General features: G+C 34.7%; 1 protein-coding gene and 2 long non-coding RNA genes across 3 annotated transcripts; all 3 read right to left on the bottom strand.

The window, feature by feature from the left end:
- Window positions 1-22,425: 22,425 nt before the first annotated feature.
- Window positions 22,426-23,642, bottom strand: LOC145325399 (uncharacterized). The gene is made up of 2 exons (XR_013881471.1): window positions 23,387-23,642; window positions 22,426-23,008 (listed from the first exon to the last, which is right to left on the bottom strand). It is a non-coding gene; the product is annotated as an uncharacterized LOC145325399 (long non-coding RNA).
- Window positions 23,643-33,456: 9,814 nt separating this feature from the next.
- LOC145325398 (uncharacterized) lies at window positions 33,457-35,086 on the bottom strand. Its single transcript, XM_080168386.1, has 3 exons — window positions 34,862-35,086; window positions 34,283-34,495; window positions 33,457-33,861 (listed from the first exon to the last, which is right to left on the bottom strand). The coding sequence occupies exons 1-3, from the start codon at window positions 35,040-35,042 to the stop codon at window positions 33,653-33,655; spliced, it is 603 nt and encodes a 200-aa protein (XP_080024512.1). The 5' UTR covers window positions 35,043-35,086; the 3' UTR covers window positions 33,457-33,652.
- A 311-nt stretch (window positions 35,087-35,397) lies between these two features.
- LOC145325677 (uncharacterized) lies at window positions 35,398-37,492 on the bottom strand. Its single transcript, XR_013881545.1, has 4 exons — window positions 37,344-37,492; window positions 36,643-36,734; window positions 35,828-35,873; window positions 35,398-35,519 (listed from the first exon to the last, which is right to left on the bottom strand). It is a non-coding gene; the product is annotated as an uncharacterized LOC145325677 (long non-coding RNA).
- Between the last annotated feature and the right edge of the window lie 34,597 nt (window positions 37,493-72,089).

Here is a 72,089-nt window from a genome sequence, read left to right as displayed (position 1 = left end):
ATATAATATAAAGGTATTCCAGTATGTATGGTTTCAAACCCGATTAATATCCGGTGAATTATAACAAGATCTTAGCCATGCTGAAAAATCATGTATGGCATTCTATAATACGATGCGATGAATAACTACTATTTTTCTAGCATCTACCTTATTTTTTATTGATTAAAATATTTTGATTTATTACCAATTACAAGAGGTAGGACTAATAACAACTAATAGTTTATCATTTTATAACTTGGCCGCTATATAAGCTAGTTTACCTCCAAGATATATTGGTATTTTTACAAAACTACACATAATATGACAATTTTTATTTTTTGAAAAACATTTAAAACTCGTGTTGTAATCTTTTTTAGATTATTCATTTAGCTTGTTAGTGTATAATATAAAGCTTTAAATACAATAAAAACTTTATAAAGTTAAAAGTAGCAACTTCTGCGCTGTTAGGCTATGACTTGAAATTAACATTTTGTGATGATCAACGTATTTTTTGTGTGAAATACAAAAAATAAGTTAAAAAAATAAGTTCAAAAATTATTTTTTTTATTTTTTGGGGGGGTTGTTGGGGTGTCCCACCCCCGAAGAAAATAGTTATAAACCTTCCCGGGACCTATGAGAAGCTACCCTGTAAAGGAGAACCCGATCGGTTCAGCGGTTAGCGAGATTCTTCGCTACAAACAAACAGACAGACAGACAAACAAACAGACAAACAAACAGACAGACAAACATACAGACAATCAGACAGACAAACAGACCGACATCGTTCTACTTTGTATTATAGATTGAGAATTAAAGTTGTATGCACACCCTCTCTAAGCTCCTATAATGGTCAGATATAATTGCTTATGAGTTATAAAATAGAATTGTTTCATGTTAACCAACAATAAATAGTAAAGCTACATGTAATGTTTCATATAAAAAAAAACAAGGATTGTTATTTTCATAGAAGCAATGGGGAATAGTCCGAAAGAAGGTGTATCAACTTTTTCACTTTTTATTTAAGATAGCTAGCCGGTTCTTTTAGTAAGTAGTAGATGTAAAATTTTTCATAGAATTCAGATATGCAATCGGTTTTTTTTGTAGACCTCTTATTTTTTAAGTAATTTAAGTTTTAAAAAAAAAAAATTAAGTCGATTTTAAGGTACTAAAATGCAACAAAAAAAGAAAGAAAATGGCTATTATGAACAAAAATAGTAAGATCTTTAATTTGACACCTTACTTTTTCAATTCTGTCAAGTAATTATTGAAAAAAAAACAATTTTTTTAAACCCACGAGAATAAAAACTTTGAACTAAATTTTATCATTACCAAGGCATAAGAAATATGCATTATATATACTGTTAGAATGAGAAAAATATTACAAATCCATTCTAAGCAAAATTGAAATAAAAAGTTTACAATATAGTTTATAAACTACAATAAAAGGAATTATATGAAAATATTATATTATATTATACAGGCAACCACCTTATTTTTTGAATTGAGAATAGAAATGGGAAGGGGGTAAAGAGGGGGTAACTAGGGGATGACGAAAGTGTTGCCTGTACAACAAAATACAATAGGCCATTTTTTCATTTTTTCATTTTGTATTTTTTTACTTTTTTTCAATTTTGCTTACAATGGATTCGTAATATTTTTCTGATTCTAAAGGTATATATGAACCCATATTTTTTTTACCTGTGAAATGATAAAATTAAGTTCAAAGTTTTTATTCTCGTGGGTTTAAAAAAATCAATTTTTTCAATAATTACCTGACAAAATTCAAAAAGTAAGGTTTCAAATTAAAGATCTTACTATTTTTGTTCATAATGGCCATTTTTTCCCTTTTTTTGTTGCGTATTAGTACCTTAAAATCGACTTAATTTTTAAAAAAAAAAACTTAAATTTCTTTAAAAATAAGAGTTCTACAAAAAAACCGATTGCATATCTGAATTCTATGAAAAATTTTACATCTACTACTTACTAAAAGAACCGGCTAGCTATCTTAAATAAAAAGTGAAAAAGTTGATACACCTTCTTTTTCAAAAATCTTTCATTCGTAAGAATGCCGAATGAAGGGCTATTATCAAATCTTGATTGTGTTATTCATTTTAGCAGTGAATAAAAATTTCCACCAAGAATTGATTTTTCAAAAGGGGTAAGTAGGTCAATCATGATTTATCTATCGTCCATTGTCCAATCCCTTAAGATCCTTTGCTGAATTGTAGATAAGACGGCTGTTTAAGCTGAACTGGGGTTCGGTTGCAGTTGTGGATTGCATAATTTGGCGGCGAAAAGACACATAACGCTACAAAGTCAACAAAAGACAGAACGAGTTTATGCCCCAAGAGGTAATAAAAAAAAATGTAGTACATGTGGCGGATCTTCATCTTCATCATCTGCATCATCAAAAAAAATTAAGGATCTTCAACTTCGTCATCTCCATACCCAAAAAAAAATCAGAGATTTTTTATATTTTTTTTTTTTTTGGGGGGGGGGTTGTCCCATATACCACCACAGGACCAGTAGGTATATTCCCTGAAGAGTAAAATCCGATCGGTTCAGTGGTAACCGAGATCTTAAGGGACAGACGGACGGACGTACAGACATCAAGCTACTTTGTATTATATGTAGATAGTCTGTAAAATTTACAGTCCAATGTCACCAATGCTGATAAACAAAATAACCCCATTGGTTAAAAAGTTTTGACACTGTTAGTATAGAAGAAATCCAACAACATTTGCTAAAAGTACCCAGAGCTTTTGTTCTAAAGAATCAGATTAGTTATTTCTCGCATCGTATTATAAACAGCTTTCCGCGGATATAGAATGTACAATTATAAGATTAAAACCAGTTTTTTAGCCCCGAGGTGCCAAAGGCACGGGCTAAAAAAACTGGTTTTAATCTTATGATTGTACATTTTTAAATTCGTAGAAAACTGGATATAATACGATGCTAGACATAGTTTTTTCGTATGGATGAGAACCGGTTCCTATCCACCGGATTCGAACGAATACGAGAAAACGTATTATAAACTTTAGGTACTATAATCCATTGTCCCCTACCTCCCTGAATAAAAATCCTACTTACAAATTCAACCAAATATTTAGAAGCTACGCTTCATCAGAGAATAGATATAAATAGATGTGCGTACGTCTATTAGAGATAATTTAAATTACTTTCGCCTGGAAGCCATCTTTTAAATGTTATGGTGTAATTGTCCAACCAAACGCCTTTTATTAGGTAGGGATAGATAAATTAAGAAAATTTAATACCAACCCCCCTCCAATATTTTGGTATAATGTATCATTTTTCACGATATCATTGCTAATTAGTTTATAATAAGTTGTTAGAGTTCAATATCATCTTTAAAATTGTAATTTTAATTAAAACAAAAATTGTATTGCAATAACTAAAAGAGTGTTATTGCTTCATCTCTTAAAATATTTATATTTAGGAGGGGAGGAGGGTGTAGGGTAAGACCCACCCTTATGTTTTATGTATTACATTTAATATAACATCAAACTTATTTTCAATTGTTCTACATGACGACAATATATTGCAATAAAAGTAACAATGGCTGACAAATAATTTATAAGCCAGATAAGTGCTTTTTATTTACCTCAACACTATGACTAACAAAATTAAACATTGCTAGTTGTAAAATATTTATTATATCTAAAATAAAATCCCATTCCTCTGTGAATTTTTTAAAGTATACCTTCCCTCTAATCCATCTACCTTCTTCCAATCTCCCAAATTGTTTGCAAATTATTGGTCAATAACTTCTGAACTATTTTTAAAAGCGTAGCTTTTCTATAATTAGGGTAAGTCCGTCCGTACGTCCTTGACGGATAGATTATTCGTTAATTTAGGCATGTTAGAATTGTCCTGTTGATTCAAACTTTGTATGGTGATTCCTATAGTAGTTAGGTACGATTTAGAAAGCGTAGCAACTTTTTAATCGTTGCCAGAATGTCCATTTTAAACATTTGGTTTTTAACTCTTTAATAATATTTTTTTATGTTGTATAATCATCCGATTGATCTGATTTTTGATTCCTATTACAATAGGGTACAATATTATAAGCGAAGTATCTCTATAATCAAGTCCTAAAATGTCAGTATGTCCTTAAACAGCATTCTGTATTTAAGAAGTTTTGCAAGATGTTCGTCTGTCATACCGTTTCTGAGCTTCGCTATTATGGATGTTGTCATACTTGTTTATACAGTTTTTATCTCTATTTTTATGTGCTACGGGTGGCAACTTTTGGCCCAAATGAATTTAGTTATCAATTCCCCCATCATTAACCGTAAGCATTATTGATTTTAGTTTTGTCCCATTTAAAAGCTTTTATTCATTAGACGTTTTCTACTGTACAAAAGCCAGGGAGGGAGGGGACATTGGACTGTAAATCATATTAGTGTGGTAGGCGGCATACGGACAAGCCTTTTTCAGAGTATGCGATGCTCCGTGTTTACCAAATAACACCCGGCGCTAATCCCAGCTTATCACAATTCTGTCCAGCCTCTTTCTGGGCATTGTCTACACATCAGAGAAGGCAGTCAACTTGGACACTGCTGATAATGGGAGGGGCGCTGCCCCTCTCCCCTTCATGCCCCCAGCAACCTACCCTTTTCCGGGAGATGTCTACCTTACCCCCTACGGGAGCCTACCACTCTACTGCTCACCTGAATGGGGCTTCTCCCCATCTCCCCCACACCCTTCTCTACCTAATCCATTTATAATCTATTTTGTATATAAACTAGTAACTTTGTTGTAAACGCATTCAGTTCAAATATATCTTTTATACAGTAACTACTTGTAGTACTTTATTGATAGAATCCTTAAGGCTAGGGGCTCTTTTGAATCAAACTCGCTCAGTAGGGTTGAACTGCTTCACCCCTACCACAATTTGGTGTCAGCGTGTTTCAATCGAGCCCCGTTAAAATAGCTGATTCTATCTCTGGCCGAGAGATTGGACCCTTTTGCAAGTAAGGGGACAGTCAACTGACAACCTTAGAAGCACTCCTGGCCGAGAGATTGGACCCTTTGGCAAGTAAGGGGACAGTCAACTGACATCCAACAAGACTTCAAGAAGCCAACTGACAAGAGAGACAGCCTTTTTAGGCAACTTTTCCATCACTTTTGCACGCACCACGCAGGTATTTTTACCTGCTGCGGGTAAATTTGTGCCTGCTGAACGCACCACAGACAACCTGATTCTAGGGCTCAAAGGACCAAAGGTCTAGACACAACTGTAGCTGAAAGCCTCGTTCCCGAGCAGTTACACTAGCTGACACTCCTAAAAGCTTGGAGAATGCTAGCATAGTTGTAGTCGCCTCCTGCGAGTATCAAAGGACTAAAGGTCCAGACGCAGCTGTAGCTGAAAGCCTCGTTCCCGAGCAGTTACACTAGCCGACACTCCTAAAAGCAGGGAGAATGCTAGCATAGTTGCAGTCGCCTCCTGCGAGAAACAACCTAGAGGGGAGTCTTGAATAGAAACGACCACATTTGCCGCAATGTGTTGCGATTACGCTTAGGAAGGAGCATATGAACGCATTTTCGGAAGTGTGGGGCACCCTCTGCTGGGTGTAACAACTGTGCTTAGGAAGGAGCATAAGTATTGCACCACAGAGGTGTCCATCATTTGCCACACTGTTGGGTAGTCACGTTTGGGGTGATACCGCAGTGTTGGAAGTGTTGTCCACGTACTTTTCCGCAATTGCTGGGGAATTGTACACCACTTAGTACAGCATTTGCCACACCGCTGGGTAGCTGCAATAGGGGCACTGCCGCGGTGATTGGAAGTGTTAGCCCATATGGTTAGAGCGAGTTCTAACTTGGCACGTGCAGCTGGGAACAAGCCCCAGGGCACGAGTAGGCCAGACCCATGAGACAGAGTGCTGCGTAGCTGGTTTACCCCCGAGAATCTACGAGACCAGGCGGGCTCCAGAACCGTGGAGAGCGGCAAAATCTAACGGAGAATCGCGCGTTAGACGGCTGAAACATGCCCACTGACTGGCTGAAACATGCCCACTGACTGGCCGAAGCAGGCCAAATAACTGTAGACGGCTGAAACATGCCCACTGACTGGCTGAAACATGCCCACTGACTGGCCAAAGCAGGCCAAATAGCTGCGAACTGGCAACGTGTCGGCTGGACAGCGCCCTGACACGAGTAAGCCCAGACCCCGAGACGGACAGCTGAGTAGCTGGTCCCCCTGAGAAGGCAATGTGTGGCTGGGAAGCTCCAGTACACAAGTAAGGCCTAACCCCCCGAGACAGACAGCTGAGTAGCTGGTCCCCCTGAGAGTGTGTTGCTGGGCACAAGCCCCCAGGACACCAACGAGAATTGCACCATCATGCCCCCTGCGACGGACAGCTGTGTAGCTGGTCCCCCTGAGAAAGGCAATGTGTGGCTGGGAAGCTCCAGCACACAAGTAAGGCCTACCACCTGCGACGGACAGCAGGATTTGAACCCACGGCGCCTGCAGGACGAGTATTCCCTGCCGCCACTGCTCCTAGATCCACCTGTGTTGCTGGGACAAGCCCCAGGACACGAACCCACGGCGCTTGCAGGACGGGTGTTCCCTACCGCCACTGCTTCCAGATCCACCTGTGTCGCTGGGACAAGCCCAGGACACGAACCCACGGCGCTTGCAGGACGGGTATTCCCTGCCGCCACCGCTTGACACGAACCCACGGCGCTTGCAGGACGAGTATTCCCTGCCGCCACCGCTTCCAGATCCACCTGTGTAGCTGGGACAAGCCCCAGGACACGAACCTGCAGCGCTTGCAGGACGAGTATTCCCTGCCGCCACCGCTTCCAAACCAGCCTCTGGAGCCCTGTGCCCCTCACCATGGTACGAGAGGGCACTATAGCTGCGGCCCGGCCGCCGCCGAAATTCCGCCCAACCCCAGCGGAATGCAAGAACCCCCTGTCTAGTGGTCAGAATTTATCCTTCCACATCAGGGTGCGGTTCCCCACTCACGACCCTGACCAGCACGTGCAGGTCAACGCAATGATAGACCCCGGCAACCGTATGCCCAGGTCTGCTGTAATTTCCCAGTCCCTCATGCACGCAATGGGCGTGCAGAAACTGCTGATTCCAACACGTACGCGTATCATAACTGCCAATGAAAAGGGGCAGCCCCTCCAGGTAATTGGCAAACTAAGCAAGCTCTATATGGCGGTGAGCCATTCGCTCATCCTCCATTTGTACCGCATGACTGTGGTCAGGAATCTCTCACACCCACTGAGCTTAGGGGGGGTCTTTCTAAGTTCGGAACTAGGCTTTGTTTTGACATGCAGACCCCCTGCCTGTGGGTGTGTGGGGAGTTTATCCCCCTCCACAGTGTCCCAGTGGCCCATGAGACCGCCACGAGAGAGTTAAGCAACGAGGGGCCCCCAGAGGCCAAACCCGTTGAGTCGCGGTCAGCTAAGTCCGGGACCAGGCCCGTCAAGTCGCGGCCTGATGCCCCCGGTGCCGCGCTCGGCCAGCGGAGTACAGCCACCCCCGGAACCAAACCCGTCGAGTCGCAGTCAGCTAAGTTCGGGACCAGGCCCGTCAAGTCGCGGCCTGAGGCCCCCGGTACCGCACTCGGCCAGCGGAGTCCGGCTAACCCCAAGACTGAGCCCGTCAAGCCGCGGCCTGTCCCCGCCAAGTCCGAGCCCGTCAAGTCGCGGCCAGACGCCCCTGGTGCGGAGCCCGTCAAGTTGCGGCCGGCCACCACCGAGCCCGAGCCTGTCGAGTCACGGCCAGACGTTCCTGGTGCCGAGCCCGTCCAATTACGGTCGGCCACCCGTGACGACACTGAACATGAACCGAGCCACAAGGAGCCGCTGCCGGGCCTGAACCCAGAATCATCCCATGTTGGTGAGAGTGGAACCCACTGGGTGGACATGACCCTCACCGCCAGCAAGGGAACCAACCTGCCGGCCGTGACCCTTCCACCTGTACCAGACACGGCTGCGGTAGAATCGCCAACAGCCTTCCCGGAGACCGATTGCCTCCCTGAAGCCTTCCTGACTGAGGATACTTTCATCAACGGCCAACCGTGTCCTCCCGGATCCATCCCTGAGTGCTCCTACCAAGCCGAGCCCGTCAAGTCACGGCCGGCTACGCACACCTTGAACGCCGTGTTCCCCTTGAACGGGCACGCGGCCCCGCTGATCACGGCCAAGCAAGTCACCCTACCGGCCTGCAGCCTCACGATGGTCTCCGTCCAGCTACTTGGCCGACCCCTTCAGGCCGCAATCCGCTTGGCTGTCCCAGCGCAGCAGTTTGGGGAGCACTACCTCCTACTGGATGCTGGCCTCCCTGTGGCTAGGGAGCTAGTCAAGCCTGATGTTCTGGAGGTTTCCACAAATCCACCCCAACGTCTACATGTCAGGGGAGAACCTGTAGGACTCCAGGCGGACCTGGAGCTGGGCAAAACTGAATTCTGGGAGACAGACCCCACGTTCAAGATGGAGGTACCAAGCGCTCCAGGACAATGCCAGGACGTCAATTACCCTTTTAACCCAGGAGGATGGAAGCTTCAGCCCGATACAGCCCAGGGCCATAGGAAGAGGCCATCACCTGGCACCAGGAGTAAGGGGGAGCCAGCCCCCCTGAGGAGAGTCCAGGCCCCCACAGGATCAAGGCCTGGGGAGGACCCCAACCACAAGCCTCAGGACTGCCCGCCAGGGAAGCTACCTGTGACATCAACCCCGTACGGTAGGGTTGCCCCTGGAGGCCCCGTTGCAACCGTGTCCTTTCACTCGGACCCTTAACTACCTGGTCACCTGGCCCAGCTTATCGCCTGCCTTGGACAAACGAGACGTCCCACCGTGCAGCAAGAAGTCAGGGATGGCCACCCTCAACCACCTGGCATCAATGACCACCGCCTGGCTGCCGGTCATCGTATTGTTAATGTTGAGTGGTTGTACCTGGCTCTTACCCCTACATCTCTCGATATTCTTACAATTGTTCACCGGATTGGAAAGTCAGCGACTGAGTACAGCAGCGGGGGTATATGGCAGCGTAGGAGAGTCCAGGCATCCAGCCCGTTGCCATATCCATGCCATCACAGAAACCCAGAAGATCCCCTGACCAAGGCTCAGGGGGTTCGAACCCATGCCAGAGAATTGGTTGCCTACGAGAGAGGTACCAGACCCCCAGGACGGGCCAGAGGCCACCAGAGGTTGATCACCAGGCCAGCCCCCAGCAGCTGCCAGCCATTGCAGCATCTCAACCTGCCCTGACCCAGTGCCACCAAGGGACAAGCCCCCTAATGGGAGATGTGATGAGAGGAGAGGTGTTCCTGTCACCACCAAGGAGAGGAGAGGGGCAACGACCGTTGCCGCCACGGAGAGACCAGACCTATCGTACAAGCCAAGAGGAGGAGTGACCACCATTGCCCCCAGGAAACCAGCCAACGGGGATCTGCCAGGAGTTGGAGACCCTGCTTGGACGCTGGGGCCCCAGCCAGATGAACCGAAGGAGACTTTAGCTGAGGCCACCACCCCCAGCTGTGGACTGGGTCAGAGGTGCAAGGGGATAGCAGAACACCACTCCCCAAGAGGCCTAGAGGCCCCTGTGAGACGATTGGCCGCCTGCCTCTGCACAGACCCAGTAGCGACCAACCTGCCTGTTCCTGGGAAGGATTCACCAGCTCTACCCTCAACTGCCAACGAGTGGTCTTCTCTAGCCAGACACCCCTGTCCAAGGCCAGCCAAGAAGAACTTGCCAGCCAGGGGAGACCTTCCAAAACCTACGCCTCCAGCTAAAGATGTGTGGGAACCAGGAATACCGACATCAGCCACCTCCGGCAAACTTGAAGAAGCCGCCTGGGGAGAGAGAGGAGATGCACCCAGTAACGAGCCCAAATAATAATAATAATAATAATGTTTATTTGGTGCTGCCAGGTACCCCCTAGCTTAGGAGATAGCACATAAAATACTCTAAATTGCTGCTATCTATTGACAATTTAGAGTTTACATTATGATGTTTAGTCTCATACAAAAATATTATAATATAGGGTGTTTTTTTTATTGAGTCAAAAGCATTGCTCAACTTAACCCACCCGCCATTGACAGAAATTAACAATCCATAACTCAATTTCCTCATTGATGTGGGACACCTTGTATGAGAAAAAAATATTTGGCGATTTTCAACAAATTCTGCCTTAAAAACCGGCTCCTCCAAAGTACCCATTTTTGGAAGATTTTTGGATCATGACTAATCCAAAGAGTGTGCAAAAATGGATACATTTTTAAAAATCAAACTGCGCGGCCCGTGCCAATAGTAGAAAAATGCTATGCATACCGCTAGAATTGTCATAAACTCTAGTTTTTGGAAATATATGTATCATATTCATGCTATTTGCAGTATAGAAGCTACATTGGAAAATGTGAGAAATGTTAAAAATTTGAAGTAAGTTGGAACATTTTACCACGTAGCGATCCTAAACTATTTGTAGCACAGGAATAGTTCTTAAAAACCTAAAAACTAGAGTTTATGACGATTCCAACGATATGCATAACATTTCTCTACCATCAACACAAGCCGCGCAATTTGACTTTTAAAAATGTACCCACCCTTGCACACTCCTCAAATTAGTCATGATCCAAAAATCCTCCAAAATTAGGTACCTTAGAAAAACCGGTTTTTAAGGCAGAATTTGTTGAAAATCGCCAAATATCCCTTTCTCATACAAAATGTCCCACATCAATGAAGAAATCAAGATATAGATTATTAACCTCTGTCAATGGCAAGTGGGTCAAATCAAGCAACACTTCCAACTCAATAAAAAAAAACACCCTGTATATACTAAGTTTAATTATTAACTAAATATAAATTGGTGGAATAAAAGGAAAAATTTTTTAGGATATGCACCAGGTGCTACAGGAGTACTATCTTGACCAAAATGGGGATAGTGTATTTGATTCCTGGAGCCCCTTTTTAAGGAGGACGAAAAGAAAAAAAAGAATATAAAACAAATTAATTGTAAAAAGGGAAAATTGAAACTTTAATTTAGTTAAATTGAGTTGTGAGGATGGTAAAAAAAAGAAAAAAACACAAATAAACATTCATATTATGTAAGAGAAATCAGTAAAAAATAAGAAAGATGGAGAAAAAAAAATAGATGAAGGAATTTAGAGAAAAGTAAAACAAAATAAATCAAATATAAAAAATAATAAGATGGATCATTGTTGTATATAAGTTTAATACCATATTTTAAGTTTTAAAATATCATTGAAGATTAATAAGTAGAGATTTAATTTAAAAAGAAAGGAGGAAGAAAAAAAATTCATAAAAAGGAAAAAAAGCAATACTTCAAGCCTATGTCATTGTATTATTTTTCAAAAAAGCAGAAAATTTCTCAATTCAAAATAATATCTTTTTATAGAATGCCACTTTGACTTTTGCCCTATATTCAACCCTCCCCTCCCCGCCAAAAAAAGACAACCCCCCCCCCCCCTCCTTAAAAAAATCACCAGGTTTTTTTATGAAATCAATTTTTAAGATCTATTTATGCACTCAGAACAGTTTTCTCTATTACAAATAAAATTAAGTTTTTCCAATAAAAAATCTTTAAGTTTCATACAAAATTGTTTTCTTGACATAACTGTGCTAAAAGTATACATAACCTCGTCATTATTATTATCATTTTCAGGATTAGGATTAGTATTAGGAATAATGATTTCATTCCATAACTTTGGTAGATCAGAGTAAGGGAATTTTTTAAAAGATTCAAGTCTAACAAATGGAACATTGTACTGTTGATTATTTCTAAGAACTCTTGTTGTTCTTGTGCTATTTCTAATCCATAAGTTATCAAAAGAACATGGAAGCCTATGATTAACGTAATCAAACATAAATTGTAATTTAGAATAGACAATTTGTTGAGTTACAGGAAGAATTTCTAAATTTTTAAATAAGATTGTAGTATGTGCATTATATTTTGAGTTGGTAATTATTCTCAGTGCTTTTTTTTGCTGTTTTACAATTTTATCAAGAGTTGATGCTGCTGCACTTCCCCAAATTGGGGCACAATATGTAAGATGACTATGGACAAGTGAGTTGTATAGAGTTTGCAATGCTTTTCCGCCAATAATATGTTTTGCAGCATTTATAGCAAATAATGAGCGTGAAATCTTTTTATTTATCATATCAATATGATATTTAAAGTTTAATTTAGGATCTAGATAAACACCTAGAAATTTAATTGCAGGAGTTTCACTCCATGAGTTGACATATGAAAGTTTGTGTACCAAATTTGGATCATTTTGGTTATCATTATTGTGATCAAGATTAATACTAATGCTATCAAAGTCAATTGTTGATTCATCTTTTGTAAATATCATAAATTTAGTTTTTGATGGATGTAGGCTTAACTCATTAGTTCTAAACCAATAAGTTATTTTTCTTAATTCAATATTAAGAATACTAATAATATCATGAAGGTTTTTACCCGAAATTAAAAAACTGGTATCATCAGCAAAAAGTAATGTAAATAGAGTAGTACATTTAGCTAAGTCATTGATATAAATTAAAAATAGTAAGGGTCCTAAAATAGATCCTTGAGGTACACCTTTGTTAATATATTTCATATCAGACTTTTCATTGTTAATGTAAACAAATTGTTGTCTATTTGCTAAGTAATTTTTAAACCAAGTCAATTCTGTACCATTGATTCCAAGCTTAGAAAGTTTGTCCAGCAAGATCCTATGAGAACAGCAATCAAAAGCCTTTTGTAAATCACAAAAGACTCCAACTGTATACTTTTTATCCTTACTATTCTTTACAATTTCATTTATTAGATGAAAAATGGGCTGTATGGTTGACTTTTTTTTCTGAAAGCCATATTGATGTTTGTAAATAAGGTTATTTTCATCAAGATATGCAGTAAGTTTATTTGCAACTATTTTTTCAAGGATTTTTGAGAAGATTGGCAGAAGACTTATTGGTCTATAATTAGACATGTTACTTAATAGATCAGATTCTTTTGTTTTAAGTTTGAAAATTGGCAAAACTTTGGCTATTTTGAGCTAGCCCAGAGGGAGACAGAGTGCCAGGTCACCTCCCGGCTAGGGGAGAGATCTCAGGATGTGGTACATTTAGTCCCCTCACAGCAGGGACTGGGGAGCTATCTGCCCAGAGGCCAGCCAGACCCCCGCCGGACCTCCAGACCGGCACTGACCCCCGACACAGAGAACTGACCTACCACTACACTGAAGATCTAACTGCCAGTCTCCTACCTGCCCCCGTCCACGACAACCCTAGGGGAGACAAGGTGGCCGCCAAATTGCCACCACCACCTGCCAGCGTTGTCCAAGACCCTAGAAGCTGGATACTCCTGGACCAGTCCAATGGTGGAACGGTTGCAGCAACTGTACCAGCTAGCAGTCAACCTGGAACCATTGGCCAACTGCCCCTGTACCAACCAGCGGAAGTCACTGTCCTGCCACCGCCAGCTGTGGACAGGAGTCTGACCAGCAAGCCTACAGAAGGAGGAGAGCAGTCTGGACCTGCGCCTGCGCCGCCAGCTGGCGCCATATGTAATCCAACTGACGAACTAGAGTTTGAGATACCTGAGAACCGGACCAACCACCCTGGAGGAGAAGAAGAGAACCTGACCAGCCAACCTGCAGAACTGGGAACAGCCCCTCCAGCGCCACCCACTGATATGATATGGAACCCAGATGCCAACATGGAGCCCCTACCTGCCAGCAGCGAACCCCCAGGACGAGAAGCTGCCACCGAGATGGAAGTGGTGGCCCCCGAGGACGAAGCCGAAGCGATGTGCCCCCTCCAGATGACAGCTATCCCCATCAGGGTTGGGGCCAAGGCCCCCAGTAACCTGGACAAGGCAGGCGCCCCCATGGAACTCTACGCGCCTACTACCATCGTCGTCCCCCCTCTAGGGGCCTCTAGAGTGAGCCTGGGCCTCCATGTCAAGCTGCCAGCTGAGACAGAAATAGCTCTCCAGATGAGGCCTAACTTCCAGCGCCGAGGCTTGACTGTCACCAACCCTCAGCTACGAGCCAACCGGGAATAGACCATGCTGATTACCAACCACAGCCAGACCGAGCAACGAGTTTCCCGAGTGGCCTGTGTGGCCCGAGCTGTCCTACACCGTGCTGTGCCCCAGGGAGAGTCTGCCGCCCACCATGGTTCAAGGCCTGATGTCCCGATGGTCCCACAGCCCTTGAAGGGGAGGTTGTGGTAGGCGGCATATGGACAAGCCTTTTTCAGAGTATGCGATGCTCCGTGTTTACCAAATAACACCCCGGCGCTAATCCCAGCATATCACAATTCTGTCCAGCCCCTTTCTGGGCATTGTCTACACATCAGAGACGGCGGTCAACTTGGACACTGCTGATAATGGGAGGGGCGCTGCCCCTCTCCCCTTCATGCCCCCAGCAACCTACCCTTTTCCGGGAGATGTCTACCTTACCCCCTACGGGAGCCTACCACTATACTGCTCACCTGAATGGGGCTTCTCTCCATCTCCCCCACACCCTTCTCTACCTAACCCATTTATAATCTATTTTGTATATAAACTAGTAACTTTGTTGTAAACGCATTCAGTTCAAATATATCTTTTAAACAGTAACTACTTGTAGTACTTTATTGATAGAATCCTTAAGGCTAGGGGCTCTTTTGAATCGAACTCGCTCAGTAGGGTTGAACTGCTTCACCCCTACCACATTAGTTTCCAAAGTATTTTTAACATATTTTTTTCATTTGTTAGCTCACAAACTTTGGGTCCTGATATATTGATTGGATTGTTCAAACTAACAGTGTGCAAATTTTTCCAACTCTTATTTTAATCCACTGAAGGGTATTTTTCTTTATTATAATTTTGAGTGAACACAAATTACCATCAAATTTTTAAATTGAAAATACAATATATAATTAAAATTTCTGAATATAAAAATCAGATATGCTGAAGACATGTTTGCCCCCCCCCCCCTCCTCAATAAAATATACGTTTGGGGGTAGTGCTTCCTTAATTAAAACTAAAATATACAATCTACATATATTGAATTGCATAGCTATGAATTGGTATCAATCTATCAGATGATTAGTTAACAATGTAACTGAGCCACAAGTATTTAAACAAAAAATATTATAGGGTTACAAAAAAAATATTCTGTAACGAACAGCTGCTATGTCTGGCACGTGAAAATAATATTGAGAGTGTGTCCGTCTGTCTGTTAGACCAAAAATCTTTGAAAAATCTATAACATCTTATTACAGATAATTTTCTATGAATATTAAATAAAGATAATACTAGTTTTGTTAACCCTTCAGCCCCGAGGGTCTAACAAAAGTGCTATTAATTTTAAGATTTCTTTAACACCGACGAAAAGCTGTCTTTAATAGTACGCGATAAATAACTATTATAATAACTTTCGACTAACTAAAATAGTTGAAACTCTGAGATTCTGCCACTCCCTCCCCCTTGTCTAACGTTAATTTTCAATAATTTGAAGCACTTTTTCCATGCTAAATGCATTACCTCAAATTCCATTCACTGCACTTTTTAAAAAGCAAAGCTCTCATACAATTATTGATAGCTTAATCTGCAAGTCCTTTTTTTGCCTCCTGATTAGAAATTGTGTACATTTTTAATGTATAATAATACTTTTAAAGATTTATTATTTCTTCCTTAGAAAATTGTCTATAATACGATGTTATACCTCATTTTTTAGTGGTGCTGATAACCGGTTCTAATCCAGCGGATATTAATAAGTTTGGAAGCTATAATGAAAATAGTATTTTTAAGTTCGTAAATATAAATTTTATATTAGATTAAAGCATATAAGCGCACAGATAGAAAACATATGACTAAGAGACGACTTTTTAAAAAGTGTGTTCTGAATATTTTGCTTCTAATGTATGAAAATATTCTTGTTTAGTTTGAGGGCCACCCATTCGTCAAATCTAATCAGTTAGAACAATCCTAAATGTCTTTAAATTAATGATTGGAAATGCAATTTATAGGCTTCGTGCCACACACCTTCTTCAAACAATAAATGCGAATCTTAATTATTTACAAAAGTATACATAGTTTTAAAATGAATTTTTTTGTCTTGTAATTTACATTTAAAGTGTATATAAGTTTATTTTAAATTGTGTAATTCAAGGAAATACCTACATTTTTAGAACTTGATTATAGAGATGCTTCACTTAAAATATTACCTTGGTGTCTTAGGAATCATTGTTCCAAAAACATTTACATTTTTATTTCTTCCATAGAATAAACCTAAATAGAATTTAAGACAAGTGTGATTATGGTCTTTAGTTTTATTTTAATTGTGGCATTATACAAATGAATGATCCCCTAGCATGCAAATAATTGACAGGAATATAGTTCTAGGGACATTTTTTAAAAGCGAAGCTTTCTAAGATTAGGGTCAGTCGGTCCGTCCGTACGTCCGTTACAGTTAGCTCATTTCGTTAATTTAAACAGGCTAGAATTGTCCTATCGATTTCAAACTTTGCATGTTGATTTCTATAACAGTTAGGAACGACTTAGGAAACGCAGCAACTCTATAATCGTTACCAGAAAGTCCGTACAAGCTGATTTTTTACTTTTTGACAACAAATTTATGAATATTAAAATTATCCTATTCTTCTGATTTTTTAATACTGATTCCTATTACAATAAGGTATAGTGTTATAAGCGAAGCATCCCTATAATCAAATCCTGAAAACGTCAGTATGTCCTTAAACAGTAACATGCTTTTAATAAGTTTTGCAACCAATTTATTTACAATTTTGTATCTAGACATATGCATTAATATTCAGTTTATTCAGTTCGGACGCTCTACAAGTGTTATTGTTCGTTTGTCCTTCCATTTCAGACCTTCGCTTTTATGGATGGTAGCCCAATGAATTAATATTAACTTCCAACATAAAATAATTTATTAATGAAACAAAATTTTTACATATTAAACCAAATTCTATTAAATTTCCTATGATATCCTAAGAGTTGGGGTTTCTTAAGCTTTACATATAGATATAAAGAAAAATGTTAGGAATATTGTTAAGGATTTGTCCAATATAATTATGAATATGCCGACTTTCAATTGGGTCTTGGAATATCAAACAATAAATATTAACACAGCCAAGTGTCTAAAAAAAGATTTAAGATTTAAGATTTAAGATTTTATTTCCTCTAAGGTGCATATAATTAGGGCGAGTTACTAATAAAAGTTTACAATTTTTTAACTATAGGTTTCTTCCTGAAAAAGATTGCATGTTAATTAAGATACTAGGTTTCTTCCTGAAAGAGATTGCAGGTAAGATAATAAATAAATTATTACATTTTACAGTGAATAAATAATCAATTAAATTGTAATTTATTAGCAATTTTAAGATCCTGTAGTACATTTACTATTTATGTACCTAGCTCAGGGTTGTAGTGAACTTCTCCTTCCCCGTTCACCTACATTTTACATTTTACTATACAATTATTATTTTATAACTGAACACTGAGCAAGCTGTGAAGCGAGTGGATGGCTTAACCCCGGCCGGGGTTGTTGAACCGCAGTTCTTCGCGGCGCTTACCAAATCGTTTCATAGCTTTTTAGAAAATAGTTGTAACAATTTGTTTTAGTTACATATTGACATATATAAAACATATATAAGACTACTATACTACGGTATGCTGAATATACCATCTAACAATCATTCCACTAGAATCCATACGGGGTTTCCAAAAATAAGACCAATACAATTATGTTATCGGTGCCATGGAAGTTAGCCATGTTTTTTTTCCCGTTATAAACCGCGACTCCCACCGCCCTATCGTTCCCGGATTAAAAGATTATAAGAACTGAGTAATTTAAAATCCTGTGGGATTTCAATCCCACACTTCTTTGATACCTGTAATTTATTTCCTAACCCGTCACTATATTCCTACATCCCTGATGGCGTTTATTAAATAAGAATAAATTTACATATTTGAGTTTTTTGTTGAGTAAAAACTAGAGGGCTTGATGGATTTTAGCCACATTTAAACATTTAACATTGAACATTGCAATAACAAGGAATACATATGCGTGGTAGGCGCGCATATGTACCTAGTACGTTAAGTAAAACTTAAATAAAACCAAAATAAAACTAAACAAGATATAAAAATTTGAAGATTTTATGAGTATTTTAGAGAAAAACTGATCTTATTTGAATTTTTGTCAGGCGTTTCAGGTGGCGATGTACTTGGGTATCCTAAGTTGATCGTGTATTCAATATCGGCTAAGCTAGTTGTAGAGTGGCTTTGCAGCTTTGAAATTAAAATCTTGTTAAGTTTGATATTAAGAAATTGTTTTTGCTAGATTCAATTTAAGAAGGCTAAAAATCATTTTTAGAAACACATCAGTTTACTAGCATTGTTCTTCAAGTGAAGGTTCTTTTTGTAAAGATTTATAAGACGTTAAGATGTTAAGACGCTAAGACGTTAAGAATTAAGGAGAAAAAAGTTTTGTCTGAGGTGAGGATTTGACGAACAAGGACTGGACTAGAGATAAAGAAGAATTAAAGAAAGAGATGGCAGGTTTGGTGACCGAGTGGCTGCGCACCAGAGTACTGACCGCGGCGACCGGTCCCTGGAATAAATTATCTGAGCGTTTAACAAACGCTTCCTTGTTGGCAGAGTTCTACCTCTGGGAGGTTTCAATTGAGGACGCTGTTTACCTCGAAATGTTAGGGATTTATGACGAGATTAATGAGCTGCGCTCATTTATCTTTGTCAGACAACCCCGTAGCTTGACAGGCTGCCTGTCCGGGTTGCGCTCTTTTCGGCGCACGCAAGCCGCCGTTCCTATCATCGAGGAACGGCTCATGGCGTGCGCGGAAAGATGCGCTCAGACTCTTAGTGGGCGGCGTCGGTCACCTTACCTGCCAGAGATTGTTGACGCTAATGAGGATTGAATGACTGAGTGATCTGATTTGGGGAGGAACTGACCGACGGTATGGCTGATTGTGAATAGAGAGATAGAGAGGAGTGTGAGAAGAGTGGGCTACAGACTAAAGACTATAAGAATGAGTGATGGATTTAATTTTGGTTGAACCCTATAATATTGACGCCTAATTTTGTAGTGATGAATGTATACGTGAAAAAGTATGTATCAACCTATCGTTTATATATTTAGATGAGTCTGCTAGAGCCACCCAGCTCCAACGCTTATTAACCTGTAACTGCAGCAACATATAAAATAAAAATAAATAAAAATAAAAATTGCTTGAGTTAGATTTGTTTGTAATAATTGTTGAAATAAATAATTTCTCCAATTTAATGGATTAATTTTCATGTCAACAACCTTACTGTTGTTGCAGTTGTCAGTAACCTGTATCGCTGTGTCCCAACTACACGCCTAAGTTTAATGCTCAACGACTTAATAACTTAATAACGCCTAACGCCTAATAACGCCAACGCTGCTCTATAATTGGATGTTTCCGTGCGTTCAAATATAAGACTTTCCGGCCTCAACAAAAAACTATAAATTGTAGAATGGATGACAATGGAATTGGTGAAATTATGGTTAATGGAAAAAAAAGATTTTTGGTGAATTTAATGATGTTTGGTGAATGTAATGAGTATGAAAACATAATTAAATTTGAAGTTAGAATGTCAGAATGCAAGAATTTGGTGAAGTTTTGTAGGAAGCACTATATACCCCCCTCCCCCCCCTCCTTAGCTACCCGGGTGAGAGTTCGGATCTTACAGATCCTATTTTTGGATTTTTGAGTATAAGACATGGATGAATAAAATATTGCTAGAACACTTACCATTTTTAAGTTTGTTAGTTATAGGTACCTATGTAAAATCAATTTGGTTAAGAAAGTGAGTAAAACATTTTCTATTGAATTCTTTTTCATTTACTATTTGCTTTATATTATTGGGGAGACTGTTAAAAATTGTGGGGAAAGAATGAAGGGGTGAATTTAGTAAAAAAGTTCTATTTACTCCATTTGCATATGCAAAGTTATTTACATTTCTTGTATTATACCTGTGGCGATCACGGGAGATTTCCCAGGTATTATTAAAAATTTCTGGCTGTAAGCCATGTAGGTACCTATACATAAATTTACAGACGTTGAATTTAATTAATAAATTAATGGGCAATATCCCATTACTTTTAAAATATTCTGCTGTGTGTGCTCTGCTAGGTAAGTTTTCTATAATTCTTACTGCCGCCTTCTGTATCTTCAAAATGGGATCTAAAAGATAGGCTGGACAGGCTGTGAACAGAAGGCAGCAGTATTCCACACTAGATTTAATATAGCTTGTATATAAAATCTTTAAGTGTTTCTTATCAAGCAAGTGGCGCATGACGCGCATAGAGTAAATAATCTTTGAAATTTTTGCATGTACTTTTTTAAGGTGATAAGAAAACTTTAATTTTGTATCCAAGCTGATTCCTAAGTGCTTTACAAAACCCTCATTATTATCGTCTACAAGGTTTAACTTTGTGATCTTTTCAGGGATGCTTTCACCTACGTTGTTCATGTCTATGAAGACATTAAATTCCGTTTTTAATTGAATTTCTTCAGGGGTAAGATTTTCTCTGGGGGAAGTAAAGACCATAACTTTGGTCTTGAGGGGATGGATTAAGAGTTCATTTGCGTTATACCAGGCGGTCAGTTTGGGGATGGTTAGTTTTGCGAGTTCAATCAATTCCGCTAATGAGTTTCTTTCCATGAAGGTTAGGGCATCATCAGCAAAAAGATTAATAAAAACTTCTGGGCTGCAATTTGCAAGGTCATTTATGAAAATCAAAAACAATATTGGGCCAAGGACTGACCCCTGTAATACGCCTATGATAATCTCTTCCAACGTAGATGAAAACAGCCCCTTAAAATACACCTTTTGACGTCTATTGCTATAATAAGAACGGAACCATTGTAATGGTAATCCCCTTATCCCTGCATTCCTTAACTTTTCAAACAACAAATTCCTAGGGATCATGTCGAAACACTTCCGTATGTCCAAAAATATGGACATACAGGAATTGTTTCGACCTAGGCACTGAGTGATCATATTTGAGAGGTCAAGGACATTATGGTAAGTTGAGATATTTTTCCTAAATCCAAACTGTCTGCAGTTAAAAAAGTTTTTTTCATCCAAAAAATTTACCAAGCTATCGCATACGTACTTTTCCAGGGGCTTGCTTAGGTTATCAATCAATGAAATACCACGGTGGTTATCCATTTGATTGAGTGAACCTGATTTGTGGAGGACAAGAATTTTGCTTACTTTCATACCGTCAGGAAAGACGCCAGATTGGAGGGAAAGGTTATAGACGTGGCAAAGGGGGTGTGCGATAACATCCGCACAACGGGAAATCAAAAACATGCTGACATCATTGATGTCTGTGGACCTTTTGGGCCTGATGTTCCTAATCAAATTTATTACTTTGAAAGGGTAAAGGGGTTCAAAAAAGATTGAGTCTTGAATGGGGGGGGGGTAAAAATTCTGCAAAGTTTTTTTCTGTTGTTGGGATCTCAGGTTTAAGGGAGGTTCCAATCTGACTAAAATAGGAATTGAATTCGTTAGCGATAGCTTGGTCACCCTCAACTTTCCTATCCCCGACCTCTAAATATGAACACTCAGCACTCTTTTGATCAAATCCTAGCATATCTTTTAAACAACGCCATAATTTTTTACTATCTTTGCCGCAATTTCTTATACTTGACCTATAGTATTCTAGTTTTGCACGACGTACATTCCTATTATAAGAGTTTCTATAAGAGTTATACAACAGCTCACTTTCCCTTGTTCTTTCCCTAAGAAAATTGTCGTGGAGGGTATGTTTGTGTTCCCTCATTCTCAAGAGGTACTCGTTCATAAAGGGCTGCTGGGGTTGGACCCTAGAATTTTTTTTGACTTTTACAATGGGGCATGAGATGTTATATAACTCAAGAAACTTAGCTATGAAATTACTATAGGCAACGTTGACGTCATTTTGGTTAAGTACATTTGACCAATCGGTACCGAAAAGTGCGTCATTTAGTGAATTAATGTTATCATCGCCTAGCAATCTTTTTTCATATGTATCAGGTTTTTTTGTTTTTTTGTTAGCATTAATTCTATACGCATTTATCAGCAACAAGTGGTCACTTATTTGTGATGTTAGGACACAAGACAACATAAGATTTGGAATAAAATTACCAACGCCGAAAATGTCAATCAGTGTTGAAGTGTTTTTTGTGATCCTGGTGGCCTTGGTAATTGTATTCAAAATGCCGTTGAAATTTAGCGACTCTAGCAGACGCATACTAGGGCTGTTGTTTTCATTAATCCTGAACAAGTCAAGATTAATGTCTCCAACAATAAAAAACGGTAGGTTGAGTGACATAATCCTATCCAATAATTCAAGGTAAATTTCAAAAAATTCATCAAGTTCAGCACTACTCTGATTAGGGGGTCTATAGGTATTCAACACTAAGAATTTAAATCCATTAAACGAACATTTGAGACAGATAGATTCACATATACGTTCTTTGAAGGAGATATTGTCAAACATTCTTACTACTTTATAATGTTTTTGCACGAGTAATCCCACCCCTCCCCCCCTTTGTGTTTTCCTAAGGTTGACATGCCAGTTATAGCCTTCAATATTATACACGTCAAAATTTGCGTTGGAATTTGCCCAGAGTTCTTGACACGCAAGAACGCTGGGCCGTATTCCTTTGCAATTAAATTTATCTATACACGCCACCAATTCATCAAATTTAGAATTTATCGATTGACAGTTTAAAGAAAATAAGATTATCAGTTGTTCTCTAAAAGATTTTAATTTTGTTATTGCTTCATTTTCTGACATGTATTGACAATTAATACCAAATTCTTCGTTAAGTCCATCAAAATGTTGGCCATATATAGGGTTTAGGAGGTCTAGTGTAGGGTTAAGATTTAAATTAGCAGGTACCTGTTCATTTAATCCATTAGGGAGGCTTGTAGGGTACTGGTGTGGAGTCTAAGTTTATCGCAGGAGGATTAGCACGTATATCAACCAGTGGGAACGACTGAAAAACAATATATATCAGCATACATAAAACATGAATATATTTACAATAGTAATAATAGTGAGATAGATAAAACATTTAGTTAGGAGGTGATGTGCCTCCGCTCTTTACTCTTTCCCCCCCCCCCCCGTAGTATTAGCTAGATACAAAAAATCTTTTAATCAATATTTTTTTATCTAAAAGTTGGCATAGGGGGTAGGTAGGTAAAATAGAGTTAAATTCTTTACGTTTTTTTAATCTTTGACAGACGATGACATAACATTATATGACAAGAAAAAATAAACGGATTAATTTAGTAATTAATCAATAATCATTAATAATAAGGACAGTAAGTATTTGTTAACTGCTAGAAAGTACTATCTAATCATTTTATCTTACTGTCGTTGGTTTTCTTTGCAGTTCTTGCAGGCATAGATTTCAGCTGTGGTAGCGGCTGCAGTTTAGGTGGTTCCGCTTCTGGCTCTCTGGCTGCTGGGCGGGCTGCTGTTGTGGCAGGGGCTGGAGCTGCTGCTACGCTGGGTGCAGTTGTTGGAGCTGGCATCGGCTCGGCTGCGTTCTCATCCTCGGCCTCAGGGACATCGGCGGCTGCCGTGTCAGAGGTGGTTGCGGACTCCAAGGGAGGGAACTCGTCCATGTTGGCAGCGTTGGGAGGAGGTTCAAAGTTATCCTCAAAATCATCCTCTGTGATGAGGGGATTGCAGAACTTTGAGTTGGGGAAGAATGATCCTCTGTCTGCATAGGGCACGCTGTTGTATTTGATCAGGGGGGGGCTCCATTGATGTGCTGAACAGCTTCTCGGTGCCAGGTATTGGTCTTGTCATACCAATTAATGTGTCGGCAAATGGATTCAGAACTTTTTGCCATCTGGATCCTGACTTGATCTGAAAACCCACAGTTTCCCCCATTATTTTGGTACGGGAGATCAGCTTCGTTGAATGTAAAAATGTCTGGACGTTTTTATTCAAACGCGTTGTATCGTATTGCATTTTTATCATTCTACCTGGAAAATAGGGTGCAGGGGACACACTCTGGCTGGCTGCCTTGTACTGGTTCAACTTAGCTGTGTATTCCTCGAGGACAGGGCGCTTGGATATCATTACCGCTTGGAGGTGGACGCGGGAATGAAACCTGAAGATGGCCTGTGGGACTTCCTTCTTCTTGGGGTTGAACGGCAAGTGATGCGCGTACTCGATGACGTCCCCCCAGTACTGGGGGACGAAATCGAGTAGGCCGTTACGGTGGGCTATTTTCAGTGAGGGCAGAATGAGTGTGTTGTATATCATCAGCATGGTGATCTTCTCACGGCTGTGGGGCGACTGGAAATTCGTCACCCTCAGGGACCACGCCCTACTACGCTGCTCGCGGCAGGAGTTCTGAAAAAACAAATAGCGTTTAAAATTGTCATCGTTTTTTGCTTGACATTCGAACTTACTCTGGAGGACCGCAATACTATCCTTTATCGCTTTTAAAGTTTCTGCCGATATTTGGGCATCCTTAAAATTGTCAATTTGTTCAAGAACAGAGATTTTATCACTAAGTTCGGAGAATTGTTTTTTTACCGCATCTATTTCTTTTTTATGGCTAGAGATAGTATTAAAAACTTCCTCATGTCTTACCTTGGCTTTTTTGTTATCGTATTCCTCAAATTTTTTGTCGAAAATCACTTCCATTCTTTCCCAAAATGCGGGAGATGATTTTCAAGCGAGTGAAGCCGTGTGGCTAAGATGGCGGTGATTTCGAGTTCAACTAGCCAATAGGAAGCGAGGAAAAATTGACAACAGCCAATAGCGTGGTTTGTTGTGGACGCTACTTACTTACTAGCCAATGAGAGAGCGACACTGGTTTGGCCCTCGTGTGATGTGGCCAAGTTTTTAAAAATAGAAATAGATAAAAATATTGCGGATTTTTATTTCACTTGATTAGGCGATTGTTCACAAGGATAGTATTAACGGTTTTACACCGGCGATTTTGCCTAGACGGCGGTGTAAAATATGGTGCCAAAACTATATACGAGTTTGCCCATGGCTACCATATCTTCCCAGTACCAACACGCGGAGGGACCACGGACGTGGGGTAAAGGGGAATCAGTAAAGAGCGGGGGGTGTGCTGTACAGACTAGTACATACACATGGGCTAGAGAGAGAGAGATGTTGTTCGCTCCACGCTCTGAACTAAACTAAACTAAACTAAACTAAAAGAGCAAAGAAAGCAATCTGTTAGGAGACGAAAAGGGTCTCCACCACTGAAACCATGTGGTTTTCTGGGTTATACATATTCTTATACATTTAATATGAGTTTTGGTTTTAAGTATTTTATCAATGTTTGACAAAATATTTATGTAAAAGACAATTTGATTCTTATAACAGAATATAATTAACATATTAGTTATGTCTACTAATATCAAAAGTCATTACAATTAAATGTTATCAAGGTGTTATACAATGCTCAGGATTGGTTGCTTTGAAAATTTTGCTTCCCTTTCATGTCTTTATGTCTTTATTTATTAATTCAAAAGGAAAAGGGATAATACAATGGCCGATGAATTGGTATACATTCCCAATGATGATACACAAATTTAATAACCTTCTATAGATTACAATTAGTGGTTAACACGTTTGAACACTCAACTTAATGAACCAACCAATCATAATTCAATAAAAGTCCCCAAAGTTGTTAATCCCACGAACAAGATACCGGTATCATAAAACTTTGGGGACTAAATAATAATAAACTAACCATTGGGTGGCCTTTATAATGAAAGTTAGCAAAAGTATTTAAGTTTAAGATTAAATTGAGACAAATGAGTTCAATCTAATCACCTGTATGAAGCACGTTCTTACATTTCCGCCAGTAAAATATTGATTTACGCTAGGTTGTAGTTATTTATTTTTTCTCCTGGAACAATGGCCTAGGGGTGGAGATTGGGGGTGGGCTTTGACGTCACTGAATCTGTGGTAGCATCTCGACATGCAATTTTAATTTGATAAAATTTCTTATTATAATGCTAAACAACGATTTATGCATATATGCGACTTTTTCAAAAGAATGGTAAGATGGATAGATTAAAATGAAAGAATTTTATACAAAATTAAGCCTAAGAGTAATATTAGCAGTTTTAAAAGACAAAACTTATGATCTTATACCCAGTAAGGAAGGGAACAAAGGTCTGTTTATTACACTAGTCCCCAAAGTCTTATAATAACGTTTTCGTATTCGTTGGCTTAACAACCTTAAAGACTTTTATTGAATTTTGATTGGTTGGTTCGTTAAGTTGAGTGTTTAAACGTTTCAACCACTAATTGTAATCTTTAAAGGGGTTATTTTATGTATCATCATTTGGTATGTACGTCAATTTATCCGCTATTGTCTTATCCCTTTAGATCCCTGCATATGTTAAATGTACTTTATTACAACATGCTGTGTTAATATCATAATATTAACTTTAGAAAGGTTAATCTCTAAAATCACATTAATTGCTGCTAGTAGCCTAACCCCCCTCACAAATAAAACAAAGTGATATTTTAGGTTATTAAAATAACAGCTAAAAATTATAACAATGAATATAGGAAGTCTAGGTAGACCATCACCAATTAGACCAATAACAACACAGTGAAATAACAATCCGACCAATTAAAAGAAAATGTATACTTATATTGGTACTAAAAGGAATTTTGTTTACATTTCATCCATGTGATATGTTAGCTGAATAATCAGTTCTCAAGATAAAGCCTTTCTTTGGGAAATTTTATTACCTTAAAAATTCGTCGCTCAAAATATTGAATTTAATGCTTATTTTTCATTTTCCTTTTTGCCCTGTATGTATTATTGTGTCTAATAAAAAGATAAATATTTAATAAATAGATAATAGATCAGTGTTTCTAAAAAAAAATAAGTAAAAATGGAGGAGAGTGTGGGGTTATTGTAATTAAATGGCAATTTATAAGACTTTTGCTAGTTAATGATAATTAATGATATTGTTATCATTTATTTTACAGATTAGCAAAATATTAGAATTATAATATATACTTATATACACACAGTACAAGTAAAAGGTACAAGTTCAATCTAGGAAGACCTGGTAGAATCGTATTGACAAATGTAGTATAATATTCTATAAAATTATAACGATGATGGTATTTTGACATCTTGATGTATCATATATCATTGAGAAGCTATGCAGTTTTATTGTATTTAAAAAAAAAAAATTAATATCGAATAGTTTTTGTCATATAAATTGTATAACATTACAAAAATCAGATGAATATTACATAATAAAAAATTTGTTGTCAAAAATAAAAAAATATTATGTTTTAAATGGAAGTACGGACTTTTTGGTAACGAGTATAGAGTTGATACATTTCTTAAATCGTACCTAATTGTTCATCATGCAAAAATTCATGAAGACTTTTTTTATTATATTTTTAAAATTATCAATAATATAATTTACATACTGTAATCGTTATCTTTATACTAAAGTAACAGGATGTCTGTGTGTGTGTGTTTGTGTGTCTGTACCGAAGGATCTCGCTAACCGCTGAACCGATCGGGTTCCTCTTAACAGGGTAGCTTCTCATAGGTCCCGGGAAGGTTTATAAGTATTTTCTTGGAAGGTGGGACACCCCCAACCCCCCAAAAAAAAAATTCTCCTCCTCAAGTGCCCCTAGAGGCCTCTAGGGGCGTAGCCGCTAGTCAACACATAAAACATTATCCAGAATAAGATGACTGAACTAAGGCATCATCTTACACCATGGAGGAAGGAAATATTAGATTGTAAATTACAATGGTACCCAAAACTTTGTAACAACATTGTCTTATTCGAAGGCTTAAACACTTGGGGTACTTTCATTAAATTTATCTTTTTTGGTCCCTTAAACAAGTAGATTCCAAACATTTTAGCCTTTAATTTCAATGTACAGAAGTGCTATCTTTGGTTATTGTATTTGGGGATGTTTATCAATTTATCCATTGTCCTATCCCTTTAGATCCCTGTCTTACACATAAGATTTTTAAAAAATTGTTAAATCTCTGAATATTATACTTGATTTTGAATAATGAAATTAAAGTAGGGAACGGGGGGGGGGGAGAGTTATTACCCCATTTTGATGGAAGATAATTTATATTGAGGTGGTATCTCCCTGTCCATGGATAGATCTACTTTAATTCTTGACTTATTGCTTAATCCCCTAGACTGGTTTGCCTAATTTCAACCAGGGTGTCACAACTTTTCATTACGGTTCTGACTTCATAACACTTATTTTGTAACACTAGAAGTTAAAAATAATTATCTTTACAACCAGATGTTAGAAAAGTGCTAGGTTTGAGTCTTTTCCAAAAAAATTGTAAATAATGTGCAGTTCACGGTAAAATGTTTCCTGGACAAACTATCTCAAAAAATGTATAAACTCTAAAGGCTACAAACAGTCAAACGGCTGAACGTGTATATAATTTTTCCGACAATAGAAGGATAACAAATTACCTGGAATAGCCAATACTAAATTAATGAGCGAAAAAGACTTATTTTACGATAGTTTTCTTCATTCAAGCTGCCCCTGTGATTCATTTGATCTTGGCTATTCCAGATTTTTTTTATAAGCCTTCTTGTGCCGTTTATAACAATGTGCAAGCAAAGCATGTAAGTTCAGCTGTTTGGTAGCTAGCTAATAGATTTTTGGAGATAATCGATCCCAGGAACTGCACAAGATTCGATTATTTTACGGAAAATGCAAATAAAAATGTGACGCCCTGTTTATCTAATAACAAGAGAGATAATCCGTGATAAGTATCCCAGGATTAAAATATATAACAGTAGAAATGTATAATAGTATGGACTTCGCCCCTAGCTTCTGCTTTTCAAGGAGTAATACCTAAAACTATCACAGGGCTGTAATCCAATACTTTAAAAGACTAAAACCAACCCAAATAAGGAGAACTCAATTATTTCAGTAGTAATTGAAATCTTAATATTCAGTCAAGAAAAAACCTTACTACTTTATATAAATTGATATATAAATAGATAGATAATTTAGATGGGTAAATATATAGAAAAATAGATAGATAAATATATAGGGATAGATAGTTAGGTCAATAGATAGATAGATAAACAAATATATAGCAGAGAGAGAGAGAGAGGGGACAATGGGCTGTTTATTACACCAGTACCCAAAGCTTTGTAATAATGCATTCTTATTCGGTGGCCTAATAACTTTGGGGACTTTAGTAAATTTTTATTGGTTTGTTCATTTAGTTGAGTGTCGAAGCGTTTCAATCACTAATTTTAATCTACAGAAGGGTTGATTTTGTGTATCATCATTGGGGATGAAAATATGTAAAAAAAAAAACGATAGACGTCAAAGTTGAATCTATGTACAGAAATTGATTCTAGAAAGGCTTTACTTTAGAACTATTAAGGTTTGTTTTGACATATAACTAAAAAACATTTTAATTAATTTGTATTAATTGATATTAATTTTATTTTGTTAATAAAGTATTATAAATTATTATGTTTTTACTTTAAAAGAATAAATAACTTAAAATTCTGTTAATTTATTTTACTTATCTTTTGCTTTTAAAAATCTGAAAATAAATTAAATAAACAAATAAACTTACTACTAGAGGCCTCTAGGGGCATTTAATTTATGGAGGAAAGTCGACCCCACCCCTCCTACCTTTCAATTTTGGTTTTAAAATGAAAAAATAAAAAAAAAATTGGGTGGGGGGCATTTATTTCTAGGACTCATTCTTTTCATTCGGAAGGGTGATGGTACCCTCTCCCAAAAAAGTTAAAAAACTTTACAGGATCTATGAGGAACTTTGGGGACTTTTAATGAATTTTGATTGGTTGATACATAAAGTCGAGTGTCCAAACGTTTTAGTTAAAAATCATAATCTACAGAAGAGGGAATTTTGTGTATCATCATGGGGAAGTACATCAATTTATCGGCCATTGTCTTATCCCTTTAGATGCCTGAAATTTGGCTCACGACCTTCTTGGAGTGTTTAGACAAAGCAACAGTGAAAACCATTTTATCACTTTCAGGTTTGGGTTCAGCGGTTAACGTAGGTCTGTCATAAATGAAATTTTAAATCTTTATTTTTCCTTTTAAATGCTTTCATACAATAACACACACACACTTTAAAAAACCAATCATAAAATTAAACAAAATGATTATTTTAAAATTGTTACATTATTTTTGTTAAAATACCTATCTACTTATGTTTTTATTATTTCTTTTTCTTTCGTATTCAACATGACCAAAATAGGGCCTAATAAAAAAGCATGGAAATGACGAAATGGTTCTGCAAATTATAACGACACAACTGCTGTTTGTGAGGTTTTATTGGACACAGTGACAAACACTTTGTGAGAACTTTTTTTCCTTAAACAAAAATTGGTTTAAAGATTTTTTTATTTTTTTTTAGATTATAATTACTTTGAGTTTTCTTATTTGTTGATCAAACCTTTGTTGGTTTGTTTGAGCACCAATTATCCAATTAACGCGACACAACTTGATTTAATTAAAAATTCCAATTAAGACTGCAATCTTGAATAGGCAGGGAAAAGACAATTGATGATGAATTATTCTTCCCTCAATTAAAGTAACAAAATTTTCTCATTGATAGATGTTAAATAATTAAGCTAGAAAATTATAAATATGGTTTTAGATTAATTTTACTTTCATTACCTGTAATTACAAAATGGCTAAAAATAAATATGTGTTTCTAACTATACATGAATTTAATACATTCATGAGGGGTGTGTTAAAACAATAAGGGAAGAAAAACGGAATGCAGGCCTTTCCAATTTTAATAAGGGTGTTTTTTACACCTCCCTACAGATAATATGAATTAAATTTTGCTTTATGTTGATAGCAAACAACTAAAAAAACTAATTATAATAGCAAAGATTCTCAGTATTTAAGAATCAAGTGTCCGCTAGTTGTCAGGTAGGTAATATATTTGAATTTCTGATGATGATATGGGACAATTCCCAAAAAAGTGCATTGTCGAGCACAAAACTCCCTCCCCTCTTTAAAAATGAATTAGAAATAATTGGACTTAGTTAGGTTATTTGCTTTTTCTTTAGGTTAGGTTATATTGGGTAATGGGTAGATCTGCCAGATTTGGGTTTTTAGTAATATTATGGAAACGTCATCTTAATAACGTTGACTTAAATCTAAAGTATGCCAAATAAAACGGGTAAATTAGGACAATCTAGTGAAGGATGTTTAGTTCAGTTCTGCCCTAGGAATTTAATTTCCAGTATGGCTTCGAAACTAATTATTATACGCTGAGCTGGATCTTTAAATCGTTTAGAGGTGCGCTGAATCGGGGCGATCCAGTTCGGCGCACCACTGGATTATTAGATATCAATCTTTAAATCTAAATGGCATGGGCGAATCAGCGCGCCGGGGTGAGTACCATTGCCGCACGAAACCAGGATGAACTGTATTTAATAAATAAATAGTTTTTTTTAATTAGTTTAATATTTTATTGCAAAACTATTGTGAAAACAAATTTTATAGTTATTTTTAAAATAAATTATATATTGTTTTATATAAAAGTAGCGGCTTCGTCCTTAGCCTCTAGGGGCTTTGCCCAAAGAGGTGATTAAAAAAATAAGGCGAAATTCGTTAAAGGACCAAGGAAATCTTCTACAAAACCTAAAGAACCTAGGAAATCTTCTACAAAACCTAAAGAACCTAGGAAATCTTCAGCAAAAAAAAAAAAAAAAAAAAAAAAAAAGGGGGGGATTTTTTTTGTTTTTGGGGGGGTTGGAGGTGTCCCACCCCCCAAGAAAATAGCCTAAAACCACCACAGGACCAATAGGTAAAAGTGATTAAAAGCAGTCAAAGGTGATCAAAAGTAATGAAAACAATATAATTATAGCCAAATTATAATAAAGGGCAGCCTGCGGCAGCCTGTATCAGAGCAAAATAAAAAATAAGGGAGGGATTTTTTTGTTTTTGGGGGGGTTAGGGGTGTCCCACCCCCCAAGAAAATAGCTTAAAACCACCACAGGACCAATAGGTATATACCCTCAAGAGTAGAATCCGATCGGTTCAGTGGTTACCGAGATCTTAAGCTTCAGACGGACGGACAGACAGACAGACATCGTACTACTTTGTATTATTGATACTGTACTGACCCGGCTTAAGTAATAAAGTTGTCCCGGCTCGTACGGATATTTTATTGAGTGTCGCCAGCGATCTAGCAACACCGCGCCAAAAACTCCTTTAAAGTTCCATGTTTTATAGCAGTGGCTGTGGCGCACCATCAGCACACCTCCGGTTCACCTCTGAATCGCCCCGATTCAGCGCACCCCTAAAACGATTTAAAGATCCAGCTCTGGATTATTACCAGTTCTCAGTCATACTGATAAATCATGATGGCATATTTTCAGACAATTGTCCATAATATAAAAATAAAAATGATTAAATCAATTGTTTTTAATCTTATAATATTCATTTTAATATCGTGGAAAGCTGTCTATAATAAGATGCGATACATGCCTAATATTCATTCTAATGAAAATATAAAAATCGGAAATTCGCCACCCCTTTTTCCATGTTAGAACTTATTGTGTTGCCGCTTCTGCGTAAAAATGTATCCTAAACTAGCAGCACTGACCTCACTGACCCCCTCCTCATTCTTATTAGCAAATCAAATAACGTTAAATTTGTCAATTTAATCAAAACCATCAAAATTTTGGTAGAGAAGATACTTTACAGGTTGTGCTATTGTTATCACCAATCTTTTTAAAAAAATATGATTATTTAAGTATAAACGGAAAAAATACTATTTCAACAAAGGACGAAAAATACACATAAATGTTTATGAAAATATAAAAGGCACTTAACTAATATATTAAAATTCTATACACGTCCTAATGAAAAGTTTTGCTTCAATTTAGCATGATTCTATTTATTGGGTGTACATCTGATTATTTTTATCAAGGGTCAATGACAAATAAATCAAAATTAGATGTACTCTAAGATCTTAAGAACAGCCATCCAGATTAATTGCATATAACTATTGGTTGCAATTTATTGGTTCTGAGATCTATACAATTTTCTAAGCTATCAAAGAAGTCTCCAATATTCTTTTTATATATGTGAGCCGTGAGGGTATGGAAATCAAAACTGATAGATTACTCAGAAAGTTGTATTGGATTTGGCATATTGACTAGTAAAGTCGTTTATGAGAATTTACTACAAGTTGCGCGAAGCACTTGTAATATTTTTAAACCAGTTTTTAGTACAACCCCTTAAGAAAACAATTATGTGAGAAAACAACGCTTCCTTGAAAAGCACAATGTTTATAGTATGTATTAACTAAATATACTAACACACAGATAAACCACCCATTACTTTAAATTCTGCATAACAAGAAAACATTTCAATATTTTTGTATATTCTATTTAACAACTCATTGACTTATTGATGATATAGAAATTATTTATTGGTCACAAGCAAAATGCATAAGTTTATTAATTCTTAATTACATTCCAATATTATTTCAACAAAATATTCGTTCATGGAAAACTTTTTCAAAAAATTGTATTGCATTGCCGAAGAAAGTATGTAATCTAACTACTAAATATTTTATGAATTGTTAGAAAATAAAAGTAAATTGTAAATAATGAAATTAAACGTTCGTTTGTTGCATCCAAGAATTATAAGCATATGGAAGAAAATTATTAACATTCTGTTGATATCTTTCCAAGGGGGTCATTGGTTGCACACTTTCTGTAGGTCTCACATGTTGGTTAGTATGGCTTGAATAGTTCTGCATGTTGATGTAATTTCCATATAGCATCTGGGGAGTTGAGGTCGGATAGCTATTGGTTTGAAATCCTAAAACAAAATTAATTTTACATAACATTGATCTCTTAGTCAGTAGTAATGATCTTGTCTAGTTTGGTAAAGCTAATTATTTTTTTGATTTTTAAAAAAATGATGGATTCCGTAATCCTGCTAGGGGGGGGGGGTTGCTTTTTCATGACAAACAGACCGACGGACCTAGTAAGTTGTATGATCTATCTTAGCAGTCTTTTTCTAATAGGAGACGAGAAAATAATATTTTACCAACGGAGGAACGGAAGGACAGCCAAAATTAACCATATAGCTATTAAAAAGGATAGGGTGGGAGGTATTGTTATTTTAGCCCGTTGCGAGTTTCACTCTATCCAAAAAAACATGAACATCTGGTGTACGATCCAAGTAATTATTGTTCCTGGTAATTATGTATATATCCATTTATACAAATATGTATTACCTGTAAAGTTGTATAAATTTGTCCGCAGGGCTTCTGACTTAAACCGACCACAATTTGTTTTTTGAACATTGAATTGGGTTTTTGGTATATTTTCCCCTGTTAATTTGTTCTGTGGTACCAGATGCAATTTTCCTGGCTTCGATTCTGCTTCAAAATTGCTTTGGGTTTGGAAAAGTTCATCTAGCCCATTAAGATCGAAGAAACTGCTCTTGACTAATATTTTATATCATAAAGTATTTCTTTAAACTAAAGTTTATAATAATTTGTTATTAAGAATCTGTACTACTGAAAAATCATGTATAGCATCGTATTAAAGACAATTTTCCATGAATATTAAAATAAAAATCACAATATTAATACTAGTTTTGTTAGCACGGTCCTTCGGGAATAACAAAACTGGTTTTGATCTTGTAATTTTTTTTTATTTTTATATCCGCAGAATATTATGCAATAAATAATTATTCTTAGCGTAGCTACTCTACAATGTTTGGGTAAGAATATGTCCGTCCATCCCTCAATAGGATTTGTTAGTAGTACTTTTGGAAATAATTGCTCTTGTTAGAAATACTTTATGTTTACCTTCGAGAGGATCTTTATTACTGCTCTCATGCTTAATATCAATATGACTCTCGAGAAATTTTCCAGGTTCTTCTTTTACTCGATCAGTGTCAGCTTTGAAATGTTTATTGGGAATATTTTGTTCAGTTTCCAGCTCCCAGCTGTAAATACGACGTTTTCTTTTGCCGGAGTTTTGGTGCATTTCTGTTTTTGTTGATAGTTTATTTTTGGTCAAATTTTCTGTGTTGACTTCTGAAATTTATGAAATATTAATAGTTATCTTTAAAATCACAAGTTCCTGATTTTTAAATTTACTATTATCAAGGATAAAAACATCCACAAGAGGCTAAAGCAAAAAAATATCTGAGAAAATTTATTTAGCTACCTCCTTAAAGACTGAGGTTGGTCGAAAGAGATAGACGGATAATAATCTAAACTGGTTTCATAAAGTAGTTCTGGGTCAGAAATTCATACTTTAATTTTTACTTTGTCCCTCAATATAAACATTCAAAACACATATAAAGCTCCCCCAAAAATTTTGATACAAATGAAACTAATTATACATTACCTTGAACTTGCGGCAGGTTTTCTTTTCCATTGGCATTCTTGGTATGCGCTGTGTTGTGGGATTTACATTGTTCTTGTTCTTGCATGTTCTTTGTCTTTCTTGTTTCATTTTCTAAAATAAGAAAAAGACGATTAAAATAAAGATTAGTTAGTTCAATCTAATTTTATTTAAATTACTTGATCAGTCCTTAGTTATTAGTAGTTGTGCTACTAAAATAGAGGAATCTTGAGTGTGGTTCCAAATCCGAATAATATCCGCTGAATTAAAACAGGTTCTAATACATACTGAAAAAAATGAATCGTATCCAAAATTGTTGGGCCGGACCTTTGGTCCATCATGGTAAACAAAACTGGAATTATACCCATAATTAATTTTTTTATCTTTCTATCCGTGGGAAAATGTCCTAAAATAGATATTACCTGTTTGTACAGTAGAAATAATTTGTTTGGCCAGCAACTGATTGGTCTGAAAAGATATTCATGTTTTAATTAGGAGGCTTATACATACACATTTTGTACAGGCTAGCCCTAGCAAATATTAAACGTTGCTCTAGGTTTTGATCTGACAGATAGTCCTACGCACAAACCCTATTTGGGGAAGACACAGAATTCCCTCGAAAAAAATAAATAGTTCGTAATTCCTTTTTTAGTCAGGTAAACTTTATATTTCAAAAAAGGAGATTTTTCTCCTCCCCCCCCCCCTCCCCCGACTTCCTCAGAAAGAAATAATATTTTTAATAAGATTTACTAACCTCCTTAACATGTATATAAACTTAAAGCTAGGGTTGGGCCGGATACTTTTTTTGGCCGGATACCGGATATCTGGCCAACGTTCGATATCAGGCAATTTACTGGATATCCGGCCGGATAACCGGATATATGGCGTCAAAAATCAGCCGGATATCATGTAACCGGATAGTTTTAATATCCGGTATCCGGCCGGATAACCGGCCAGACCGGATATCCGGCCCAACCCTACTTAAAGCCATATGGAATGTTGTAGGAAATCATGTTTGTTATAGAAATGGATTTTTTATTACTTGGATCTTACACCAAATTAACATGTACTCTAATAAAGTAAAACTTACAGCTGGCTAAAATTGATCTCCCCATCCACTCCCCTCCTGATCAATAAACGATGTCCTTGCTAGCATCCTAGATCGAAGACAATATTTCCCCTAATATCCTTGTATATCCTACATCCAATGTTATAAATATAAAAGTAATTTACTTACCAAAATCAAATTAGCCTTGGCGATTCGTAAAATTTCTTGAATTGACTCTCTTTGCTCTTTTACTTCCTTTCTTTGTGCTTTTATTTCCTCCACTAAAATAATAATTTTAAATGTGACTAGCGGCTTCGCCCATAGCCTCTAGGGGCTTTGCCCCAAGAGGTTTGATCAAATTAATTTTTCGTATTTTAGATTTAAAAGATTTTTTTTTTTTGGGGGGGGGGGGTAGTCGACCCCACTATTTAAATTTTAGTTTTAAAAAGCTTTACAGCTTTCCGTGCAATTATAAGATAAAAACTAGTTTTGTTAACCCCGTGATACCGAAGGCAACATTTATATGATTTGATTATAAAGGTGCCTCGCTTAAAATATTGTTAATTGTTGTCCCAGGAATCATTATTTTAAAAATCAAATGAATAGATTAGTATTATCATCATTACATTGTTGTCAAAAAGTTTTTAAAAATCAGCCTGGACGAGCATAGAACTGCTACGATTCATGTGATAGAAATCAGCATGCAAGGTTTGAAATCGATGAGACAATTCTAACATTTCTAAATTAGCGAAAAGTGCTAACCATTACGGACGTACGGGCGGATGTACCTACCCTAATCATAGAAAACCTTCGCTTTAAAAAGTATCCTTCGCTACACAAAGACATCCTGTTACTTTTATATAAGAAAAATATAAATAAATCTAACTTACTTATTTTGTCGAGCTCTTCTTTTATTTCAGCCTTCAACTTGTCGTCAAATCCAGTTCTGATTATGTAAGTGGTGTTTGGAGGTTGTTGCGACGATTGGGAGTTGTGTTTACGTGGCTGTTCTTCTACTTTTTCCGTCTGTCTGTTCTTACGTCCTAAATAATTTAAAATATATATTTCATCCTATAAACAGAAAGGGAGGGGACATTAGACTTGAAATTATACTGGTACCCATAGTTTATTTTGTTAAATACTTTTGTAAAATATCGATTGGTTTGTACAAACTAGTAATGCTCAAACTTTTCCACCACTAATTTTGATCTCCAGATGAGATGATTTTTACATAAATTTGACGTTCACTGTATTTGATATGCGACAGTTAACCATTAGACTGAGAATGTACACAAATTGTAAACGACAAATGATAACTAAAGTAATGCTTCTAGAATTACTACACGGATTTAAAATTCTGTTTGTTTTGAACATTTTAGTAAAAATCCCATTTTAAAAATATTCGTAAAACTCGAAAAATGTACAATTTCGGAATGTGGACTAGCACTATTTTGAAAATACAGCTAAAAGATATCTTAATAGTTATTTCTTGCATCGTATTATAAACAGCTTTCCGTGAATATAGAATGTACAATTATAAGATTAAAACCAGTTTTTTAGCCCCGAAATGCCGAAGGCACAATGCTAGACATAGTTTTTTCGTATTGATGAGAACCGGTTCTAATCCACTGGTTTCGAATGAATACGAAAAACTAAATTTTTTTTATGAAAAACAAAATTAAACTAGACCAGTTATTTATCGGATCGTATTACAGACAGATTTACGCGAATATTGAAATAAAAAAAAGGCTAAAGGCCCGACTAACGAAACTGGTATAAATATTATGATATTTATCTTAATATTCACGGAATGTTGTCTGTAATACTATGCTATACGTTATTTTTCAGTATGGCTGATAACCGGTTACGAAATAATTCTTACCTTTTAGACGATTGTTGATAAGATTTTTAATTTTTGTTTGTTTGTTGCTCATTTTTTAAAATTTAGCGGGAAAGCCAAATTAAAATAAATGATGTTACTAGCTTTAACTCTATCTAATTACTGACCAACTAATGTCAATATGTATTAAAAAATTAACATTTCAGTGCAGGATTAGCCCATACGGTTCCGATTAAGTTATTAATTGGTGTTGGTTTCATGTAGCTAGGTATAAACATAGCACAGTATTATATCAATCAAACAACCCCAAAATAGCAACAGATAGATGCCATTTAATTTGAAATGCAATAACAAAAAGACTAAAAATGTTTTGAAGAAACAAACAAACAAAAAAGACTTTTTTGATTAATAAATAATAAAATTTTGAGCAATTTATGTAATTTAATACCAAAGCTTTTTATCTTGTATTTTTTTTATGTATAACTAATTTAGTAGTGCAACAAATAAATATCCAAGGGAAACCTATAAAAGTAACTTAAAAATCATATTATTTCATTATTTTAAATTAATTCAAAAAAAGGTCTTAATATTGCTGTCGTGATTGGCTATTCATGATAATATTCATCATTGTTAGAATATATATTTTAGCTGTTTGACATTATGCTAATTTTTTCCCAAACTTCCTCTGAGAAATATATTGCTCTTATTTGCTACTCCGCCTATTCGATCCTCCTCCTTTTAACTCCCTAATTTTATTATTCCCATCCTTTTCCGATATTTTAGTAGTGTGGAAAATGAGTAGATTTTATCTAATTGAGTTTTTTTTTGTAACCCTGATACAATTTAACTCGCTTTGTCCGTGTGTCAGTCACTCTGTGTAAATATCCCCAACGATGCTACACAAAATAACCACATCTGTATATTACAATTAGTAATTGAAACGTTTGGACATTCAACTAAATGAACCAACCAATCAAAATTCAGCAAAAGTCCCTAGATTTGTTGAGCAAACGAATAAGAATACGATATTATAAAATTTTGGGGACTAGTGCAATAAACAGTCCAATAGCCCCTCCCGTCCTGCTAATATGGCATTTTTTCTCAGTTTTACTTTCTTATATTGTTACAATATTTTTTTTCGCTTGTTTTGGATGTTATCAACCTTGTTATATCAATTTACGAATGATATTTTTATTATTTTATGTAGGTATTTCCTTATTCATGTTTAATTTGATATTTCTATTAAAAGCGTAGCCTAACTATTATACATGAAGGGTATGTTCGTATGTTTATAGTTTACAATCACGTAAATGCCTATGGCTTTATTGATTTTTCACAGATTTCATTTATTTATAAACCTTATTTTCTAAGATTAGTTAGGCTATCTATTAGTAATGTGTTTAATTGACAATACCTGCCAAAGAATAAAATTGTGAGAATAATGTGTTATGTTCGCTCTACTTATGATAAGAACTATCCTTGTTAGTAAATAAATAACAAGAACAAACTATTGCATAATTACATAGAAAATCAACTAATGTGGACAGTTATGAAAACAGCTTGGAAAGAATGTTTCAGAGATATAAGACAAGCAACAAATTTTTAACCCGAGGGGCCATAGGCCCAGGCTAACAAAACTGTTATAGATTTTATTTTTTTATTTTAAAATTTGTGGAAAATTGTCTCCAATAAGATACTAAACATGGGAGTTATCTCTGTGCAATTTATATTTAAGGGGTTAGTTAAAAAATCTGATGAAGATTGAAAAATGCAAAAAGTTTTTGGAATACTGATTCCTAGTACAACAAAGTACAATGTTATAAGCAAAGCATCTCTATAATCAAGTCCTAAAACGTAAGTATGTCCTTAAACTTTATCCTGTATTTCTGCAGTTTTTCAACAAATTTAATTAAAATTTTGATTCGACATTTATACATTTATGTTCTGATTTTTCAGATCTGACACACTACGAGTATAAATGTTCGTTTGTCCTACCGTATCAGAGCTTCGCTGTTATGGATGTTGGTCATCCTTGTTATTAATTTGAATTAATGTAATTAGTATCTAGTTTTCCACTATGGCTTTGAAACCGATTAATATCCGCTGGATTAGAATCGTTTCGTTAGCCCGGGCATTCGGCTTCTCGGGGCCATAAATTTTCATTTTAATAACCGTGGAAAGCTGTCTTTAATACGGTGCGAAAAAATAACTATGGTATGATTTTAAACCAAAATATTTTATTAAATTAGATATATAGCTAAAGTTTTGTGATATATGATAAACCTTTACAACAAAAACACAACTTTTTAATTGTATGGAAGCTTCGCTTTTTCCCGCAATGCATGTCCTTGTTTTTCAACTCGAATAACAAAGTTTGGATCATAAAATTGGATGCCTTTATTATGGGCGGCTGCTCCGCTCCAAGATATGTTGTAAACAGTCACGGAGAAATATTTTTATGATTGTAAATGTAATTTTTTTAATAAGGGGCACAGTGACTTTTTGGTGAAGCAGCTTATAGTGCAATTAAACATTGACGTCATACAATACAAATGACCAATGGTATACGGCTCACATGAAGGAAACTAGCACCGGTATACTACAGTCTGGCCGCTCATTGGTCATTTGTATTATATGTCGTCGTTTTTATATAAACACTATAATCTGCTTCCTTTTAGGCTAACCTTAATGCTTTATCCCCATTTAAAATATGGACTGGAATTGCTTTTGTCGACAATTTGGCTTTAATATAAAGGTGTAAAAGGCTGACATAATGTCGACATAAGCATAAAAAGTGACCTAAAGCTAACATAACAACTTTTGGATCTTTACAGGATTTGATTGGAAAATGAAAATCAATGTTTTTTACGCATTTTATGCAAAATATCTAATAGAATATATGTTGAAGAATATTTGTGCGTGTCCTTGCAAAATAAAGACAGCTTACCATAAACAGTGCCAAAACAAAAAAAATCGACGAAGACCAAACTGCATAACTTTTGCACCACTTTTGACGTCATATTCTCCATCTCTTTTTAAGGGGTTTTCTTTCCCACTCCTCTCATCTTCCTCATTTTATGACTTCACAGAAATCAAAAGTGACACAAAAGTTATGCAAATTGATCATAGAAAAAGATAATACAACAGTCTTTCAATAGCTAAAAATAGCTTAAACTATTACTAAACCAATACATAGCTTTCCTGAAAACTTTATAGAAAAAAGATTGGCTTAAACAACTACAGCTGTAGTATAAATATAAACAAACATGTAGGTCTAAATATTTTTTTTAAAAAACTAGTCCTAAGTTGGTCATTTATTTATTAATATTTTGCATAAGATTTACAGTACAATCACTTCAAACTAACCAGTTGACCAACATCCTACCCGAAGCTACTCTATAATTTACTTTGTCTGTCTGTTCGTCAGTCCACCTGTCAGTAACAATATGAGGTAAACGAGATTTTCTCGGCTGCCATTTTAGATGGATTAATACCCATCCCAAAGAGTCTCCAGTATACAACTTTCTCAGTCGGTCCGTTGGTCATTCAACAAAATACAAAAAAAACTTATATGCTCAACCAGTTCAGAAGTTATTGAGATCTTAAGCTTCAGACAAAAAACTTTACTACTTTGTATAAGAGAATGATATAAATAGAATACATCACAGGGTGTTTGCTGACTAAACCTAAAAAGGAATTACAAATTTGAGGGAGGGTATGGGGTGGGGATAAAAGGTTAGGGGAGTAAATGTTCACCTCTACCGGACAAATGTTGGGTGAGGGTGGGAGGAGAGTTTAAGAGAGGGTATTATAGTTCGTCCTCTAGTGTTTAAAAGGATTTTACCGAATTACACTTTAAAAAAGGCGGGGTAAACTTAAAAGTAGAATAAGATACCAAATATTTAAATTCTAAAATCTTAATTGGCACACTGAAAAAATTAAGAATTGCATTTTATGTATTTGGATATTTCAGAAAGTAAACGTCCAATTTTGAAAGTGATTCTATTTTTTTTATAAAGTCCGTATTTCCAAATTACTATTAACTTTTTTTTAATGAGTTAACTTTAAGCAAAACATCTTTTTAAATACGTACATAAGTACATCCATCTCCCATATATATTTAAGTTTTATCTAAGAACAATTTTTCGTTCAGACATTCTTTTTGTTTCCTATTATATAAATTAGTAAGTTTTTTCTTGTCTGCAGCGAAGGATCTCTTTTACCGCTGAAACGATATGGATTTCCTTTACATTAAAGCTTCTTATAGGTCCAGGCAAGGTTTTAAACTATTTTTGGCGAGGGTGTCTCCATCCCCCGCAGAAAAAAATATTTTTTCACATTTTCTTTTTGAAACAGAAATTGAAAATAGCGGTATTGAATTTTCTCCCTCCCAATTTAAGTGCCCCTGTAGGCTTCTAGGGGGCGTAGGTGCCCCTGGAGGCTTCTAAGGGGCGTAGCTGCTAGTATTATTTAAAACCCTGACACTCTAGGTTTGTTCTTTTCCGTTTGACCTGTTGTCTGTTAATCGAGCTTCACTTTTATGTATGTTTTCATCCTTGTTCTATTTAAATAGGAGAGAATCATAAATATAAGCTGCACATGAAATTTGGGCTAATTAACTCAAAGCCAAAACTTTCTCTAACATATAAAAAATCTTAAAATGCATAGATTTTCTATGATAATGGCCTGACCGTTCCTACAATATACTCTACTATTAGAAAAAAAATGTAGAAATTTTTCAAAAAAATTTTTTTTTTTTTTTGAAGTCGGGGGGGTTAGTCCCACCATCGAACAAAATAGCTTGAAACCACCGCAGGGCCCATATCCATATTGCCTGAATAGGAGAGCCTAATCGGTTCTGCGGTTACTGAGATCTTTAGCTTCAGACAGACTGACTGACAGACAGACGGACGGACTGACATCGTTCTACTTAGTATCATAGATATATACGGAACAAAATTTAGAGAATAGCTTTGTTTATTATGTATTCTACCGTCCTTGTTTTCCTAATGAAATCTGTAGCAAAATTATAATTGATCTGCTCTTATCATATTAGCCTATTTTCTATCATTAAGGAAGGTGGAACATTTTTAAATTATTGGTAATCAAATGGAAATTTCAAGGCGAAAATATTAATTTTTAGTAGCGAAGCTGATCTCTAATTGATTTTGTGTGTATGTCCTTTAAACTCAACTGGTTGCTGTATGAGATAATTATTTAAAAATTCTTGGTTTACATTGTGACCCATTTAGGATGAGTAAGAGAAAAAAAACAGTGATGGAGGGGACTTTACTAAGTACATCTTGATAGTTTTATAAATTGGTTCGCTCATTCGTTAGCTTATTAACTTAATAACCTGTATTTGATGCTAATTGGGTGTCCAAACTAATCCTCCAATCTACAGAAGTAGTAATTTTATCATTGTGTAATCATATTTGGGGTTGTACATCAATTAAATTGTATTCTAAGACAGACGTTTTAAATTTTTTTTATATACATATTATTCCTAAGGAAGTTTTTAGCCTTGTCGTAAAGTATCTTGCCATTCTAAATTCCACGCTTTACTTTTCTATATTACTAGCGGCTTGGCCCTTGCCTCTAGGGGCTTCGCCCTATGAAGTAATGGGAAGTCAACCCTCCTAAATAGAAATATTCAAAAAAAATATTCTTTGTTTAATTACTCTGTGGTAAAATTAAACCCAGGTTGTGCGTTTTATGCACAAAAATTTTAATTTGTACAAATTAAACCCAGGTTGTTTGCCGTATACACAAAAATTTCAATTCGTAAAAATTAAACCTAGGTTGTTCGCATACACAAAAATTAAAATTAAAAAAAAATATTTTTTTATTTTTTTTTGGGGGGTGGGGGAGGGATTCATGGGGGCTTCGCCTCATGTTGCAGTGGGGTTCCCCCACCCCAATTACTGGTTTTTGTTTACAAAAATTTTAAAAAATTAAAAATTTTGGAAGTGGGGATTTTTTTTATTTTTGGGGGGGTTGGGGTGTCCCACCCCCCAAGAAAATAGCTTAAAACCACCAGAGGACCAGTAGGTATATTCCCAGAAGGGTTGAGCCCAATTTGATCAACAGTTACTGAGATTTTACAAAAAATGTAAAAAAAAAATCTTTGGGGGTGGTTTATTTTTTATTTTTGGGGGGGTTAGGGGTGTCCCACCCCCCAAGAAAATAGCCTAAAACCACCACAGGACCAGTAGGTATATTCCCTGAAGAGTAGAATCCGATCGGTTCAGTGGTTACCGAGATCTTAAGGGACGGACGGACAGACATCAAGCTACTTTGTATTATAGATTACTAGGCCTTTTGTGGTAGAGTAAAATAAATCCGCTAGTCATCGAGGAGGATTCTTGTCGATGATAGTCAAATTGAAGTCTGATTTTGTACTGTCCGTACATATTTTTACATTACTGTTTTTCTCAAAATTTTCAAATAGTTATTTTTTGCATCGTATTATAGACAGCTTTCTCTGGATATATAACAAATTTGTTAGCCCCAAGGGACCGAAGGACAGAGCTTCAAAACTGATAAGTATAATTTTCATGATTTTTATTTTTATTTCAATATTCGTGGAAAATTTCTATAATTCGATGCACTACATGATTTTTCACTATAAAAATATTTTCTGAGAGATTATTAAAACCAAATATCAATTCAACAAATATACAGTAGACAAAAAATATTTAAAGGTTTTGTTTGGCTTCAAAGTCTGTTTTGATCAGTCTAAGACTGCAATTATTGGTCTAATGTAATAATTTGGGATAGTCTACTTACCAGGGGATAACGCATATATAATGGAGCTGAAAATTTGATGTTTATTTAAACCTATTTTTAAAAGGGAAGCTTTTCTTTAATTAGGGTCGGTCCGTCCGTCCGTCTGTACGTACGTCCGTCCGTACGTCTGAGGCTGATAGGTTTATTCGTTAATTTAGGCATGTTAGAACTATCCTATCAATTTAAAACTTTGCATGGTGATTCCTGTAGTAGTTAGGTATGATATAAAAAGCGTAGCAACTCTATAATCATAACCAGAATGTCCGTACGTCCATTTTAAACATGTTGATTTTTAATTTTTTTAAGAACAAACTTTTATGTGATCTAATTATCCGATTGTTCTGATTTTTGGTATACTGATTCATGGGACAGCAAAGTACAATATTATAAGCAAAGCAACTATTAATCAAGTCCTAAAAATGTAAGCATGTCCATAAACATTTTCTTGTATTAAGAAGTTTTTTTTAACAAATTTACTCACAATTTTGCTTTGGCTCTTATTCATTTATATTCTGATTATTCAGTTCTTACACTATGCAAGTGTTAATGTCCGTTTGTCCTACCGTTTCAGAGCTTCGCTTTTATGGATGTTGTCATCCTTGTTATAGCATGAAACCTATCCAAATTCCCCCCTTCAATTTTGATTTTTTGCAAAACATTTTTTTATTCCCTTTAGTAGGAACTGACCCCGCAGGGCCTTATCTCTATCGGGTTTTATCCCTGCAGGTCTCTAAACTTTAACTAACCTACTATAACCTAAAATAAATTTTTTTCTTCAATAGTTAGTAAACGGTTCAAGAACAATGTGACGGATATCGCCAAAAATCCATACCACTTTTTTACTACAACTTATAACTAAGCCAGTTAAGTAATTAAAGGCCAGTGAAATGTTATTTAAATAAATTGAGTTACCCCTTTGAAGTTTTTAAAGAAAAAACAAAGAAAATGAGTGGGTTAAAATATTTTCATGCGTTTATCACCCTATCGATTTCAAACCTCAAATGAAGATTCCTGTAATAATGAGACATAATGTCAAAATCATAACAACACTAAGCTAATGAAATAGTGTAATCACTTTTATTAAAACATTTCAATTTTTTGTTGTTGAAATTTTGCTAGTTGTTTGATAAATTAACAGATGATTTACAGTGAAATAGAGCCACATCAGTCCAGCAGTTAGCGAGATATTTCTGAACAAACATATCTAAAAACATCAAAGAATAAGGTAAAACCAACAAGCATAATAAATCTAAAATAATATTTGGGGGGCAAATGGAGAGGTCGTCAATTTTACTATGTTCCCCTAACGACAGCTGAAAATAAGTATAGGTTTTATGATTTTTTAAGAATTAAATATGTTGTTGGTATAAGCTGCAAACATCCTATCTTTTTCATATAAGAATAACATATCCTTTTATTCTTACGATATTTATGAAGAACAAATGTTAGATAAATTGCAACAATAAATTCTAAATTTGATTGCTCTTTCCATAAAGCAGGGATATGACATCTCTCATTAAATACTCGTTTAGTTGGGATTTTGCTACAGGTCTTACAGGTTGCAACAATATGAAAACATGGAAATACAATACATGGATATTCTCGTATTCATTCGTATTCATTCGAAACCGATTCTAATCCATAGAATCATACATAGATAGATTGATAAATTCTACATTTGATTGGTATTTCATCTTTCAGGGCCATCAATTATTGACTACCCTATAAATAGATAGATAGATAGTTAATTATATTGATAGATGTATAGGAAATAATTTTATATTTTAATCTTATATAATTTGTGAGTGTTTTTCACACTAATTTACTATATATTGAAAATGCCAGAAAAAAATAAATAAAGAAATTTAAAAACCAAAAGATCGCGCTAAAAGCTGAATAAATAGGTATTTTATACAAGATTTAAATTGATCCTGGAAAGGTTTTAGTCGCAAAGCTACATTAAAATTCGAAATATCCGTCTGTTTGCTATTCAAGATAGACGGTTTTGTGGAAATAAATTTCTAAAAGTATTAGACTATTATATACAAAGATTACGACAAAATTTGGGTTCAATTGTTATTGAGACCTTACACATTCCTTACACATTCACATAAACATACACACAAACAGACAGCCAATGCTTATAACTTTTCTATATTGGATTGTTTATTAGATATTATCATAAAGGGCTTGTCAGCCGCAGAAATTTAGAACGAAATAAGTAGATCTAAAAAATATTGAAACGTTGGCTGGTCTACAACTTTTTATTAAAACCAGCTAAAATCTAAATAGGCGGCAACAATGCGGATGCGGTTTGCTAATAAAATTGCGGCTGCCGAGCCCCCTGCAGTAAGGTATTCTATCAAACAGTTGAATCTCTGGTTTATTGAAACATAAGATTACTATATTTGTACCAGTAATTGAATACAATCAATTTTATATTTAAAAGTTTATTAAATAATAAAAAGGGAAACTTTGAAATTTCAACTTGTTTGACATGAAACTTTTACTACAGCGCATTTTATAATTTATAATTCATCAACGTGATAATTGTCTTATCGTTATCAAACTTTGAATGATGATTCCTGCAATTTATAGGGCGTAGCATTTCTATAATCGTTACAAGTCCGTAGATTAATTTATAACAGTTTGGTATTTTGACACAAAATTTTAAATCATATAATTATTATCCTTATAATTCTGATATTTTCAATTGATAAAACTTAATTTCCTCCAAAAAATAATGATACATTTTTATTGCATTTCTCAAAATGGTCATTTTTATCCTTGTAATTTTTTGAGCATTTTATGACTTATCAAACTTAAATTATTTTCACGATCAACGCGGCAAAAAAGTTGATTTTCTACTTATAGTTTAATTCATTGTGATAGAAGTCTCATAAATTTAAGGTCAGCTGGCGGCTTCAGCGGGGTATTTAGAATTATGCTAATGAAATTGAGCGGCTAAATACTTTTTGAAAATTTTCATCTGTATCAAAACTAGAGAACTATATCTTTTTTGAAATTAAAGTGATAGTTAAAATAATATTGTGCTATAACCCTTTTTATTTGAGAAGCTACTCTATAGATTACTTTGCCTGTCTGCCCGTTTTTCTGTCCATTCATCTGTTTGTCGGACAAACAGACATAAAAATATGCAGATACATATATTGGGTAACTTCGCAAGTATAAATAATACATTTATATCTTTTAAACCAAATACATATACACGGCTTAAAAATACATACACACACACAAACATCGAATCCTTTTTCGGGTTTGTAAGCCATTTAGTACCTAAATAACACTAATAATACGGCCACTTTATTATAACTTACAGACCAAAAGGTTGGTTCTTTGGGTAAAATATGGGCAAAAAATAACAGTTTAAAATCAGGCTTGGAGTATACTGTCAATTTTAGGAATATGAAATCATAAGAACATAGTCAGGGCTAAAGGAAAAATATTCAAAATTATAAATTGATTTAAGTCGTGTAAACGTCCAACAGACAACCATCTCTTACGTTCCTTTATTTTCTAAAGGAGCAAGGTAATGAGCCTTTCCCCCCTTGCTTATAAAAGTAGCTGGATGTCTAAAAGTCTATGTGTACCGAAAGATCTCGCTTACCGCTTAACCGATATGTTTTTCCGACCACGTTCCCAAAAATAAAGAACCCCCCTACTTGGCCCTCATTAAATGAATCAGATAAAATAACTGAATGTCTGTCTATGTGTCTGTTAAGCCCTTGTTTTGGGCATTTAGTTTATTATAATGACTTTTTACCAAGGAGGGAGGGAACATTAGACTATAAATTACTCCAATGCTCAATGTTTATTAACCACTTTATCTTATTAAAAAAGTATATGTATTATAAAAAAGATAATACATTATGGATTTCCTTTTATTGACCTTTCCATAAGTAAAAAAGACGAAAGTAATAATTACAAATTATGAAGTTCAGTTTGAAGAATATCAACATACAATTTGGTTCCAGGTATGATCCTACAGTTCAAGATATAGATATGGAACCCTATGTACATCTATTTAGCAACTTTATTGTGAACGGTCCAATTATCATGTTACAGCTAGTGATTTGACCATTTACAACCTTTATTAGTTTCCATTCTTAACTTGGGCAGTTAACTTTCAAAATAGCCAACAAATCACATGGTTTAAGAAACTTCTAAATTAAAATTATAGTTGCTTTTCAAAATCAAACACTAACTGATATTGCAAAAAAACTTCTTGCACGACCGTTAGCAGGTTTACCTGGCATCAGCAGAATCATGAACTTCAGGTGCGTCCTGCTGACCAGAATTAACCCAATTTCAAACACTTTTATGATGAATGTTCAATTTAAAAAATATGCATCTAATCCGAGAGACAGGGACGTCCAAGCTTTTTATTTTTATGGGGGTAAAAAGACGAGTTTTGAATGTTTGATGGGGGTAATCCATTGTAATTCAAAAATTTTTCAGGGTGGTAACATGAAGTTTAAATTTTTGAGGGGGGTAAACATCAATTTACCCCCACCCTTGGATATCGATGCCGAGAGACACAAAAAGCTATTTCAGAAAATCCGCTGTTTTATACAAGATACATTCTGAGGTTTAAGAGCATGTAATTTAAAGCCTTCCCTATTATTAGTTGCGGAGGTTTTTTACTGCTAGAGTTGGCTTTCATTTGGCCAGGCTTTTTAAAAATTAATTGATACTTAAATAATTTAAGTTGCTGATATTTTTCAAAATTTCCCTAAAACATTGTGCATTTTAAACGATTAGATACAGTCAACCGCAGCCTTCAAATTTTAATACAATCACCCTAAGCAACCGCAAAAACACTAAGACGCAGCTTTAAACTCATATTCAGTCGCAAACACGCAGCTGAAGGCGCGGCTGCTAACCCCACTAGTCTTTTTCCGTTGTGGAAGTGACTATTCTATAACTCCTATACCCATCATTAAAAATCTAATCAAACAATAAAAGAGAGTAAATGAAAAGAATATTATGATTGCTCATTTTCTTGTCCGCGGAAACTATCTACAAAATTTTTATCTACAAGCGGACATAAATTTACGTAGACATCAAATACTTAAGTTTAACCTATAAATAAAATAAAACAATTAAAAAAAAGGGTTCCAGGGCATCGTCAATTTAACTTAAAAAAACTCTAAAATATTTATGGTGGCTTTTGAATTATGGAACAATAAGTCTAAAGGTTTATTAGATAGACAACAAGGATGATACTGTCTTCTTGCAGCGCAGCAAAACCATTTGTTAAACCAGGAAATTTTGGTGTATATGGATTGTACAGCAACTTTAACTACTGATATTTTAAACTAAAAAATACTAATATAATAACAAAGACAATATTCATATATAAAAAATACGGATCTACTACAGTTCACGGTAAAATATTGCTGGTAACGAATATTGCTGAAAATCTATGAATTTTAAAGGCTGCTAGCTGCCAAACGACTGAACGTACAGATCATACCCGCACATCATTTTAAGCGGTATAAGAAGGCCTACAAATAATCTGGAATAGCCAAGATCCAATGATGCACATGAAAAGCTTCACTGAAGAAAAAACGCGTAAAATAAGCCTTTTTCGCGCATTTATCTGCACTGCGAGATAATTATGCATTATTGATTTATGGCTATTCCAGATTATTTTTAGGCCTTCTTATGCCGCTCAAAACAGTGTGCGGGCATGATCTGCACGTTCAGCCGTTTGGCAGCTAGTAGCCTTTGAAATTCATAGATTTTTAGCAATATTCGTTACCATCAATATTTTACCATGAACTGCAGTAGATCCAAAATTACTTTTTATTAGCAGAGCTACTCTAAAATTTAGTTTGTCCGTCAGGCTGTGACATAAATTTGATTTTATAGGCTGCTATTTGATTTAAAATGTTTTTTTTTTTGTGTGTAGATACCCTATCCAATAGGCAGAATAGGCAGAAGACATGTAATATATTTTAAGGTAAATTTTTTTTATCATTCTTCTACTATGTCCGTTTGCAAATCCATAATTTTTTTATTAATGTATTAGATGTTATTAGATCGTATCTTAAACATTAAAAGTAAAAGCTTAAAAAATAACATAAAAGATAGATTAAAGTTTTGAGTTTAAGATAGAGACATACAGATGTGAGTAATAGTCTCTCCTATTTTGAGATATATATACCTATGCATTAATATGCTCATATTTCATTGAAACAATTGTTTTTTTCTTGATAGCCAGTATAAGACATATTTTCAATATTTTGCCCTTTACAACTTGTTATAAAAGAGATAATTTTGAGTAATAACCAGCCAGGTATTCTGTAACTAGACCTGTAATTATGCAGGGAGGGAGGGACATTAGGCGGTTTATGATACTTGTCCCCAAAGTTTTAAAATAACGGTTCTTATTCGTTGGCTTAACAATTTTTGGGACTTATATTGAATATTGAACGGTTGGTCCCATTGCAAAACATAGCATTTATGTCCTTCACATAGCAAATTCTTGCAAAACATAGCAAATTCTTGCAAAACATAGCATTTATGTCCTTCACATAGCAAATTCTTGCAAAACATAGCAAATTCTTGCAAAACATAGCAAATTCTTGCAAAACATAGCAAATTCTTGCAAAACATAGCATTTATGTCCTTCACATAGCAAATTCTTGCAAAACATAGCAAATTCTTGCAAAACATGGCAAATTCTTGCAAAACATAGCATTTATGTCCTTCACATAGCAAATTCTTGCAAAACATAGCAAATTCTTGCAAAACATAGCAAATTCTTGCAAAACATAGCAAATTCTTGCAAAACATAGCATTTATGTCCTTCACATAGCAAATTCTTGCAAAACATAGCAAATTCTTGCATAACATGGCAAATTCTTGCAAAACATAGCATTTATGTCCTTCACATAGCAAATTCTTGCAAAACATAGCAAATTCTTGCAAAACATAGCATTTATGTCCTTCACATAGCAAATTCTTGCAAAACATAGCAAATTCTTGGAAAACTTAGCATTTATGTCCTTAACATAGCATTTTGGTCCTTCACATAGCAAAATCTCACAAAACATAGGTTTTTCTGACCTTTTTCTACCAGGAGATCAGAACTAAATCAGAACACACATAACAAGAGTTTTACATAATTTAACTCTGCATAAATTATGATAATTCATTATTATTGCCCCTCCCCCCCCCCCTATTTAAAATTTACCCCTGCATAAATTATGATAATTCTTTATTATTACCCCTCCCCCCCCCCTATTTAAAATTTACCCCTGCATAAATTATGATAATTTATGCTGAGTTAAATGTACTGTTTGAACTTCTATCTAACAGGATATGAGAACTGGGAGATTGTGACACAAAAGAGGCCAGCTATGGTGCCATGTAGGAAAAGTGGCATTGCATTCTAGGGCCTAAAAGGCGTCATAGCTGGCCCCTTTTCAGTCCATCATATGACATGGGAAGGAGGTTGAGGAGCATTTTATGCAGTCTAAATTCCCAAGAATGCAATGCCACTTTTCCTACATGGCACCACCTCCCATATGATGGACACAAAAGAGGCCAGCTATGACGCCTTTTAGGAAAAGTGGCATAGCATAGTGGAATTTAGGCTGCATAAAATGCTCCTCAACCTCCTTCCCATGTCATATGATGGACTGGAAAGGGGCCAATTGAATAATTGTTAATCTGAATGTACTATGTAAACACTCTTGTTATGTGTGTTCTGATTAAGTTCTCATATCCTGTTAGATAGAAGTTCAAACAGTACATTTAACTCAGCATAAATTATCATAATTTATGCAGGGGTAAATTTTAAATAGGGGGGGGGGGAGGGGTAATAATAAAGAATTATCATAATTTATGCAGGGGTAAATTTTAAATAGGGGGGGGGGGAAGGGGTAATAATAATGAATTATCATAATTTATGCAGAGTTAAATTATGTAAAACTCTTGTTATGTGTGTTCTGATTTAGTTCTGATCTCCTGGTAGAAAAAGGTCAGAAAAACCTATGTTTTGTGAGATTTTGCTATGTGAAGGACCAAAATGCTATGTTAAGGACATAAATGCTAAGTTTTCCATGAATTTGCTATGTTTTGCAAGAATTTGCTATGTGAAGGACATAAATGCTATGTTTTGCAAGAATTTGCTATGTTTTGCAAGAATTTGCTATGTGAAGGACATAAATGCTATGTTTTGCAAGAATTTGCTATGTTTTGCAAGAATTTGCTATGTTTTGCAAGAATTTGCTATGTGAAGGACATAAATGCTATGTTTTGCAAGAATTTGCTATGTTTTGCAAGAATTTGCTATGTTTTGCAAGAATTTGCTATGTTTTGCAAGAATTTGCTATGTTTTGCAAGAATTTGCTATGTGAAGGACATAAATGCTATGTTTTGCAAGAATTTGCTATGTTTTGCAAGAATTTGCTATGTGAAGGACATAAATGCTATGTTTTGCAAGAATTTGCTATGTAAAGGACATAAATGCTATGTTTTGCAAGAATTTGCTATGTGAAGGACATAAATGCTATGTTTTGAAAGAATTTGCTATGTTTTGCAAGAATTTGCTATGTGAAGGACATAAATGCTATGTTTTGCAAGAATTTGCTATGTGAATGACAGAAATGCTATGTTTTGTGAGGTTTTGCTATGTGAAGGACAGAAAAGCTAAGTTTTGCAACTTGAAGGACATAAGCAGCCTTCCTAATGTAAGAATTTGTCAGACAAAGGACATAAGTCACCTCCCTTAAGTTAGATTTTGTTAGATGAAGGACATAAGTAGCCTTCCTTAGACCAATTTTCAGTGACTTCTGTCCTAATTAGGAATGACTTTGTTTTCTTTCCATGATCCGTTTTTTTAATCAATACAAACACATAAACTTAAAATATAGTTATTATTCTATTCAATTTCTTTTGTTATTACCTCTTTTATAGAACTTAACTTCTGATATACCGGCTTTAAATAAAAAATAGACCCTAACATAAAAAGTACTTTAAAAAATGCTTTGTTTTATATTTCAGCACTTAAACATAAACGGACGAACGTACCTTTCTTTAGTTCTGTAAATATAGTAAATATTTAGTCCAAATATTAGACATGAAAATTCTAGGTTTTTACCCCCCCCCCCCCCCCCCCCATAAAATAAAAATCTTAAGGTGGTGTAACTTAACCCCAAATTATACCCCCTATACAAAATAAAAAGCTTGGACGTCCTTGCCATCACGACTCAAAAAGTATGTAATGTAAAGGCGCCACGCTCTTCAGATCTCTTTGTAGATAAAATCTTCAACTTAATTTGATACCTCTCTTGCTATAGATAGTTAGGCTTATGTTAGAATTAATATCTATTTAAGCAGATATATTATACAAAGTAGAATGATGTCTGTCTGTCTCTCCGTCTGCCCGTCCGTTTGTCCGTCCGTCCCTTAAGATCTCGGTAACCACTGAACCGATTTGATTCTACTCTTCATGGAATATACCTACTGGTCCTGTGGTGGTTTTAGACTAGTTTCTTGGAGAGGGACACCCCCAACCCCCATAAAAACCAAAAAAAACCAATTTTTTAAAAGAACTTTTGCAAATTTCACGAATTTCGCAAAAATTAGCGACCCATTCGCAATTGTTTCGGCTGGGGATAGTAGATGTAAGTATTTCGATACTCAAATTATTTTTTAGGCGCGTAACTAATATTTTTTTAAATTACCTCTTGGGGCAAAGCCCCTAGAGGCTAGGAACGAAACCGCTAGTATATCATACAGTAAGTGGACCCTTTTATTTTTAAATGAGAAAAGAATTTTTTTGTTTGAAATAATTTTTTCTAGGGGTGATTTTTCTAGTTATAAACCTTCTCAGTACCTCTTAGAAGCTATATTAGAGAAACCTTCGCTACAGACTGATATACTTCTTACTACTATTTAAAATGGATACATAATTCAATAATAACATAAGTCAACTGTAGTATATACAAGACCCTAACTGTTTTGTTGTAGAGTCCTGTACAAAAACAGAATTAATCTGCCAATCAAAATATGTTATAAACAGTTCTAATTCAATTATTCTGACCGTAAGAAAAATTGTTTTTGTTCAGCGTGACTGCCCTACAATTCTTATTTGTTGGTCGGTCTATCTGTTGGTCAGTAATTATCATGTTAACATAATCCTATAATTTGTTGTCCTATTTAGGAAAGTTTTACGGAGGTCCCGGGTGGAGAGGGAGGGGACATCAGGGGCGTCCAAGCTTTTTTATTTGGGGGGGGGGGGGTAAAATGGCGCGCGAAGTGCACCGCAAATTTGTTTTACCCCCCCAAAATTTTTTCCCCGGGGGTAAAATTTGCTTGGGGGGGTAATTACCCCCCCTGAAATCTGTTGGCAGGGGTAAATTTTGTTTAACCCCCTCTAAAATTTACCCCCGGGGTAAAATTTTTGGGGGGGGGTAATTTGATAATGTATTAATATTTAGTAGTAAAAATGCGCGCGAAGCGCGCCGAAATTTTTTTTTTTTAGGGAATTTTTTATTTTGGGGAGGGGTATTTCCCACCCTAAAATTGTTTGGGGGGTAGGTAGGGGTAAAATAAAAAATATTTTGGGGGTGACTACGGCACTCCCAAATTCGTTTGGGTGGGGGGTAATCACACCTTTACCCTCCCCCCCTTAGACGTCTATGGGGGACATTGGGCTGTTTATTACACTAGTCCTTAATGTATTATAATAACGTTTTCTTATTCGTTAGGAGACCTCGGAGACTTCTATTGAATTTTGATTGGTTGGTTTATTTAGTTGAGTATCCACAAATTGTAATCTACCCACCCCCCAAGAAAATAGTTATAAACCTTCCCGGGACCTATGAGAAGCTACCTTGTAAAGGAGAACCCGATCATTTCAGCGGTTAGCGAGATCCTTTGCTACAAACAGACAGACAGACAAACAAACAAACAGACAGACAAACATCGTTCTACTTTGTATTATAGATAGAAGGGGTAATTTTTTGTATCATTAGGGATGACATCAATTTATCGGAAATTGTCCCTAGATTTTAAATTTAGTGAAGGATTTTCCCTAGTTGATTATGCCTTTGGTAGCTGTCAAATTTCTGAAATAAGAATACTTGAACTAAAAAATATATAATCAAAACCATCCGACCCTCGGGGCCAATAAAACTGGTATTAATCATATGATTTTTGTTTTAATACTCGTGAAAAAATGTTTGTAATACGATGTTATACATGCTTTTTCAGTGTGGCTAAGAACCGGTTCTAATCCAGCAGATATTATTCGGTTTCGGATCCATACTGAAAAACGTGCTTTTGAAATGGGATTTTAAAGCATACGGAAGATTCTGGTTCAAAAGCAGTGAAAAACACATGGTTTTAATCAAAAATATCGTAAGTATAACCTAATTTGAAAGCTTTTTCGCTTCTTGAACGTTATAGTCCTTGTTTTCTAATTTTTTAATCAGAGATACATCTTAACCTTTTTATTTCAGGAAGTAACAGAGATCTTAAGGACCGATAAATTTATGTACATACATCCACAATGATAATAAACTAAAATATCTCTCTGTACATTAAAAATAACTAAAGAATTAACAAAATTTGCTAGTTGGAACAAACCAATCGAGCTATAACCAAAGTATTTTAAGTTTTAAGCCAGCGAATAATAGAGCTTGTATAAGACTTAGGGTACCATGTTAATATACCGTCTATTATGTCCAAACTTAGTCTCCAATAGAAAGTATTTAATTTTATGGTATTTATGTCGTTAAGATTTAGCTTACTTGAATCGAAGCTTTTTTATAGTGCTTATAAAAAAATGACATCATACAATACAAATGACCAATGATAGGCCAATACACAGACTAAATTACAAATAGCAGGCCAGTATATATTTTACTTGGCAAATGGCAGGCCAGTATGACGCCATTTTTTATAGGCGCTATAAACATCTTCACTTAAATCACGTGATAAATGCATTTTAAACCTATATATCAACCAACTAACTGAGACTTATCGAGAAGCATCGCGTAAACAGAAATAAAACTTAGATCAAATTAAAATTTGCTAGAACTAATGCAATTTTTCTGAAAATATAGGCTAAATTAAATAAAGAAATCTTTTTTAAAAATACATATAACCTCGTGTGTATATATTTGACCGAATCAAATTCAGAACCAAGGAAGTGTTGTTCAAAAGAAGTCTAACATTGAAAATCAAAAAGCCAATCACACAAATGGTTTTTAATATATGAACATTATTTAATTACCAACTCAAAATCATTAAGATATTAAGTTTATTTGGAATTCCAAATTATTTCATGTACATATGTGGTCAATCCTTTTTAAACATATATTGTATTTATAGACATGTATAAAATAAAAAAGGTTCCGCCACTTACATCTAGGGGCTCTGTATTCCAAGGGGTATGGTTGAAACCAAAATAAAACCTAAAGTCAACCTAAGACTTAAATATAATAATGGTTTAAAACCATCCCAGAACCAATGTGAAACTTCTCTAAAAAGGATAACTTATCAGTTCAGCAATTATCAAAAAATTAAGTTACCCACGTAAAATACTTACTACTTTAAATTAGGGTTGGGCCGGATATCCGGTCTGGCCGGTTATCCGGCCGGATATCCGCCCATTTTCAATATCCGGCCGGATACCGGATATTAAAACTATCCGGTTTCATGATATCCGGCTGATTTTTGACTCCGGATATCCGGTAAATTGCCGGATATCGAACGTTTACTAGATATCCGGCCGGAACCGGATATCCGGCATTAGAAATCAACCAGATATCCGGTATCCGGCCAAAATAGTATCCGGTTCAACCCTACTTTAAATAATAGAATAGATTTACACACAAGGAAGGTATGATATGAAGAACAGCTCCGCGACTAAAAAAACATTGAAATACGCAGAAGCAGGATATTTAATAAACCATGAAATTATATCTACATAGATCATTTCTATATACATCAGAGAAATTTATTCTTAAAAGATTTCATTTTACTTTTATCTCTAATAATGATAAATTGAAATATGATTCCTGGGACAACAAAGTATAATGTAATAAGCGAAGCAACTCTATAATCAAGTCCTATAAATGTAAGTATGTCCATAAACATTATCCCGAAACAAGCAGTTTTTCAACAAATTTACTTACAATTTTGCTTTCACTCTTATACATTTATATTATGATTATTCAGTTCTGACATTATACAAGTGTTAATGTCCGTTTGTCTTACCGTTTCAGAGCTTATGGATGTTGTCATCCTTTTTTATAATGTTTTTTTTATTGTCCTATCTGCAGACAACTATATTATTTAATAGAATACATTTCCCTATTTCTGATTTGCATCTGAAGTGAGGCCAGGGAGGGACGGGACATTGGGCTGTTTATTAAACTAATCCCCAATATATTATCATAACTTTTTCTTATTTGTTGGCCTAACAACCTTTGGGACTTTTATCAAATTTTAATTGGTTGGCTCATTTAATTAAGTGTACAAATCTTTCAACCACTATATTTAATCTACAGAAGAAGGGGTATTTTTGTGTATCATCATCGGAGATGTACATCAATTTATCGGCCATTGTCTTATCCCTTTATATCCTTGATTTGAAACCCCGCATTTACCTGAAATTTTCCATCAAATCTTCTAGGCATATTAAAGGGAAAAAATAGTGCACACTGTAGTTAGGGATAAAGGAATATACATATTTATTGAAAATTTTGAAGAAAATATTGTATATCCTCATCTTATGCTATTGGTGATGCTTCAGTGTACTTCGTACTTTGAATGTTTTACGCTTTTCTTATATTGAGGCTCGGCAGCTGCACCTCAACCGAGCATAAGCCTCAGATTTAAACCCACTAGTGTGACAAATTTTTTTTAAAGGATGGATTGTATGTTTAGGAACAGGTTTAAACATCAGGTTAAATTTAAAAGTTATAATATTCCGATTTCACTAAGGCTTACACTCGGCTACCGCTGCCTTTCGATCTTTGCTTAAATAAGAGAATTAGGGGGTGGTGTTTACGTCAGTTTATAGATGGGTCATTCAAGATTTAATAAGTTAGTTTAGGTTTTCCCCATGTCATGGACGTCCAAGCTTTTTATTTTTAGGGGGATAAAATGGAGGGTTCAAAAGTTCGATGTGGGTAAGGTAAATACTTCTTTACCCCCCAACCTTGGGGTATAATTATTACTAATCTTACTACCCGAGTATATACACCTTGATATAATTGTTTAAAATTGTATGCGCCCCAATCTTACGCAAATTAGATGCGTCAAATTTTACATATACGCATGTGAACCTAATGTTTTTACGTTTATTTTTAAGGAACCATTTTAAAGGTGCAGCTTCTCTATAATCTTTTATTAGTTATTTATAAAAAGCTTCTTAATGACACTAATACGATAAAAAAATGAATTAAAATCTTAATTAGGATGACAACATCCATTAAAGCAAGGCTAACAAATATTAAAAGACAAAATATCATTTAGAATTATTTATACAAACCTATTGTAGATAAAGGATATTTGATCATTTGATGTGTAAATGTTTTTGTACTAGATTATACAGAGGATTGCTTTGTCGGTTTTGGAATCACCAACAATTAAATATCGTAATAAAGATATTTTTAAAGTCTCCGTGTTTAAAACAGAAATATTGTTCTTTTGGTCACACAAAGTTCAAAATCAAATGTACAATTATACATAATATGCATAATAAAACGACAAGCGATTTGCGTTTGAAAAGCCACTGCTTTTTTATGTGAATACAGAAATATAGCCCACACCAGAAACAGATGCATTTTTTCTTGCAGAGCAACAAGAGTTAGTGTTACCACAATTTACACAATTTTTTTTAGAACAGCTACAAAAATTATGTGAGATGAAAAAATAGCAGTAAACTGTAATGCCGTACAGATATAAAAATTTATATTACATAATATCAATAAATATTAAAAACTGATACTGAAATATCATGAATAGCATCGTATTACAGACAGTTTCTCAATATATAACTCCACAGGAGTAACAAAACTGGTTTTAATCTTATGATATTTTTTTACACTCTGAAAGCTGTCTATAATACGATGAGATAACTATTATTAACTGTAGAGAAAATGCAAAGAGAAACTGCATAGAAAATGTTGTCAGCTACTTTTGTATTATCTAGCTACAAAAAAAAACGTATTACTTACTTTTAACTTCTTCCGTAGCCTAAAAAAGTGTCTCATTTTTTTGAAGCCAAATCTGTTAGAGGTGGAATGTTATCCCTTTGCAAAATAGCATAAATCCTGCACTGGGATTCTATAAAAAAGTTGAACTATTGGCTCAGATTTTGCAAGATTTTGATAAACACACACAACTTATATAATACAGGATTGCACACTTTTTTCCTTTTTGTATGGACACTTTTAAAAATAGAAAGATAAAATAATATAAGGGGTTTGTAAAGTAAAATTGATAATTTTAAAACCGGTCTCAAACATAGGTCCAATTATTATATGCATATTGGCCAAGATTTGGCAGCCGCTGGCTGCAGCTGGCAATGAATATCGTTTTGGCAGCTGTGAATATTTTTGTGGCTGAATATTATAATAAGACTGCGGCTGCAGATGAATTAAAATCGGCAGTGTGTTTAAAGTACAATATATAGAAATTTAAAGCAGTCATTTATTTAGTTTTTTTTTTTCGTAATTAGTATGATATATAGGCTGATTGATAGGCAGCTAAAGATTTTTTTATTTTGCGAGGAAGCTGTAAAAAATTAAGGCAGCTGGTTACAATTGCGGCTAGGAGGTCTGACATTATGTTCAATTGATCATTTAAGATATTACAAAACAAGTACAATTGTAGCGCAGCAATAACCAGGAATAAAGTATAGCCAACAAGCCAATCTAATAAATTAATAGAGGGGTAGATGAAAAGGTTGACAATTCTGATAAGTGTTGCCCTCCAACGACAGCTTTTACATTAATTACAAATCTTATGGTCAAAAAGGCAACATAGCATACCTTTTCTCGTATTCATTCAAAACCGATTAATATCCGGTGGATTAGAACCAGTTCTCATCTATACGAAAAATCTATGTATAGCATCGTATTATATCTAGTTTTCTACGAATATAAAAATGTACATCTTGGGGCTAAGAAAAACTGGTTTCAATCTTATAATTGTACTTTTATATAAGCGGAAAGCTGTTTATAATACGATGCGAGAAATAACTATTAATTCATTGTCATTTATTCTATAATTCTATATATACAGAATTCAGACAGACTAACAGAGTAACAGATTCAATTATAGAGATTATAGAGTAGTTACACTGTTAAAGATATTATTAGTTGTACTAAAACTAAAGTCGGATATTACATACATAGGTTGACCTTTGCTTGCATTCTGACTTCTAAGCCTAAGATACTGTTTATACACCTCGCTACTTGGATTATATGGGTCAAAATTAATTTTTTGCCATATTACAACATTAAAATTTTGCACAATTTCTTTAGTCTCATAAAGTATTATTGTCAGGGAGGGAGGTGACATTGGGCTGTTTTTTACTCTAGTCCCAAAAGTTTTATATTAATGTTTTCGTTGGCTCAACTATTATGGGGATTTTTATTGAATTTTGATTGATTTGTTCATCAAGTTGAGTGTCCAAATGTTTCAACCACTAATTATAATCTACAGAAGGGATACTTTTGTGTATAACCATTGGGGATGTACATTAATTTATTGGCCATTGTCTTATCCCTTTCAATCTCTGATTATTATTCACGTTTAACGATGAGGGGAAAGTATATTGGAAGAGGTAGTTTATACTGTTGCAAATAAAGGACGCCTTTATAATTTGATATTATTTTACATTTGCAAAAATGAATTCACAACGGCGCGTTGATTTGAAATATATCCTATAGTAAAGAGAACTATCCGATGCTTTTGTTATTATCTTCAGTGAAGCCTAGTTAAGTCCTAGATATATTTTAGAATTTAAAACTTTAATCAATTCATGATTGATTGATATAAAACTACAGAGAACATACTTTTCCTTAGGTGACTTAATCTTTAGAAGAGTTAGTTTTGCTTATTATCATTGGGTATATACATGATTTTATTGTCCTATCTATAAGGATCCTTGCTTAAAATGATAATAATAGCAATAGGATGATTGTAGCGACTAGTGTATATGTGCTTGTGTGTGTGTGTGTGTCCAGCTGTGTTAGAATTAGACCACTAATCTGATAATTTGCATACCTAACACAGAGTAATCTCTGCTTCTTTCTACCATGGTTAAATTTTAAATAAATAAAATGAATACTTTTCTAGTATGGCTTCGAAACCAATGGATAACAGCTGGGTTAGAACAAGTTCTTGGCCATACTGAAAAATCATGTATAGCATTGTATTACGGGTAATTTTCCACGAACACTAAATAAAGATTATATTATCCACGGAAAGCTGACTATAATATGATGCGACAAATAACTATTGTTTAATGTGCTATACATATTTTTCAATATCGTTTAATTTTAGATCAATAAAGAAAAGATTTAAAATTTTCAAAAAAAAAAATAATTACATTTAACACTCTCGACTTTTTAAAAAAGATTTTTGGAAGACGTAGGAATAGTCTAAAAACAGTTTTTTAGAAGTAGCAGGAAATGGTAAATTTGTTAGCCAACAGACTATTTTAAAGGTAAATATAAATACAAATTAAAATATAACAATATTTGAATTTAGAATTTTAATCTTAATCCAAGTAGAATATAATTTGAACCTTTTGGTGAAAATTTAAAGATATTTTAATTTACAGTATAAAGAATCATTAAATTGTCATGAAAATCTGATTTTTCAAAAATATTTCTAAAATTTTTGAGTTAACAAGAATAATTATGGCTATAAGAAGCACAGCATTAACTATAAGATGAAAAGAAAAGAAAATGCTTCAATTATAAACCAATTGATGTGAAGTGAATTATACTGATTGTAACAAAATATAATCTACAGAAGTGGCAATTTTCTTAAACTTCATTGGTGATGAATATAAATTTATTGTTTATCATCTCACTCCTATCCTTTACGACGAACAGACAATAGTTAAAGAGTAGCTGCGTTACTTAAAATGCGAGGATAATATGCAATAAATATATATATAAATGTTCTAGTAAGTATGACTCAATGTTTTAATAAAAATGGTCTATGGATACATAGTAATATTAGAGTAAGATTATATAGACTTCTATATTCCAAAGTAATTAAATCTGTGTATGTACATATGTCAAATAGACCAATCGGCAAAATTGGCCCTAGACATGTTTTAGGCTATTTGGTGGATAGTAGTTTAGCCATTTTAAACGCCATATGTCTCCAATAGTCAAGGAATTTGCCCAAAAAAAAATTGATATAGAATAGCACAGTTTTAAAAACAAGGATGACAACTTTGGCGTATGGACTTTCTAGTAAGGATTATAGAGTTGCTAAGAATCATCATGAGTTTTAAACCGATATGACTATTCTAACCAAGACAAGATCTAACCGTTACGGAAGCGCGGAGGGACGGAAGTAGAGACGGACCAACACTAAAATAGTCTAAAGTGCACATATTCCACATTCAAAGATGTTGGGTGATCAACTGAAAATTAATTACACATTTTCCCCCTAAGTTGTACGACAGATAAACCAACTATTACAAAAGCTATTTACCGCTTCTCCTGTCAAAGGGAAAGGCTTTTTACATTTACAAAGCGATTTAGACATTATACATTCAAAATTTTAATTTTTCAATTTTTTTTTTAAGTTTGAAGCTTTTTCAGCTAATAGTAAATATTGAGATAGGATGAGGGTGATACGTACACAATCGGAAACTAAAATTCAGCTGACCTTTTGGGTATCGTATAGTTAGAACAGGGATCTCTATCCAACAACTTACATCATGTGATTTTTGTTTGGGTTTCAAGTCTTTAGCATATTTCTCCCCTTCAATTCTCATATTTTCCTATCAAAGTTCATCATATTATATCAACAAGGATGACAACACTGAAACGGTGGGACAAACGGACATTAACACTTATTTAGTGTCAGAACTGAATAATCAGAATAAACAAAAACTGCTTGATACAGGATAATGTTTATGGACATACTTACATTTTTAGGACTTAATTATAGAGTTGCTTTGCTTATAACGTTATACTTTGTTGTCCCAGGAATCAACATACCAAAAATCAGATCAATCGGATGATTAAATCACATAAAAATTTGTTGTTAAAAAGTAAAAAAAATCAACATGTTTAAAATGGACGTACGGCCACTCTTGTTATGATTATAGAGTTGCTACGCTTTCTAAATCGTACCTAGCTACTAAAGGAATCACCATACAAAGTTGGAAATCGATAGGACAATTCTAACATGCCTAAATTAACGAAAAAAGATATCCGTTCGTGACGGACGGACGTACGGACGGACCTACCCTAATTATAGAAAAGCTTCGCTTTTATAAGAGTATGTAGTTAAAATATCATTAGAGTATTGTTGTATTGATAATATATCACCCAAGACCCTTTTTATATTATGCCAAATACTTAATGATAAAGTTACAATTTTTATTGAAAATGACATTTCGGTAATATGCTAAAATACTCGTTTATTCTTGATTAAGTAAACTTATGTGAATAAAATTGGTGAATGTTTATTTAGTAGTCACCCCTTTTATAATCTAGGATTATAATACCAGTAGGACATAGAATACAAATTAGAGTTATACTCTCTTGTGATTTTATATTATTTTTAAGATTTTTTAATATTTATGTTTTATTTTGAGATCAGCTACTCTTAAAAAATATGATTATCAAATATTGCTATTTTTTAACGTAATAAACCTCGTTGAATAATAAATGTATAAATATCGATGTATAACCCAGATAACTGGTTCACTGGTGGTGACCTTTTTCGTCTGCTAGTAAATTGATTTCTCTTCTTTTGTTACTACTTGGCTATGTTAATTTCTCCGACGCTAAAGGTTGATAAGAGTTAAGACTCTAGGGGGCTAGGTGTCGCTTCGGGTACTAGGTAACTAGACCTCTCTCCACGCACCTTGAAACATACATACAATACTTAAACGCTAAAGGTTGATAGTCAAAGACCAAATTGAAAGTCGGCACAGGGTCGCCCCCCCCCCCCCCCCACCACCACCCTTTCAACTTTAATCGTTGAATCAAGCTTTGTATGTGCTTATATGCTGATAAAGAATATTTGAAAGCAAAGAAATATTAAACTAATGAGTAACTTTTAAAATTATATTTTAGAATGAATTTTATCCTATATCTATTATGCAAGATGGAGAATAATATAATATCGGGAATTAAAGGGATTGCTTAAATTTTTAAAATTATTTTTTTTATTAGTGCATTATTGGGTCAGATTTATTTTAATACCTTTGTCTGTAAGTCCCTAATATAATGTATTATAATATTTTTACTATACAAATTAGCATCATTGCCTTTTAGGTCTCATTAGAACGTAGGCAATGCACAAGGGTTCTCCAATCTTCCTTGGATTAGGCACGTTTTCAGGCTATCACTGAATGATGAGATTTTTAGTTCACTTAGGATTTCCCTCCTCCAGGTTGTTCTTGGTCTACCTGGTTTTCTCTTTCCTTGGGGATTATATGTCAAGGCTTGATTGAATATAGATCACCATGTCCTTGCCTTAGAGTGTGCCCTAACCATCTAAATTTTCTCCGTTTTATTGTCAGTTTGATGTCTGACATATCACTGCGCTCTAAAAGCTCAGCATTTATGATCTTATGCAACTAACACCAAGATTTTATTTTTGGATTGAATAAATATAGATATTTAATAATATTAAATATTAAAATTTAATAATATGACTCTATAAGCATTACAGTTTGTTATCATTTAGATTAGTTTTCTAATTTTGATTCAAGTTCTCAATCCTTAAAATCTGTGTATATTATTATACGTTGTTCTCTTGCATTCTATAAAAGTATCAAGTCTATTATGTTAAAACATTACATAAGTAATCTCAGTATGACTTCCAAGATTCGATATTTAACATTTGAGTTAAATAAAAATCCCAGGTTGATATTCAGAATAAAAAATCATGTAAATTATTAAATACTACATAGTTGCTTTGCCCCTAGCCTCTAAGGAAGGGTGGAGAGCAGCATAAAGTCACTCCTTGACAATTTCAAAAGAACAACCCAATCGGACCAGCACATTCCTAGATCTTTAGTTTCAGACAAAAAAAAACTCTTTGTACTATAAGGATTATAATATATAATAGGATTGCTCTAAGAAGTTTACATTAGTGCAAAAACTGGTTCTTTATCGCAACGTTTTATAGACAGCTAATGTGGATAACAAATGAAAATTATAAGATTAGTTCCAGTTTTGGTATCCCGGTCATTTACGATTTTATTTTATTATTCGTAAATAAATTTCTATTCAACCATACGATTCTTGATTTTTTCAGTATGGCTAAAAATTTATTCTAATCATTAATCATACTAATCATTGAAACGTTACATACCAAACATAATCCGTGCAAGCTCAGTTGTTAAAATTAGCTTATCAATAATAAATTAGAAAAATGCATTTTTATCTTTAAAACTTAAAAGCAACATTGGAAAGATGACAAATATAGTTAGAGGGCTACTGATACAACCCCCAACCCCCCTCCCTTAAAAAAGGGATATTTCCATTATGAAAAGTAATCAATTACCTCATACGGGCAAGGCTGTTGTCCTAGACACTTTAACGTCAGGTCAAACAACCTAAGATAACTAAGAATAGCCAAATCTCTTCTTTTCTGTACCGGAGTATTAGGTTAAGTGACACCATACAGGCAACTCTTTGATTGCACAACATTTGTCTTGAAGTGCATGGTTATGAGTTATGTCTGTTTCGGACCAAGACATTCCTATAAAAATGCAACATAGATTTTAATTAGTCTAAACCAAAAAATTACACTTGGCAATTTTACTCTAAGGACCTTTTTCCTAGAACCATTACACAATCCATTTTCAGAAAGGGTTGAGGTGGGAATTTGTGCACTATTTCCTGATTTAAGGATTATATCATACAATTTTATCTATTCATCAATAAACTAAATAGGCATAGAGACAAAAGAGAGAAGGAGAAAAAATAGGAAAGAAAAAAATATAAGATTTAGAGACCGTACCTTAAGAGGCGCTAAAATCATTTATGTATGTAATTGCTGTGCTATTTAGGACAATATTTATTTGCTGTTTGTATATTTAGTCACTTATGAATCGTTTTTCCCAAGAATTCTTAAATCCAAAGTTTGATTAAGCTAAATTACCTATTTACCCTCATCAAAACTAGCCTAAAGCCAGTAGGATTAAGAATCGTGATTTTTTTTTGTAGCGAAGCCACTCTACCACTTACTTTGCCGTATGTTATTTTTTATGCGTCAATTGACTATTAAACCTACTTTATTTGCATGTGTAGCCTTTTATAAAAAAAACATTTTTTTACATTTTACTATTAAAAATAGTTTAATTGGTATTAATACCGACTTTATGAATATTCTTCTCAAAAAAGTGATGATTTCTTTCTTTTAAAGCAAATACTACCCCTCTCCCCTTCCCCCTTACTTTTGAAATGAATTGAAAATAAATAGGTAGAGGGAGGGAGGGGTTAGTTTTTTTTGTTATGCCTAACCCCCTTGGGGCCTATACCTAGATATATTTTAGAATTAAATGATAAACTAAAATAGGCGCCAACTTTGGACATTTATACTTATTTTTTATATGTTATACTTTGTATATTACTCATCCTTTTTTTACGTTTTATCCAGAATTCATAAAAATTTTAAAATTTGTGCTCAAATGTTAGTCATAAGTTTATGGGTTCTTTGAAGTTGAATCATTTTGGTACAATATTATATTCGCCAATTAAAATATTTTTAAAGGCGAAGCTTTTTTATAATTAGGGGTTATCCGTCCGTAACCAGTAGCTCGTTAATTTAGGCTTGTATAAATTTTGGTAGCTTTAAAAATATAGAAATTCCTGTAGTTTACTGACATACATAATAAAGTTGATTATGGAGTAGCTACTAAATTTATCCACATATATGAAGTTCTACTAAATAAATTAAGAAAGTTTTTTTTTATTTTTTACTTCACAATATTTATATAAATGTGCAAAAATATAAAAATACTGAAGGTGTAAAATAAGATTTATCATTACAACTGCAATATAACAGGGATATGCAATCTTGTAAAAATTATTCTACCTCCAATAAAATTTATCTGTTTTCAAATTGTTTAATTTTTAACATTTTTTACTCGTTTTAATGGTTAATATAGGGCATAATCTTTTTTTTAGGTTTAACCAGGAAGAGAGGGGACATTGGGCAGTTTATAGTCCCCAAAGTTTTACAATAATATCTTCTTCTTTGTTGGCTTAACAACTTTGAGGACTTTTACTGAATGTTGATTAATTGATTTTTTAAGTTGAGTGTTCAGACATTTTAAACACTAATTGAAATCTACAAAAGGTGTATTTCATGTATCATCATTGGGTATATTGTACATTGCTTTATCGGCCAACGTCTTATCCCTTTAGATTTATTGGTTTAACTGCCCCTATTTTACACTACGTAAATATCTACTTTAATTTCTCACTTTGTTATACTGTTGGATGTATAAATAAATGGATGCAACAGCTTAATATATAACGATCACAAAAATAAATAATATAATTTTTCTATTTCTATCCGCGAACAACTGTCTATAATACTATATGACAAACACATTATCCATTTTTCAATATTCATTATTTTTATGTATATTTAATGAATATAACTCTAGGCTGATTTACAGCTTAGCAAAGCACTCCATAAATGGAAAATAAAATTACTCTTTAATTTTAACATCAACATTAACCAATTACTGAAACTTAACTATTTAGTAGTTAAACTATTCCATAGATAATAAAAAAAAGGCATTCAAGAATCAATTTACTAGCAACTACGACCGCAGAGACCTCTTGAGGTTTTAAAAAGAATTAGAAAAGAATTTTTTTGGTATGGGAGGGGTAATTTTTTTCTAGGAGAGATTTTTCTTGGAAGGGTAGTTATACCCTCCCCAAAATAGTTATAATATTTTCCAGGACCTATGAGAAGCTACCCTGTAAAATAGAGAACCATATCGGTTCAGTGGTTGGCGAAATCCTTGGTTAATACAAACAGATCCTGTTACTTTATTATAAGGATATTAAAAAGTATGATGAAAAGCCTGAAATGAACAAAGTTCTTGTCTTTAACAGTGTGTTAGGTCAAGCAACCAAAAGCCTAAAAAATTCATTTCTACACAAAAAAAAACATAAAGTTTAAAGTAAATTGTAATGTAGAATAGATTTGCTATAAATCCATGAATCTTAATGGATTAGATATCGGACTTTAAATTGATATATGTACATCCACAATGAGGATAAAATAAACAACCCCTTTTGTAGATCATATTATTAGTTGAAAAGTTTGGACGTAGTGAAACTAAAAAACTTCAATAAAAACACTCAAAGTTTTGAGCCATTAAATAAGAAAACGTGGTTATAAAACTTTGAGTACCAGTGTAATTTACAGTCCAATGCCCCCTCCCTCTATTGAATTGAATTGAAATCTGTGCCTGCCGTGATAAATTCTATTAAAATTTCATCTTTAACCAATAATTAGGTCTGCTAAAAAAAATCTAGGGTTTGCAAACTGCTAATTGTATAATTATTAACATTAGATTCTTGCTAACCAGTAAACTGATCACATAATACCCAGGATGGTTTCATGCTATTTCTAAAACTTTCCTCCTCTTTTTCATTAGATTGGTTGCAAAAATATGCAGCTAAGCAACCCTAAAAATCGTACACACAATTAAAGTGCCCTTGAATTTTATTACACTTGGCAAAGATGTTAAAAAGTACTTAATAAGAAATCAGTTTGATTTAGTTGTAATCAATTTAGTAATTAAAGCAGAAACAACGAGGTGTACTCTGTATGATAAAGCAATATGATGTCTAGTTGTCTGTGTGTATTTCCGCGCAGATACCAACCTGTAAACGGCTAACCTGAGGTGGATTCTTTTTAAAAAAATTAGGGTCGCTGCTTTAACAAAATTATTTTTTTTTGTGAAAAATCCTCCAAAATCACATAAAAATCTACAAAAGTTAAATACAATCTTATGTTACCTAATAACCCTTCTATGATTTTATTTCATTTTTGTAGATTTTTAAAATATAACCTATACTTTTCTGAAAGGTAGTGCCAAATAGATTCAGCGGTTAGCAAGATTTATGCTACAAACATATAAAGACAAAGGATTTCCTATAAGACAAATTTTTTTTTTAATTCATCATTTTATGTTTACATTTTCAAAATTTTATTTTCTTTATCGTGTTAATATCAATGCTGCGCCACTTGTAATCGACCTTGTTTTAATTTCATTTTTATAATGTCTTTAATTATGAAAAGATTTGCTTTATAGATCCATTAAAACATTTGCCTTAAAGAGAATCTGATACATTTATAGGTGTTGAGACAATATTACAAATATTTATTATATAAAGTAGTAAGATTTTTTCAGTGGCAAAGAATCTTTCTAACCGCTAAACAGATATGGTTCTTCTTACAAAGAAGCCATTTATAGGTCTAGGGAAGGCTTTTAACTATTTTCGGGGAGAGTACCTCTACCCTCCAAAGAGCAATCGTCCATAAAAAATATAAACCCCCCCTAACCTGCGGGACTACCAATACCAATCAAAGTCAAATAAAAGCTAAGTCAATGCAAAAACATCAATAATTGAGCTGCAAAAAATTAGCTTTTTTTAAAGCTAGGAAGGTGATGGGGCTATATTTCTTAATATTATTTTTCGTAATTGAAGAAACTGTTTTGCATATAGGTTATACAAGGTAGGCATTCACACTTCCGAATATGTATTACAGTGTCAAATTTTCATAACCGCTTTTCGAATTATAGATTAGATTCGCTATTAAAAAAAAGAAGATTCAGCGGATATGCTAATATGCGGTGGTGATTGCTCACCTTTAGTTAAGTGTTAACATATGATAAACAAGACTTGGGGCAAAATTTTCAATTCAATCAAGTTTTTCATTCATTTGAATTCAGTACACATATAGCTAGATTATTACTTTGTAGGGTCAGATAGCTAATTCTACACTTTGTATACTATTTGGTATTTATATTACTTTTTTGATTTTCTTATGTATTTTAAAATTTAGGTTATATTAGTCATTAGATAAAATATGTCGTGCTTTAGACTTCATTTTGAATTTTTTACTTAAATGGGTTTTTTAATCATCTTAACTTTTATATTTTTTACATTAACTGTTGTTTTGTTGAGAAAGTTGATCTAAATCCTTTTTATATTAAATTTAGTTTTCAGTATGGCTTCGAAACCGATTTATATCCGCTGGATTAGAACACGATCTCAGCCATACTGAATAATCATGTATAGCATCGAATTAGAGACAATTTTTCAACTGCAATTGGTTTAAATCTTATTATTTTTCATTTTAACATTCGCGGAAAGCTGTCAGTAATGCGATAAATAATTGTTATTGTCTTCTTTGATGAAAGGCATTAAAAGCCAATATAACAGGATCTTGAACAAAGTAGCTTCAGACAAAGTAGCTTCAGACAAAGAAGCTTCGGACAAAGTAGTTTCTGGACAAATTAGCTTCAGATAATAAGGTCATGAGCGCAGTGGTCGGCCCCCTGGCCTGCCTAGCCTCGGGCGCTCGGCTTCCTAGCCTATAACCTAACCTAACCTAACCAAAAAATTGTAAAAGTATTATTAAAAATTGTAAAAACAATATTTAAAATTGTAAAAATCTACCAATCACTTTTTGTAAAATCCACGAAATTTTAATCCACCTATGTATTAACAGTTGAGGATATTCTTTAAAATAAATGTTTTGAGGCTAA

Source organism: Acartia tonsa, chromosome 8, assembly GCF_053477335.1.
Source record: "Acartia tonsa isolate MP-2025a chromosome 8, ASM5347733v1, whole genome shotgun sequence".
Classification (NCBI taxonomy): Eukaryota; Metazoa; Arthropoda; class Copepoda; order Calanoida; family Acartiidae; genus Acartia; species Acartia tonsa.
This window is presented reverse-complemented; position numbering and strand designations above follow the sequence as displayed.

Excerpts from the sequence above, each read along its gene's own strand:
- LOC145325398 (XM_080168386.1), bottom strand. The coding sequence starts at position 35,042 with ATGCACCAAAACTCCGGCAAAAGAAAACGTCGTATTTACAGCTGGGAG. Across the intron at positions 34,496-34,861 it reads TAATAAAGATCCTCTCGAAG|TCAAGAGCAGTTTCTTCGAT; the intron begins GTAAACATAAAG and ends ATAAAATATTAG. Across the intron at positions 33,862-34,282 it reads AAATTTATACAACTTTACAG|GATTTCAAACCAATAGCTAT; the intron begins GTAATACATATT and ends ATTTTGTTTTAG.